The sequence below is a fragment of the Hetaerina americana genome, unplaced genomic scaffold (assembly GCF_022747635.1).
Source record: "Hetaerina americana unplaced genomic scaffold, ioHetAmer1.1.p SCAF_7, whole genome shotgun sequence".
NCBI classification, from domain to species: Eukaryota; Metazoa; Arthropoda; class Insecta; order Odonata; family Calopterygidae; genus Hetaerina; species Hetaerina americana.
The window spans coordinates 11,947,376-12,019,464 of NW_027287316.1; the positions used below are offsets into that span (position 1 = coordinate 11,947,376).

The 72,089-nt window shown below is 40.6% G+C and overlaps 2 protein-coding genes and 1 long non-coding RNA gene across 3 annotated transcripts; 2 read left to right on the forward strand and 1 right to left on the reverse strand.

Annotated features, from left to right (window-relative positions):
* Nucleotides 1–3,390: 3,390 nt before the first annotated feature.
* LOC139696535 (centrosomal protein of 78 kDa) lies at nt 3,391–10,990 on the forward strand. Its single transcript, XM_071595337.1, has 6 exons — nt 3,391–3,568; nt 3,795–3,985; nt 5,224–5,400; nt 7,025–7,199; nt 8,146–8,324; nt 10,787–10,990. The coding sequence occupies exons 1-6, from the start codon at nt 3,391–3,393 to the stop codon at nt 10,988–10,990; spliced, it is 1,104 nt and encodes a 367-aa protein (XP_071451438.1).
* Nucleotides 10,991–11,565: 575 nt separating this feature from the next.
* On the reverse strand, nt 11,566–21,546 carry LOC139696404 (uncharacterized). Its single transcript, XM_071595154.1, has 8 exons — nt 21,301–21,546; nt 20,995–21,121; nt 20,695–20,885; nt 17,664–17,834; nt 17,393–17,555; nt 15,490–15,674; nt 14,070–14,184; nt 11,566–11,700 (listed from the first exon to the last, which is right to left on the reverse strand). The coding sequence occupies exons 2-8, from the start codon at nt 21,097–21,099 to the stop codon at nt 11,638–11,640; spliced, it is 993 nt and encodes a 330-aa protein (XP_071451255.1). The 5' UTR covers nt 21,100–21,121; nt 21,301–21,546; the 3' UTR covers nt 11,566–11,637.
* Nucleotides 21,547–21,581: 35 nt separating this feature from the next.
* Nucleotides 21,582–32,990, forward strand: LOC139696545 (uncharacterized). Its single transcript, XR_011702628.1, has 4 exons — nt 21,582–21,646; nt 21,774–22,038; nt 22,153–22,219; nt 31,944–32,990. It is a non-coding gene; the product is annotated as an uncharacterized lncRNA (long non-coding RNA).
* Nucleotides 32,991–72,089: the final 39,099 nt, after the last annotated feature.

A 72,089-nucleotide genomic window follows, 5' to 3' on the forward strand; every position in this document is an offset into this window, starting at 1 on the left:
AAATATCCATAAGGTTTCCTTGAGACTTATTAATCGATTATTTAAACATTCTTATCACTAGGGTACGGGGACTTGTTCAAATAATCTTCTAGTGGGCCGGGGTTTGTTTACTGAATTTCGAAGGAGTTTTAAATGAGGGCAAAATTTACTCTGGCAGAATTTTTTCAGATCGATGACCAAGCAGAGATTTCTTCAGCTTGTCGTGGTCACGTAATAACTTATTTACCCATGGCAATGTTTCTCCAAAGTCACCCACGCGATCATTAATGGAGGTTGCGCCGCGGTGCCTGTTTGCATTTGGGATTTCAGGTGGTGTGAGGTGTTGCCCATTAAAAACTTGCCTCAAGAGGAAAATATATGACATTCCAGTCAGTAACCTGTAGACTAAAGGTCACTGATGCTTCGTATTATTTTTATACATTTGTCACGGATCTTAGAGGCATATGCATTCACGTATCGCTGCTTAAGCGTTGAATTAGAATTTTAGTGAAGTATGGAGTAAATGATTTCAATATGTCATTGAACAAATATATCTCTTATTTTTTCCCGGAGAACTACAGAAACCGGAAATTGGAAATTTCCGAACACAATATCCTTGAAGACACTTTTCAAACGTCGAAACCATAATTTCATGGCCACCAAAAACGTTTAATCAGGGGTTCTTTTGCCTCATGGAAAACCAGCTAGTCCGTGGGAGAGGTTTGTTTGGGTTAGTTGACCCATGACGTTCGGTTTTGTTTGAACTATTGCCAGATGAACGCGCTCTTGGCACATCCATAACACCATCCCCACTTAACAGGCGATAAATAACGATGAGTGTTAACTGCAAAGGTACTATCTAGCGCTACTCAAAGACAGGCTAAAGAATGGTTTGATATCAATCATTTACATTTAAATACTAACAAAACTCAGCATACTGTGTGCAGTCTTAAATCAAAAATAACTGATATTGAAACTGCTAAAATACTAAGAATTAGTATTGATACAAAACTTAACTCGGAGACTCACATCAGTCAAACCTGTAATGAACTCAGTAAAGCTATTTATATGTTAAGAAAGCTCAACTTTCTCATTTGAAATGAGTAACGTTTAACACTTTACCATGCCTTCTTTCAATGTCATTTGAATTATGGTGTTGAGTTATGGGTCATTCCCCACATGTTAAACAATTTTTGCTATCACAAAAGAAAGCTATTCGCTCTCCTGCTAATGTGCCACCACTTGATTCCTGCAAACCTTTTTTTATTAGGTATGGAATCATGACTGTATTTAGTTTATATATCTCCAAGGCTCTGATTCATATGAAATAACCTAGAAACTGACCAATTAAGATTTAACATCCATAAATACTCCACAAGAAGCAAATCAAATCTAAACACTACTTATTTTAGATTGTCATCAACTTACAACGCATTTCATAATATGAACATAAGACGGTATAACTATCTGCCTACTCCGTTTAAATCAGACTGTATCCAGAGTTTCAAGAATAGGGTATACCTGGTTACTTGCTCACCCACTTTACTTATTGGATGAATTCTTTTGTGACAATCTACATCACATTTAAGAAATTATGTTTTTATATTAAATAGTATTTATATTGACGTCATTTAATCTGGCTGTATCATTTTTCAAAATGAATAAAGTATTGTTATTATTATCATCATCACGCAAATGAAGCAAACGGACGAAACGCTGTTCTTGCACACTAAATGACGCCATTTTAAGTGTGGAAAACGCTTCTCAATCTTTTGAAATTTAAGCAGACTCTGTGCACGTTGTGGTACAACCATTTGTGTCTTACGTCAATGAACAGTGCCCGCATATTTAAGCTCATCCCCGTCTTGCTATTTACTCCCCTACCATGAAAACATTGGGTGACCTAAGCACTTGAACACAGCTGGCATTTAATTCCTCGTCATTTAATCCCGAGGTTAAAAATTTTAACCAACACGTAAACACATGGGCCTTACGAAACATATAATTGGTAACGTGAGAATACGTAACTTTTAAACTAACAGTTTGATAAATCAAGTTTACCCTCTGATGATTAATATATTTAAACGCATAGAATACAATTCATTACCAAATCTAAAACCAAGTGCTCCAAATTATTAGCTAGCTCCATTACGGATTCCTGAGTGGAAGGGCATTCCGAGTGGTTCTTTTCTCTCTGCGGCCAGTGGTGACCCAGAGGATTTTGATTACACGTTGACATCAGGCTTAATTAGAACCAGGGGCCTTAAGGCCAACGACCCATTTTTTCGCAAATGTACATGCCCAATTATCCACAAACCAACGAAATAAATTGTTTTGCAATAGTTGATAAAAATTTGACTCCGAAAAGTGTCGGACTTGAGTTGAAATTCTTGCAGAATTTGCTCCTCATTCTAAGATCTCTTAATTTTTTATTTTGCAAATTTATAAGTGTTCCGGGGTGACCGATGAATGCATATACCACTATTTTTATTGTACTAATTCGCGCTTGAGAGGCACGGTATCCATATTTTTCCTGTTCCAATAACACTTTTCAACAAATTAGTAATTACCATTACGATTTCGAAAGAATACTTCCGTTTTCGGAGAGAAATAACGCAGATGTTTTCGTTCAAGACCAAAAAGGGAGCCAAGGAATATTTTCGTAGATTTAGCCCACTTGGACCTATATTTTAAGCGATAAACGTGGACAAAACATTGTCAATGCCCATGCTCTCTCCGTCACGGACGGTAACCTCAGCTGCCACTTCTTCCACTCCCCACTTCCTTGTTTTCCCCACGACTGGGGTATTTACTCGTTGCCAAGCAACGGCGTGAATAAAAGCGTAAAAGCCGCCGGGCTTTCAGTCATTGGAACCCGAGCTACCGGCGTGCATTAAAATAATATTTCGCGCTTGCGCAAAGGCACTGAAAAGATTTGTATCGCTTCGTATTTATAAAGTTCCATCGCGGTTGCGTCCTGTTCATAATTTTTTCATTGCTTTACCGGAAGTGGATTTTTAAAGGCTCAAATATACTCACCAAAATTGAAGTTGCATTTAATTGAAGGCTACGATACAAAGTTCTGAATTATTTCAGCAACGATTTAATGATTATTGGACAGCAATTCCATCTGTCTCATTATCTGATATATTTTAATAAAATTACATTATTGAAAGGAAAAGAGATAAAGATCCATTTAAATAATATCACGAAATGGTCCATACTAGGTATGTAAATGGCTCAACAACATAGCTATGGTTAGAAATTACAAATATTTACAAACATTATTTTCATTCTAGGCCTTATTCAGCACCGTTAGTAGCAAGGAAACCAATAGAATATCAAAAAAACTCTCCTTGGGCCAAAAAATGCAATTCATCCTCAACATCATTTCTAACCAAATATGAAGATATGTGTCAACATTACAACCTTCTTCCATTGTCTAAAGTTAAAGGCTATCTTCATAAAAATGTTCTTGACTTACCAGCAGATCGAATAAGGATTGAGGATTGGCGACCCTTGTTAGAAACACTTCAATCTGATCAAGGTCTTCAGAAGATAGCCATTCGAAGTGCTCATCGTGGACAAGGTAAGATTATTACTGAAGTTGTAATATAGCTTCAATTACCCTAAGAAAGGAAAAATTTTTCTTAGAATATTTTCAGGAATCAACATTTCTTTTATAGTACTTATATTTTTCATACCTAAAATTTTGTAAAAAATACAAGCTCATTACAATTCCATTAGATGGTAAACCTTATCAAAACTGCTGCATTAGGTGATGACTTTATATCTCTCCTTCTTTTCACAAAAAGCAGTGGTGGAGTTTGCAGGCACAAAGGAAAAGGCTGCACGCACAAGGAAATGCCCTGTGATATTCACAGCTTATGTCTTACATAAATTGATTGCATCCATGGTCAAATGTCTATCAATAAACAACAACTTGATTCACCTTGAGCTACAAGGAATACCTCTGACATTTAAATATCTAGATGCCCTATTAGAAGTAAGTCCAATTTCTTATAGCATCAAGTCCAAAAATTGGGGAAAGATTGGAAGGATACTGAAGATTTTACTTTAAAATATCATATAATCAAGATCAGGTGTATAATGTATATAGGAAGTGATTTTTTTGATAATATAATCCCATTTATAAAAGATTCCAAAATGGGATGACTGGGCTTTAAATGGGGGACCTTAAATTATAAAATATTGTTTCAACCATATTTTCTTATAAATGTTCATTCCAACATTAAGAATGAAGAATAATGCACGGCCCTTACCCACGAGGTTAGCTTTATTCAGCTTTTGTACCTGTATTCAACGTGAATTTCTTGCAAATCTTTAATGCAAAGATGCGAAATTGATATGGAATCTTAGGTTCATTTTCCAAGGGAACATAAGATAATAAAACTTATAATTAAAGTTTTTTTATTATTAAATGGAAGTCATTTTATGGTACACTATTATTATTACTTAAAAACCAAAAATTTATCAAGGGAAAAGGAAAAAAATTAAAATTGATAGAAATATAAAAATGTGTGATATTACCACATAAAAAAGAGTAGATTTGTTGTATATGTTGCTCTTTAAAATGAACACTGCAGGGCCCCTACAGGCATACATCATGTGAGTGAAAAACCTCACCGAAATATTGTTTTGTAGCTATTTCTATCAGAAATTTTCTCTTTCTTTTCAAAAATGTTGAGGCTCAAAAATTTTATTCAATGACACAGTAATAATTCATCAGAATCATTGCAAGAACATAGTGTCTTTAAAAGGGTTAATTTGCGATTTTGTGGAACTTTTTATGGTATTAATGACTACAGCCGGGATGCGAAATTTGTGGATCACTACAGCAAAAAATACTGTACCATACCATAATGAGCTAGGAATGAGGTGATATACATTAGACTCTAGCAGGAAATATGTAGCCCCAGCAACCAGGTGAATTATGAACTTACTACAAGATAATGATGTGAAACTTTATTCATGAGCTATTGGAGTACCAATGAGTACCAAGACAAAAGCTCTATGCGAAATTCCTTGAAGGGAGCTATGTTTTCCTAAAGCCTTAAAAATAGGCACAGACAGTTGAGTTCATATTTTGCATGGGCAACCGAGATTACTGATTAACAAATAGAGTTCCAATAATATCACAAGGGTACATGAGCATATACAACATACTAGTGCAAGAAAGAGAAATTCCCTGGTGATAAATGATATATGTTATTATGTTTACAGGGAATTTCAAAGTGTAAAACATTGAAGTTTTTGTCCTTCATTGACATTCCATTTGGTGATGATGGAACTGGAAGAGTGTGCAGAGTTCTCCGCCATCTTCCAAATGTGGCTTCTGTTAATTTTACAGCATGTGGACTAACTCCCCTTGGAATGCAACATATTGCAAATTTAATAAAGGTAAGAAAAAGTAAACTGAGTTATAAAACAAAAATGCATCATATCAAAGCCCACTCTCCAAAACCAGCTTGCACAAAGATAATAAAAGTAATATAATACTGAAAATCAGGTAAATTATAGCAAAGATATTTAAGATAAGGTCAATAAATATCTATATCTCTCAGACCACATGTAGGATCAACTTTGCATGAGAGTCACAACTTTGTGAGTATACAAACAGACCGATTGTACCACACACTCATTACTGAGAGATGTCACCCTAAACTATCAACTTCAATCCTAAATGAAGTAAAACGTGTAATGTTAAACAAAATGCAAGTAGTTTACCAAATGGAATTATATTTTCTTTCATTGTTCCGAAGGTTAGACAAATTGGAAGCCTAAATGGCCATCAAAATTAGTCAAGCTTATGTCACACACACTATAAGTTTGGAAGGAATAGCTAAGGGTAATGTTTCCTTTAATTCAACAGATTCAGGTGAGATGCAGTGGACGGTCGTCATTATGAGTAACAAATTTGCACTTTTCCACAGTTTTATTGCAATGTACAACCAGTTTCAGTTCATCGAACCATCTTCGGGTAAAAGACAAGATTCAACATGTGTTACAACATATTTATACTCACTTGAAGAAGAGGGGGGGGGGGGAGAAAAGAGTGAGGAGTAAGGTAGGTGGGGTCAAAGAGGGTCATTTCCGAAAAGATGAGGTTCCTCCACATACAATCCAATACTGTAGCCTCAGCTTACAAAGTCATCATCTCTGCAAGTCAAAACCTAGGTCGCGAATAACAATTTATACGTGGAATGACAAAGCATCCTCCTTTCTATTATGAATCACTTCTACAAAGTGAAGCATGAAGCAATTCTATTGTGGTCATTATTTGAGAGGACGGATTGTTATCTTTTCCGAAATGACCCTCTTTGTCCCTGCCTACCTTACTCCTCACTCTATTCTCCCCCCCTCTTCCTCAAACGGGTATAAATATGATGTATCACATGTTGAATCTTGTCTTATACCTGAAGATGGTCCAATGAACTGAAACACGCTGTACGTTACAATAAATCTGTGGAAAAATGCAAGTTTGTTTCTCATAATGTTTCCATTGCTCTATTGGAAAGGGCTGTGCGTTAAATATGAACACATACTCCAAACAATCCTGCATGAATTGAAGCCAGCATTAATTATCATGCTTCTCAAACATTAAGATGGGCATATATAAATTAACATTACATTAGCAATCACCCACCCCTCACGCTACACTCTTGACGTGATGGAAGGGTTCATGTCATGAGTTCTCAAAATCCTTACAGGCAATATATGTTTGCATGGGGTAGGGTCACCCATGCCAGATAGGTTGATAATGACAATTTAATTTACTTAAATAATGATAATTTGCATTTATTACCCTAAACCTTGACTGAATAAAAGGCATATCATTGGTATGCTTGAATAAGTATAAGGAGATTACTAGAGCATTGCATTAGTTAATTACTTAAAAGAATAAAATTAAAATATTAATATTATACACATTAATGAAATACTATAGATGCCAAATTGACATCCACTCTGTTTGGTTGCATATTAAATAATTCACATTCAAAATTTGATTTTATTTTGGTTTCAGACTCAGAAAATTAAAAGATTTGTGGAGACATGGCAGCAGTCTCTTCGTTACCAAAGGCCAAATTTGGACTCCCTGTGGGGCTTGCGTCAAATCACTCTCAACACTAATCCTTTAATTGGTGATGAAGGCATGAAAATTCTTTTGGAAGGTCTTGAGGATGACCTTTGGATCAAAGGTTAGTTAAGGAAAAGTATTAATTTTCTTTATCCAGACTTAGTATAATATCAACACCTTTCTTTAAAAAAAATCCCTGTACACAAATGCTTGTTTAAATGGTGCTCACTCCCACTATGGACTATAGTGTTAATCCTTGAGTGAATTCAGGTTTACTGAGAAAATACAGGTTTATGACACAGAACACAGTTAAGATCAATAACTTCAAATTGTGTTTTCTCTTCTTAATTTAATCTTCCCTTATGTTATTTCAAAGCTCTTTTGCAGTAAAAATCATGAACCTAATCCGAATGAGGTTATAATTTCGTTATTTGGTCATCATATAATTCAAGAATTGACATAATTTATTTGCCCAGGGAAGTTGATATAACTGAAAATGAGATTGTAACAGCTGTAACAATGACAAAAATGGAAAAAAATGTGGGTGGCACTTTTCTATACCAACAGAAACATAGTAATATAAGAATATATATTTTTGTGTGTATGTGAGCATCCATGTATATTGTAATTATTATATATTACAAGTAAAGTGTGCACTTAAAGAACTATATCAAAAATTTAGAGTAATGAGTGCGTTATATGATACCCCAAGACAGGTCAATAGTTAACCTATGGCATTAATGTTCAACAATTTCAGAATGGAAAAATTATTTGCGATGACTGGGATTGTTGCATTGTAATGCACATATAACGGATGACACCATTCAAAGTTATTGTTGTGGCATCTCCCGCAGTTTCTTGGGGCATTACAGTTATTTATCCTTCAGAATTACCACAAAAGGGGATGAATTCTTAAAATATTGCTGAAATACATTAAATGAATGCAAAAATTTTGTTTATCACAAATACTATAAATTAATATTCTAATTGTTTTTCCTTTATCCAATTATGTTGAGGACAACAAAATAAACTTCAATATAACTTACTATTAATATATTTTATTTTAGGCATTGAAATGAGTGGATGCGGTCTTGGTATAGGAGCGGCAAAGGAATTGATATCTTTTCTACAGAATAGCTATGCTATTTCTGTTATTGATATAAGAGGCAACAAGGGTGTTCCTGTTCATTTAATACAGCACATCATGCTACTTCTTGCCAAGAAAACTATGCACTATAGATCAGAGGTAAGAAAACATATATAATATATGTGGGGCTTGGTTTCCAAAGCTAATTAATCTGTAGCAAAAACTATTGGTGTAGTCACATGTTCAATGCCCATTGGGAGCTACCGTTAGAGAAACAGCATTTTTCTCACAACTATACAACACATCTTTGGCACTGAAGTCAAGTCTCCATTTCATTAGTTTCACTGCAAAAAACAGATGCATTATGAAATCAATAAAAATTCATTTACTGAAGAATTTGGACTTGAAATCTTTTGGAATAAAGCCCTAGATCCATAATTAGACTAACCATAGAGGTAGCTATTTCTTTAATCTAAGATAACATTAGATTGATACTTCAATTATTTTAAGAAATAGCTTGCAGTGAACTTTGGGTTCCTAAAATATCTGGATAATATTTCAAAATACAGTTCAAATACATCGAGAACTATGCAAGTGATATGTCAACTTTGTTATCTTGAAGCAATAACTTTGTGGTTGCTTGATTGAATGAAAAATAAAGTCAAAAAAATCATCAACTTTGGAAATATTTACATTCTGAACCATCAATCTGTTAACAAGTATACCCATTTCTGCTGATAGGTTATTCCTAAATGGCAGTTTCTTAACCTTCAGTTTGCTGGTACTTCTTCATCATAGTCAGAATTATGATAATAATTTAAGGCAAATTTTTTGCTTATATTGCTACTCACAAGCTTGAGTCATTTGTCAAAATGCACTGGGTGAATCTCATAAAGGAATAAAGGCAAGCCACTCAATAACACCTTCCATGCATTTGATAAATAATATGACCATGATAACTAACCTGAAAACTTAGAAGACCCGTAGTTCTTTCTAAATAAGATCAACAAAGCAACAATTTCAGAGTGTAAAAATCATTCGCCTTGACTGGGATTCAAACCCAGATCCCTCAATATCCGGTCGAGTGCTTTAGTCACTTAAGCTACCGAGGCGTCCTCTTAAACTCTGAAAATTTGGGGCTTTTAAAGGAACTAGATGTTGTGACGAAATGCCGTACATACAATGTCACAGGCATTCGTAGTCGTGCGCGAGGCGCCACAGTCCACGAGGTTAAAGCCAACTTTAAACACTTATGGTGTTTATCCTTTGACAAATTCCAAAGAAACTGCAGGAGATACTGCAACAGTAACTTTTAACGGAGTCATCCGCTAATGTGCATTTCAATGCAACAATTGCAAAATTGCAACAATTGCAATTGCAACAATTGCAAATGCAAAAAAAACAATAAAACACCACAAGTGTTTTAAGTTGGCTTTAACCTCGTGGACTGTGGCACCTCGCGCACGACTACGAATGCCTGCGACATTGTATGTACAGCATTTCGTCACAACATCTAGTTCCTTCAAAAGCCCCAAATTTTCAGAGTTTAAGAGGACGCCTCGGTAGCTTACGTGGCTAAAGCACTCGACCGGATATTGAGGGATCTGGGTTTGAATCCCAGTCAAGGCGAATGATTTTTACACTCTGAAATTGTTGCATTGAAATGCACATTAGAGGATGACTCCGTTAAAAGTTACTGTTGTGGTATCTCCCGCAGTTTCTTTGGAAGATCAACAAAGTTATCCAGAGAATCAGACTCAAAATAAACACTCAGAAAATTAAAATCATGGTTACCGGCACACAGGTTAGACAATGCTGTGATAACCTAGGAGGAAGCATAACTGAAGGGCATGATTCAGGTAACTGGTATATTGGTTGATTGGCAAGTGGGATTCAGACATGGAAATTAGAATTGGAATTGAAAATGAAATATTTCACAAGTTGAAACATCACATCAATAAGACGGATTTCAGATTTGAAATCTGTACGTGAATTGAAAGTGCTACATTTTGTGTGCGCTAGTGCATGGCGCTGAAGGCTGGATGCTAAAGATTTCCCCACTAGATCCATAGGAAATATTCAAAATGTATACTGAATACCTGTGTAGATCACCTCACCAAAAAGGAAGTAGTTTGCTGTGCTAGGAAATCATGCTAAGTCTTAACCTTCGTCACGTATAGGAAATGAGAGTTAAATGGATTATATCATACAAAACAAGTACAATCTGATGCAATTATCCAGTTACCCAGGGGTTGCAGACTATAGTGCTGGATACATGGGTATTTTTACTTTTCATCCACGATTAGTCCTACAAGAAAACTGTTCAAGAATATAATCCATAAGAATCATATATTTTTCAGAATGCCAATGATAAATTAAATGAGCATCACTAAAATAAATTATAGTAACTCAGAATCTGCCATTTAACTTCACTTTGTAATTGCAAATTGTTAGTTCCCCATTAAGGTTGAAAGATTGACCTTCTATGGCTGGGAACATTGTTCCTCATGAAGGAAAAGTACTGAAACCAATGTATGCATACAGGTTATAAATAAATATATATATATATAAATGTTCTCCATCTTATAACATTATTTGATTTTTTCTTCCCCTTTTTATAGTACCAATGGAATAGTTGGTCCTCTACTAGCCATCAACCCATGGTGCAGTCTAGATTTTTGGGCCAAACCACAGAAAAATTAAGAAATCAACAAAGATCAAGAACAAAGGAGTTGGATGATAGCTCAGTGCCTATGAGAGGAGTTCATACCAGCACAATCAAACAAAAGCAATGCTGCCAGGCTCAGAGTAAATTAAAGTCGTGATGCAATTTAAAGCGGATACAAAAACATCCTGGTATTATAAATATTTGAGATAGCAAAGGAAGGGTTACAAATTGCACTTGGCAGACCTACTCTGGATTTACTGAAGGGAAATGTAGCCATAATTATTAATATGATGACTATAAATGATGTCAGAATCATGCATATTTTCATTAATTATGGCATGGAGTCCCTAATGCCGAGCTAATCAGCCTAAGAGTAGGTGGAGAACCTAAGTATTAGCCTACACCAAGAGGCTGAATGGAAATATTAAGACCAGCATATGCCATACTTTAGGCAAACTCACTGAAACTATGTACATGGTTAAAACCAAAATATCTAATAAATCAGTAAATGTGTTATATGGTGAGGTTAACTGCAGCTTGTGTGATGTAACAGACCAAGCATTGTAAACCACCCCTTATGCATAGGGTGATTTATTAATGGTTATTAAATATCTACCCTTTACTCTTGCATTTTGCAATAAATGTTAAAATTAATTTTTGATGCAAAAATCTCTTGAACTTTAAATAAATCACTACAACACTTTATTTAGGTACAAAAATATATTTACTTTTCATTGTAATATTTACATAAACAGCAAGAGGTCAAATTATTTGCAGCACGACATATTTAATGATGAGTAAACTTCATTCCATATTCAAGAAACTCTCACTGTGAGATAAGTTTACTTCCGTATTTGGAACTGACACCTGAAAAAAATAAGGTAATAAATTACTTTAATTGTAAATTAGTCATTTGACCATTATAAATGGTTTTTATGAAATTCTCCATCGATGCCTTTCTTTACTTCATAATTTCATACCACATGCCATACCACTCCATCATCATTATATTGATTTTACAAAATCCTGGAGTGCACTAATAAGTGACAACAAAATATATTAAACTATTAATAAAACATGTATGCTGAATCAGGGTTTTCCATAAAGCTTGCATTTCTGGGTACATAAAATTGTTTGATAGGGATGAATATGTTTTCAAATTCTAAAGGCATTTCGAACACCATCACATTAAAATAAATGATTTTTTTAACTACCTATTAAACTAGTTTCATTATTTGAGTATCACTGGTAGCCTATTAACCCTCTTAGTGCGGCGGGCCGATATATCAGCTTTTGAATCCCTGGCAAAAAGTGCGTCGGGCCGATATATCGGCTCTTGCGTAGGCTATTGTTTAAATCACTTTAACTTATGGTTTTTTCTTAAATAATTTATGGTTTTTGTGCTATCAATAGGGTGAATTCCATACAATTATATAACACATTTTTTAATTTTTTATCAGTAATTTTAAATGCTTTTCAAAAAGTATAATTCTTACCATAATTTTACGTTCAGTTTTGAACGTGTCGGGAAGCTCAGCCTAATTGTCAGCTCGTTTTTTTTTCTTAGTGGTATTTCCACTATGAAAAGCCACTGACAGGCTACTAATCTGTTTTCACATGTAATCTCTTGAATGTGCTATGGTGTTGATATATAACTGCTTATTCAGACTTTGTTGATACAATGGAAATGAGAGCACTACTTTGTAATCATTTTGGTTTATCTTGCCGTCCATCCCATCTAATCATTTGCACCCTGTGTATTGGATTACATTGTCAGTAGTGCTCTGTGAGTTAGAACTTCGTTTTTTTCTGCCTTTAGATTGTAAGCACATTGCCGCAGTCTCAAGGAAAGGGGAAAAGTCACAATTTGACTCAGTGAGATCAGCCTTTTCAACAAAATCGAACTATGCAGAGGCTGACAAAAAAATTTGCAATTCACTGGTTTTTCTTTATTTATTTATAATTTTTTCTACATGTCTTTTTGATTCTTTCTTATATTTAAATATGGTAGTTTTTTTGAAAAATGTTTTAAAAAAAAATTAGTATTGTGTCTAAAAATCGAAATATTATTGCTAAAACAATATTCTTCAAATTTATAATACTGTAATAATTACATTTATTTTTCAGATGATGTAAATGTATTGCATCATTATTAAATACAATATCTTATTTTAAAATAAAAAAACTGCATCTGGATATCTAAACAAATAGCTTCATAATGTTTTTTTTCCTAAGGTGATACATTTTCTTAAATTACCCTTCGCACTTCTCACTAGTACCCCTGGAATCCCCACCGCACTAAGAGGGTTAAAAAGTACTGAGTAACTTAAATGACATTAGGTTTGCTATTTTCAGAATGTGGTACCAGGGCAAATAATGCCATCATAACCTAAACGAAGGTCACTTCATTTCTTAGGAAAAGGCTTGACGAAATTAAGTAATGTAATATTAATGACAGCATTACTTTAATTTGAGCAAATAAATCCACATGGAAGATGAACAAATACTTTTCTTGCCATACATGCAAGAATTGTATACAAGTAATGCCATATACTCGTATACATTTAACACAAAAGAATTTCACATAAACCAGAGCAGGAGATAGGTGACGGCTGGTACTGAAAACGATGATCATGACATTGTTCTGGGTGAATAATTAATAGGAGCTATCTAGATATAAATGGTTTCTGGTTAGTAGTAATTTTTTGGATTTACTAATGTCTTTTTTTAAAGTGCCTTAATATTCTTAAAAATGTGTTTATTTATCAATACCACTTTTATGGCACCTTTCAAAACAAGCTAAGGGATCCCTGGAAGTCCATATGAAAAATATATGATAAATCGATCACTTTGTAGGTGACAGACTAAAGTGAGAGATTATTCTTCCACTGAAACTAACCAGTTCATTCAGTGATTCATGTACGCACTAGCTAGCATGAAGTTAAAAATTATGAATTCTGTAACAGGTAGAAGTGTTGCGATAAATTTCCTTAAATTACTCTTATAGTGTGAAATGTGAAATAGGATGAATCATGAATAGTGCGAAATATGATCAGAGCCAAATCATCTATCAACTTAATTTGAGGATAATAGCAAAGATAATTATGTATTCTATTCAGTATTGCAAGCTGTGACCTTTCAAATAGGTATAGTTTATCAAATATATAGTATGCATCCAATAAATATCAACTGACTGCATAAAATATAAATAGAAAGGAGGACATTGAATAACTGACCACTTTTAGAGTTTCTTCAATTCGGTTATGAGTTTCAATCACAGCATTGTCTTCAGCTAATTCAATCCTTAATCTAGATTGCTTAACTGGCAGCTCTTCTTCCTCTGAATTCCTTCTGAAAGGAAATAATGATTTTATCAGGTAACGATAAATAATAAAATTTAATTTCGAACCACTCAACAAAGAAAAATGTCAATTCTACACAAAAACTTAATTTTTGATGAACTTTCTGCTGCATCAATCTCTTGAAGGTTTCTTTGGACCCAAAGATCCCTCCACGAGAGCCAGTAAAATATTGTCCCCACTATGTTAAGATGTGGCAGAAACCTCAAGAACTTGAAACTTCTTTATAATACCTCCTGTGGAAGCCTTTATCACCATTTAATTCTGCAAATGTAGTCCACTTTTCCTAGACTACTGTTAACATGATCTCCAGGTCATTTACTTTACAGATGCCAACAAAAGAAATTTCATCAAGGTTTGAAAAACTTCAAATATCCTATTTGGAAATTCAATAATGCAAGGTGATAGCATAAATAATGTACAAATATAAATTTGATAGAGATAAATTGTATGATAATTTTAGAGAACTTGAGGATATCCTGGTTGTTATTACATTTTCAGTTGACTATTCCACCCACATTTTAACACTCTCCAAATACATAGCAAGGCATTTAACAAGAGAAACAATAACAGAAATGGGCATTCATACCATAATACATTTCACTTTCCAGAAAAGGGTTGTGGTCACCACCTTACATGCGATCAGTTTTAACACTGCCTATAAGATGTACCTTGAAATGGTCGCATGAACTAATACTATCTGGCTGCTAATTGGCCATGGACACATTTTTCTCAGGTGACTAATCAGTACACTTTAGTTCTTAATTGTATTAATTCTCCTTCACTCTCAGAGTGAAAGAATTTGAAAAATAAATTGTATCTTTCTCTCTCCCTTCACAGTCTCACTTTCTATTCAATAGTTTCGAAAGATATACTTTACAAACATACATAGTCTAATAAAACCATGGAAATGTGACATTACAGAAAATCAAATGGATAGCTAGTCGTAAAGATCCCCTAAGACAAGTTGATGAGTTGTACTAGAACTGATGGTTGAGGGATAGGAAAATTTGTGATCATGCTACATGATGTATGACATTAAAAACTGATTAACACAATTATAAAAGTAAAAATGGATAGAAAAAATAAGAGAAGAAAACAAAAAATGACAGATACTAAAGGACTAATTGAACTCAAGGATTAACAGAGAAATTGAGAAGCTGAGGGCAGAAAACAGATGAGAGATAATGCAAACCAATGTTCATATCACTAACTGCCATTGAACTGAATAAATCTCAATACATAAAGAGTTAAGCTTAGATGCAGATGTAAGCTTTCGTATCTTCATAGAACTAACCTTGATCTTTTGAAAACAATTTCCTTTTTCACCGTTATCTGCCTAGGAATGAATTTGTTTTTGCTGGCCCAGTTGTATGAACAACCACCTTGAGCTGGAGTCACCGAAGGTTCACTTTCTCGCACTGGTTCTATTTTTAAACCCTCTGGGAGGAATGGTCCATATACCACAGCACTTTCCTCATTCTAAAAGAGTGAAGAATCAGATGCGTTAGCTATAGGGTTAAAGAATAAAGAAATAGTTCCATATCATAAAAGGCCCTTATCCAAATAGGATGGACGCATTAGTGTGTCAATTGTACAGAGCTAACATAAACAAAATCTATATAATTATCCAGTAGCTGCATCACTGTGAATATTGCTTTTGAAAAAATGATTTATACTCAATGAAGTAACCATAGACTGTACTTGATTTACTATGAAACAGGGCAAAATTAAAGAATTCTGCATTCTCGGGTTTCACCACGTCATTGTTAGATGCTAACAACGCAAAAACCTACACAGCCATATACAGGGCGAAATTAATTTTCCAAACACTGGTATGTGAATTGTATATTGGTTCTTCCTTAACAATGACTCAACAATGAAAAATCCCTTAACTTTTTAATATGTATCTGCATAGAAACTTAACACAAAATGATAATCACATTTATTTACAGGCGGAAGAAATGAGTTTTTTTACGTTTAAAGAGCTTTCCATACAGAATAACTCTTTCCAGTCACAGGGGTTTACTTAAGGTATGTAAAACTTTCATATCAGAGCTATTAATATCATTGTTATAGATACAATACACATTGGGGTATGCCTTAGAAAAATCATGAAAATGCAATTAATTTGACTTCATTCACAAGAAAACCTTAGGGTGGATTATTATGGAATTCTTTCACCACATTTGGATAAAATATCAATCATATTAGTTCATCAGTAAGTTTTCTTCAGCACCAAAAATTTCCCATCCTTGAATTGATTCCAAGTCAAAGGAATATGCAATGAATCTGTGCTAAATTTTGAATTTTATATTTACCCTCACACATATACGAGGATCAGCAAATTTACTAATGACTCTCAGATTTAAAATGGATGCACAACTTGCGGGCCAATTTTATACATAAGTGTCTACTTCATACAGAAGCTTCAGCTTCATTTTTAATAATCTCATTCCTTCTTGCCTCTAAAACAACATAAAGCAACAGTAAAATGAAAAATATGCTAAGGCCAGTCAACTGCTGTGGTGATAATTTAGGAGACTTAACAAAACTTTTTCAAGAAAATAAAAACAATATTTTGCACAATTCAGATTTGTGTATTTGGTGGCAGAATTAAAAATCACCATAGCACATCCATTGAACAGTGAAATTTAGCACAAATTCTGGGTTCAGAAATGTAAATTTGAAGTTCTTAACACATTGCTTTCTATGGAGACAGGTCTGGACTGTAGGAAAATTATGTTAACTGGAGGATTATGTATAAATATTTAGGTTATGTGAATTTGAGGTCTTACTGCACTTAACATTTCTGATGTGATTCATTGGGTATAAAAATTATAATTTAAATGACCCTTTGGAACTGAATATTTCTGGTTAAAAAGAAAGAAATGGCAGGCTGCAAAGATGTGAAATAAATTCAGTTCAAATGTATTTCCAAGCAAATCTGTAAAATCTAAGATTTAACTCAATGGATACACGGAAGAAAAAGAGAAATTTTAATAATTGTTAATCATAAATCAAAAAGAATATTTTATCCATGCAAATAGCTAAGGAATATTTCCATATACCTGTACATATTATGTTAAGAGAATAGATATTTTTTTAATATATTTTACAGGGAAAAATGAAAAGGGAGTCATGAAGTTGTGGGAGAGATACATTTACCACAATTGTATTAATTTAAATAAAATAGTTACCTCTGATTCTTTTGCTACTTTTGGATGGTTTGCCATTGGCTGGCCTTTCCAGATACAACCAACGGCCTCCGCTGCCATATTCATCATGGATGACCTTCTGGGATTCACTTTAGAGCAATGTCTACTTAGGCCCATCTTCCTCATCTCCTTCAATGATTTTATCCTGAAAAATGAAAATTGTACCTTTCAGTGAGGAGTAATTACAATATATACAGCAAAACGGCTTTCTCTCATGGTTGAAATAATAAATGAAGCCAACTATTAAACAGACCTTGCACCAGAAAATGTCTGAGGTTCTCTTCCATTTATCCGACACGCTACATCTTTCCTACGTTGAATAAGCTTTGCTCTTGTTTCAGAAACTGTTTCCATTTCAGGTGCATAACATACGTGGAGAACTCCTCCATAAAATGACAGTCCATCCAACCTTCGCTTTGCATGCCTTAAAGACAACATTGTCATAATCACATTAATCACAAAAAAGTGCACAGGTTCAAAGAAACTGGAAACAGATAAATCTTGAAAATTGCATTTGGAAATAATATCCATGAGGGTAGTGGTGGGCAAAGAGAGTGATAGGGAGGCAAAGTTTCAAGACTTGGAAAGCTCGGTCACTTGTGCAGGAGATTAGAGAATTAATGCAAATCAAAAGGTTAGTAGAATGCAGTTAAACATCTTTGGTGAAAGTGAACTGAAATGACCCTAAGGAGGAGATTTTTGGAATGGTAGATAGAGTAGGATCATTCACTCAGAGCAAATGGAAATGAGTGAGTGGACATAATATTTTGGAAGAGTGATGCAAAGATTTCAAAGCACTTTATGAAATCAATGGAAGAAACACGTTGATTACCGATGACAGAAGTTTACCTCATGGGTTTACAATAGACTTGAACTCAGGAAATGCCAAGAGATGCAAGCAAATACCATTCTGTCTACTTGTGAAGCAGGGTTTAACAAATAAATGAACAATGGGAAATGCTATTCTAGGGAAGCACTTAACAATAGTGGCCATAAGTTATTTAGCACAAATGAATTGCCATCTCAAATGCCAGAGGATAAATAAAATAACCAGGAATTAACTAATACAGAGAACATTGTTCAAGGGACAGACCCAAGGATTCAATGAGCAATAGAGGAAGGACTCGAAAGAAGTGGCGAAACAAGAACAATCAAAGAAAGGAGGCCAGAATGAAGAGTGGAATTTGCAGGAAGTGCAAAAAAAAACTAAGTCAAAGGAAACCATTGATCCCAGATAAATTAATGGATCTAAAACAAAAGAGAGAAGAAAGCTAAAAATTGCAATAACTAAGGAACTGCAAGAAAGCCAGAGAAAAATGGATGAAGAAGCTGTGGGAAGAAGTACAGCATAACCAATAAAAAGTTACAGCTATGAGAACCAAGGGAAATCACTTCAATAAATACAAAATTAAAATTGATGGCATTTAGGACAGCAAAGCTGAAATTCTAATTGCAGATGAAGCAAATACGAAAAAAAAAATGAAAGATATATTTTTATATATTCACTGGTGGTCTTCTTACAGAGTGGTCATTCTAATATAGATGAATGTATCATTCATCAAAATGAAAAAAGTAAATTATTATTATTATTACATACCACACCTTGGCTGACTGACAAACTAAAACTTGATAATCAGCAAACCTAATTAAGTTCATATATTCCGGACAGACTTTCATTCATATCTCCAGTTCTTCCCATGCCTCTTAAATCATTTCCTCCATGTATATGCTGAACAGTGCAGGAGATAATGGACAACCCAGCTTTACTCTTCTTCCCAACACTGCTCATCTGGACACTGCAACCCCCACTTACACCTGAGCAGTCTGAGACATGTACAGGTTGTGGATTAGCCTCTTATCCCTCAAATCTATTCCTATTTTCTGCAATATATTCATTAGTTTTTTCCAATACACTTTATCAAACGCCTTTTCAAAATCTAGAAAACAGTTAAATACATCTTGATTGTATTATATGTTCCTATTTATTAGGGCCCTCATTACTGCAATGGCATCACGTGTGCCTCTCCACTTCCCGAAACCATACTAATCAACTCCTAAGTCATAATTTACCCTGCTCTCCATCCTCTTGTAGATGATCCTGAGAACCACTTTAGCTGTGAGTGAAATCAAGCATTGTTCTGTATTCCTCATATGATGTAGCCTTTACCTTTTTTTGGGATAGGTACTAACACTGATCTAACAGTCTTCTGGCCTAATTCCTCCCTTATGAATGCTACAACTTAATCAATAAAAACTCTTCCTCCCATAATTTCCTAAAACTTAAAGTAGTTCCTCAGGAATGTTGTCTATCCTCACGGCCTTATTTGATTTCCCTTAATGGCCATTCTATCTCACTGTCAAGTAAGTTTGGACCTAAGCTATCTTCAACTATGTCATATTCTCTTTCTATGTCTAGGCTTGCTGGCCTAAGCTCTTTACCATACATTTCTTCTGTATATTCCTTCAGCTACTGATATTAAGACTGAATTCATTCTTCCTGCCATGGTTTTCCTATTAGTCAGCAGTGTGGGAACCATTTGCAAGACCTATGACTTAATTTTGCATGTGGATACGATCGTACAAATCGGAAGTAATACGTAGATGAGAACAGGAAAATGACTGTTCTGGGTGGATATCAACTTGGTTTTGGGAAGGATTGATCAAAACTTAATATCCCAGATGTAATGAAAATAATATGTAAAACTAAAGAAAAAATCACGAAAATTTTTAAATATGCATTATCATGCAAATACCCAGTTAATGACAGGGACACTATTTGCCAATGTAAAGAAAATATCATGAAATACTATTATGGAGTGAAGTGTGGTTTTGGAAATTTGGCAATGGAGGAAAATTGAACAAATATAAATTGAAGGCTTTTGAAATATGCATGGAAATGGACTTAGAAAATACGTTACAAACAGAAAAATAATGGCAGGGTAAGACTGGAGGCAATAGGAGATTGAAGCCTACCACCGTATGTAAAATTTGATGAAAAGATGTGTTCTGTAATGCTTTAGAAGAACTAAGTTCTTAAGCAGGTCACAAACTTGTGCATTATTTTCAGGGACCATCCAAAGCTTACTTTTAAGGGGAGAAGAGCTTAAAAATAATTACCTCAAATACTAAGAACAACACTAGACCACTTAATCCCAATTCAAAGAACTTATCATGTTCACTTCAATATAACAAAGTAAGCGTTTGGATTCCACAGTCTTGGTAAAGTTACTTGTTAAGTCTGTCAGCTACCACATTTATGTACACCCAAATCAGTACTTACACACCTGGCAGCTTGTATCCTGGAATACTGTATGTGATATGTTTCCGTAAAATCTTCTGAAGAATAACCAGGAACAACAACTAGGGACTTGATATCACCAAATTTTGAGGATACTCTCTTTAGGTCATCTTGCAGTCCCAGTGATGGCACTCCGAACACCAAAATATGAGGTGATTCATCATTTACTGTGTACACCTATTACAATACAAGGAGATTTAATTTAACATTGTCCCTCGCTGCAGAGAATTTCGCTCTAAATTCCTTCAGTATCAAATGAATTCTCAGTCTACTTTCTGAAACGCACCTTAACGGCTGTCAATTTTCTTCCTTGCCGATATTTTGCCCTTGTTAAGCACAACTCTAGTCTCTGATGATGCGGACGTTGAATCACTTCTTTCTGAGAGGCCATCTCGTCAGAATCAATGTCAGTCCTGCGAAAGTAATAATAAATTCATTAAACTGGAACGAAAGAGTCGTAGCGTTCGTTGTCTATAAAATACAAGCTCACTAAGTTATCCTTCATACTTTCAAAATCAGTAAATACGTATGAATTTCTTTACGTTTTCAATCTAAAGGTTAACTGATATTCATTTAATTATTAGAAAATCACCAAGTATACTTCTTATAATCATGAAGCAATTATAAAAAAACACTAAGTATTCCACGACAAAATTGTGTACACGGAACTAGCGGTGTAGCCTCTCCATTACAACAACTAATTCGGCAAAGTACCAAGTGTACCGCAGAAGACTAATAAATAGAACATAACATAATTTATTAGCTCTTTATCGAGAGGCTCCAATTTCTGTTTTGAGATATTTTATTTGAGGAAAGGGAGAGTGGATATTTAGGTTTCATGAATTGAAGAGCGACAATTGAAAGTGCGCATGAGTATGAAGCGCAGTCAGCATTTGGTCACGCGCGGATTATAAGTGTTGCAATTCACGCAACTACAGGTTGGTTGCACAGCAACCAGGCGTGCTAGAATAAGTAATTTAAGGCCCATGTTGGGCCTTAGTGTGTGTGAAAAGCATGAATATACAAGGAACATTAGGATGGCATACCTTATGTTACCTTTTTTAGCAAAGGAGTATATCTACGTATCCATGGGCAAAATCATAAGCATGAGATCAAACGTGACCGGAGATGGCTTTTGACGACTAGTGCCTGAAACTGGTTAACCATGGTTCGAGGATGAAAAATAACAACTTTACGCATATTATTATTTGTTCAAAACGAACTCTAATTGGAAATATGATATGTATTCTATAAATTAACAATGGATAATCCGCCACTCACCAATGTGTTAAGCATTACGACCTATGCAGGAAGACTTCTGTATTTATTGGTGAGTATTCTGAGAAAAAGGTTTTTGAAGAACCTTGCTTGAAATTTGCGTCATCATCGTTTCATATAATCATGGTTGAAAAATGGTGCACTGATGTTTTTAATTTCATTGCAGCTTCAGAGGCGATTCGTAAGAAGCTGCGAGAGGAAATGTTTGCCTAAAAACGAGCTGTGAATTTTAAGTAAGTGAATCGACTGCATAGTAATGCATGACCGTAGTTTCGACAGTTAATCTGCACGTTTTTTCAATCCACTTGCACGACAAGCCTTTGGATATTGTTTTAAAAAATTTCATTCATGTTTGCCCCCGCCTTCTGTCGACCCATTATTGTGATAATCTGTTTAATCAAGCATGCGTCTCCCTAAAAGATTTTTTTTTCAAAAGATTTAGGTTAGAATATTCACAATTCATATGTTTTTATATATCAGCTAAAAGAATAATTAATCCTTTAAAGGCAACACTGATAGTTAAGGTAATATAACATCAATTATTACGGATGACAAACTTTTAATCGTTAATTTAGAATTTCTTGAAAGGAACTGCGAAAAGATACGAATGACAAAAGCAGAAAATGTCCCGAATGTCTTAAGGAAATGAGAAGCCATTTAGGAAATGGGTGAAAGAGGCAAAGCGAATAATCTATGTTGTTTTTGTCTGGGATGATTGCAGAGTTTAAATTTATCGGAGGATTATTTGGAGAATTAAATGAGATTTGTGAAGATATTGAACTTGACTTGAATTCATGGCATTATGAAAGTCATCCCTGGGTAGTTAACATGATTGATCATGAAATTGGAACAACTGTAAGAATGAAAAAAACGAAAAAACTTAGGGTATAGTTACTGGTGGCTCGATGATATTATTATATTTTTGCAAAAATTAACCGTGCCATATCATTAGAAAAAAATGAGGATTGAAATATCATTAGATGAAATGTGAGAAATTGTTTTGAGTAAACAGGGGAAAGTATTAAGTGAAGTTGTTATTACAAGAATGTGGAAAATAGCTTTGAAATATGGGGAATAATATGTGATTTTATGCCTGCTGGGTTATGTGGGGATCCTCTGTTTGCACTCCGCAAGTACTTGGAAAACTAAAGGGGCATGAGAAAGAACGTTTATCATGGATTTGGAAAATAATGGAAAGTGGACCTAAAGGAATAACTGAGTTATTTGATGTGTAAAATGCAAAATCATTGACTGAATTGACTACTTTGTATGTTCGCAAAATAGTTTTAGAAAATAGTAGGTTAGCCGAACCAAGGTAATTACCTTAATTAAAACGACCATGGTTTGACTGCTTTGAATTATCACCTGGAACCTTAAGTCAACTGTTTTTCCAAGGTTTTTCCCACACAAAAACTGTAAAGTACAAAAGTTGGTTGTTGTTAACTTGTGCTCCCTTGCATTAGTGGGTAATTTCTAATAAACAAAGGGAAACTAATTTATTAAGTGAGAGAAGAAATTCTTTTTGAAAGTTATTATTGAAAATAAACACTTTTGCATTGAGGACATGGGCATTCATGTTCGTCAAAATTTTAATGGAGGATAGCAAACGTTGGCTTGGCAAGAGTATTCTCAAGAACTGGATAATAAATGTCATTACACATGTACCATTTTCCATGGGATGTCATTCTATCCAATCCCTTATTGACTTCTCTTATAATATTAAAATTGGAATTGGCAAATCAGGTGATGCAAGGTGACATAGTACCAAAACGATACTGTTGAGATACACATGTATTTGTGCAACTTAATATAATGTAATTGAACATAAGAATTTCTTTTATTGGAGAGCATTTTTCTTTCTGATTCAAATTTGTGATCAGGTATTGGTGGACCTCTTGGCTCTCTTAAGAATGTCTGACTCAAAAAATCCATATCATTCTATTGATAAACATCCATTCTGACATCTGGCATTTTTCCGCAAGATGATAGCCTCCTTGAAGTTACTTATTAATAAATCAAAATACTACTGACCACTGAGCTGCAAAATCCAGGTCATACCAAAGTGAAAACCATTGGAAAACTATAAAATGAAACAATTACTGGCCACTTGACGTCAGACATTGGATGCAAATGGTAACAATACTGCAGCTGTGTATTGATGGGCCCATTTTTTGTTGGCAGAGTTTTCATTAATTGTTAAATTATAGGTATGACAAGGGTTGGTGATCAATTTTAAATAGTTACTGAATAATCAATCAATTAATATGTTAATTTTATCAATTAGTTTTCATTTTATGATCTCTTTTGTAGTTAAGGAGGCTTAAATATGTTGACAGTATTACATGGACATTGAAGGAAAGATGACTGGATAGAGTATAATCTAATTTCACTTGGACCCTAATTCTGACAGCATTGCCTTTGCGCTATGTTTACCGTGTGAGCCTATTGAGTTAGAATTTGTAGAGCTATTTACCATTCAAGTTAGAAAGAACCTCCTGGCTGTAAGTGGGGGAAGCTCACCTCCCAAGAGTGAACCATGAACTTACTGTGCAGGTTCATAATGTGAGCTCACTTAATGAGAGTGGACAATAATGAGGTCCTTACGATTGATTTAATACTGAATAAATTAAAATTGGGTGAAGTTTTGGATATTTTCTGTTCTAGAAGGCTAATTCCCAGTACATATATGAATCCTTGGTTACAAGTACAGAAAAATAGTTGTAATCACAGTTCATCACTATTTTTTTTATATTCAAACAGGTTTAATTTTATTGCTACTTGGGTATAATTTACAATTTTAGTGTAATTTTCATCATACATGATATACAAAGAATTAAGCCAATCAGTATAACATACAATTACAGACAATCTTTATCATATACCATAGTGATGTGATCTGGTGATACAATAGTAGCATACATTAAAATGTTATAAATGGAATACTCTCTCAGGCCAGTTAGTTCTGGCTCTCATAGGCTTTCTCATAGCCAGTTAGTTCTGGCTTGACAGCAGATGGCACATGAACAAAAATGAGAGCTTAAAGTGTTGCAATTATAAAGCTACATATATTGTGTCATGTTTTCTTCCAAGCCCTAATCTATTCTCTACAATAGTCAGTCTTTTATTCTCCCTTTCAAAGCATTTACTGACTGTAATATTCTTAAATCTTTAGGTATTTCATTAAAAATTAGAGTTGCAGTAACCTCCAGTTTTCTTCTGCCTTGATTCATATGAAATTTTTTTATCATATACTTAATATTGATGATGTAATAATTAGTAGATTAATGAAAAATTCTACAAAGAGCTTGGCATTCATTATTCTAAAGGGCAGATTACCATTTCTTATTATATAATGCTTATGCTCGTCAGTAAATAGTGGTGTTCAGTGTGTTATTGTGCATATAAGTTACTTCTAAAATCATTTTATTATAGTATAATAGTTTAACTTTGGACCTTTTGTACCCTGTTTTTACACAATCCCCACAACTTAATAGCTTTCTGATAGTCCAGCCTAGCCTTTTGGTAACATTTCAGCTAAACACCTTATCTTTTTTGAACCTAGAATTTGCATAAACATTACCTCTCTTAAGAGATGAGCTAGTTTTTATCTAAGTTTATGAACATGACTTCATAGTTTGTGTTTATACTATGCATATGGCTTCATTAAAATTAGTGATTACTGATAAATTGGTTGTTTAGATAATTTTAATATTTGTTAATTATTAAAAAAATGAATAATATGCCGGTCTGAATTGTGCAAAATTGTATTTGTTCTCCGAGTGAGGTTTTTTTAAAGCACCTAAAACAACCACACAACTATTGACGGGCCTTAGTTTGGCTTGTTATTTCATTTTAATATTGATTTATTCTACTTTAGAAAGGCTAACATGGCAAAAAATGTAATCACACAGATCTAAAAGGTTTCTCTTAGAATTGGGGTTTAGATTTTTGCAGCCTATCAATGTTCGACTTTCCTTTGATCAAAGTTAGTCCGCTATTAGAACAGTATTGAATCTCAATTTTTTTTCTTTTATTGGTATGCTCTGCTTTTGGGGTAGTAGGAATAAACTTCAAGCAAACCAACAAAAGGTAGCACCAGGATGGTAGGCTAATTCTCAGGGTTATCCTGGATCTTTTGGGTTTCCCCTTTCGCCCATCCTACATTTTATCAATAAAATATATTGGCCAAAATGGTGGCTGACCATGATAGAGACTGAAGTGTTCTCAATCCTCATTAAGAGACCATAGTACAAGGCTAGAGTTGGTTCATGACACTATCACTTATGGATTCACCATGATTCCATTTTGCAGCCTCTCCATAAGCTGTCTAGTGAAAGAGAAAAACTGAGGAGGAAGTCCTGTAGGAATTATATCATAATTGAAGAGTTTTAAAAATGAATGTAACATTTACACTTTCATGGGTATTTTGGCACCAATGCACGGTAGATAGGATGACATGTCAACTGGCTTGTCATTTGTGAAAGCTTTCAAAAAGTTGCTAAGTGGTTCACACTATCATGCTAAAATATTTCAATTTTATGTTTTTTGTATGATCATTCCATTCCATTTAATTGAATGAATTGCATGCTGTAACTTTTGGTTCTGTTGTAAGAAGTGATTACAATTCATAAGAACTTTCTAGCTCAAGTTTGAAGCCATTCATTTTGATAAAGTTATTAACTTGTGGTTTTAGAGGTGAACTGACTGACTTTCCAATGTGTAAGTGGTGCAAACTGTTTATTAAAGTGGAAAATGAAGACACCCTTGTACTGTGAAATGTACATGATTACCTTGAGGATCACCTGTAGGAGTGTGTCATAGTAATATTTTACTTATCTACTTAATTGCTGCTGTCACTGCTAGGTTGTGGGGGGTGATGACCCCTAGCTGCTGGTGCACCCTAAAAATCCAACTCCTGATGTGGGTCCTCCAGCCATCTGCTGGGTTGAGAAAAAAATCCTTTACTTATTTTTGGTACAGACCCTTAATGCAGGTAATCCAAGGTTAACAATTATATAGGGCTAAAATTTGCTTAAGGTTCTTTAATCTATAATCAGAAATTTCTGAATCCTTATTCATGAATGGTAAAATCATAATGCATGTTACTAATTATGTAAGACATACCAATTTTTGGCATGTTCTTAAGCATACATTGATGGTTCCTGTGATGAATTTTTCATTATTAGAGAGTGATACTTTTCTGGAATTCTGAACGGTGCCTTATTACTAAATTGGGGGTAGGGATTGTGTGAGTAGTGCGGGTGACCTTAGAACCTCAAGGTGACCAAACCACTCTCAAAGCATCTAGATCTGGAAGCTGTGCCCCTAGGCTGAGAGTGTATGACAATTTATAGAATCTGCAACTACCAGACAGACAGCTGGGTGGTTATCAGGCTTCCCTCCTAACCTGGAGTTATTGAGTACAAACTGTGCCTTGAACCTAAATTTTGTGTTAATATGTTATTCATTTTCGGTTATTTATTTACTTTAATGTGAGATACAGAACCAGCCATCACTCCACTGTAAAATACTCCAATTACATTAACCAAGAGAGATTAAAATTTTTAGTATCAGATGGCAGGCATTCATTTAAGGAATTCTGCGGAAGAATTGATATTTTTGACATTTTTCTCTGTTAATCATCGTTTCAATTACAGTAATGCATGTACAAATCAGGACCCAAGTTATTCAACAAATTGATTACTTATTACGTCAATTCCCAGTTAAGGACAAATTTTTTTCTTTGAATGTGAAAAATATATTTTTCAAAGCTACTCATACTAGAACGGTTTTTGTGATAATGCTTTGAGAAAATCTATTGTAAATTTTCATTTATGATGTAAACCCATAAAATGCATATCTTGTGTAGTAATTTTAGAGTAGATTAGAAGACTGCCACGACTTCAATAGAAAGCCAGAGAAAGCATGAAATGCTAAAGGTTATGTTGTTTATGCATCTCTATCAGTGTCAAGGGCCATAAATCTAAAGATAAGTTTGTAGTAGCTCGCCAGTCTACATCCTGTTCCAATTTTCCAATCTCTTCATTCCCTCATATCCTTCCTCATTTTTTTAATCTTGCTTTTTGTGGTCCATCCTTGTCCTATTCATTTCATTTTCAGCATTCTTCTGTAACACCAAGTTTCCATCACATCCTACTCTCTTGTCTCAGCAGCTCCTATGGCCCAACCTTACGTCCATAGAGGAGTAAATTACTTAAAAGTTTGAACCAATTATTACCCAATGACTATGCTAGTACTATTTACTGTGTAGTTTTTTCTTCTGACAGCAAGGCTTCTTAACCCTACCTATTCTGCTAACTAAACATGTCCCACTGTGTTTCTTTGTGTTTGCTAACTTGCCTGAATAGCTCTTGAATCCACTTGATTCAGAGTGTCTTTCCCTGGTCTAGCTTTGAGACTAACCTGCAAACCATTCCCACAGTTTCAATCCTGTTAATTGAGATTGTATGTTTTCATTCCCTTCTTTGTACTTGTTGGTATTCATTTAGATCTTTTTCTTGTCTGGAAGTATTGATATATTGTCTGTAAATAGCAGTATACATATACTTTCTCAGTGTACTTGTACACCACCTCTTATTCTTACCCTGATCTCATTGATTGCTCTCTATATGTACACATTAGATGTCAATGGTGATATTGAGCAGTCCTGCCCTACTCCTCTCTTTATTTAAGCTCCTTCCTTACATTTAATTCAATCCTGCCTTCTGCTCTGCAAATAGAGCATATATGAATCATTTGCTGTTGAAGGTGATTTAAATTTCTTTAGGTTGTCACACCATGTTCCGGTACATGCCGTTAAAAGCTTTCTTCAGATTAACAAATACAATCTGTGTGTTGATCTTTTTGTATCTATTTATCTGAAATGAGTCTTGAGGGGAAGAATAACTTATGTTGTGTTTCTTATCATTATTAGTTGTAGTCTACCAGCTTAGGGTAGGCATTTTGATGGACTTGGGCGTTACACTCTGCCTCACTTGTAAGCCCTAACTAAGATGACTCAAAAATACTTAAACCCTGTTTGAAATATTACACTAATTCATTCTTAGCATCTAAATACTTTCTACCTTGCTGAATTCCATTCAAAATGTCTAGTACTTTCTTCTATCTACTATTGTCTTTAGCCTTTCTCAGTATCTCCAGCATCCACTCCTGCCTTTGCATTTCTCCCAAAAGCCACCTTTCTGTCCCTAGCACGCCTGTAACTTCATCATTTGTCCTCTTTTTCATCCATTTTATTTTCTACATTCTTCTCCTCTCTCATATCTCCAAAGCCTTCTATCTACTCTTATCCTCTTTCCTCAAATGATCAAGTTTCCAAACTATGCAAAATGATGCCCTATATTTAATTTTTCACTGTTCCTCTCTTTACACCTTTATGTCAAGTGCCTCTCATCAACTCTCATCTCTTTGTAAACACTTCTTTACTTAATGCAACTCTTCTTTTGTGTCCCCATAACCCTTCTCACCCTCATCCGAAACACTACCTTAAAAGATGAAGTTTTGAATGCTCTAGTTTATTTCCCCCAACTTCAATGTTTAGCTTACAATGTGCCTTCCTATTTCTTGAAAATATCATTACCTTTGTTTACCTGCATGTAAGTGGCATTCGATACCTATCGCACTGATTCTGCATTGCACTAAGCAATGATTATAACCCTTAAACTGACTGGCTGCTTAAAGTGCAATTATGCTCAAATCTGATTTGAAGAGTTCCTAACCTACTTTCACTCCTGCCTCCAGCACTTATTTACCAGTCCTACTGTTTCACATGAATATATATTGAGAAGAAGAGATGATGATGGACTCACTAGCACTCCTAGCACTTTATTCTAACTCTCCATTTGCATTCCCCACGTGTGAAGTCTGTGATACGTCTTCTATTCTTCCGATGTACTCCTATCTTCTGTAAAGTGTTCAATAGTTGTGCTCAGTTTACTCAGTCAAAATCCACAAAGTGTATAAATACCTCTTGGTTACACTCTGTTCCTTTCCCTAGTGACCTCGTTATTTGTATGATGTATTCTTTCTAAATCCAAAGTGATCCTAAATTGATATTTTTCTAACAACTCGTATAGGCGCAACTTTCTAACAAATCTTGTTGATAGGTTGGAGCAATAAAATTATGGTGTTATTCGTTGAATCAGTATGAATGCATGAGTATGTGTGACTTAAAGTGGGAGTGATATTACTTTTCACAAAACTAATACTTATCCCTAATTTAAGTTATAGGAATCATAATATAAAATTTAGCAAGTACTTCTAATCTCATGTGCATATGACAAATTAAGTTGTATATCTGTGTCAGAATTGTATATACTGACTTTTTTTGTGCCGTGTGTTTCATGACTCTATTTTAGGTGTATTAGGTTTTTTTGCCAGGGAAATATGAAAAAGTGAATTGTTCATGAAATAAATGGGACTTAGGGTGTACCATTCACTAGACTTCTTGCTCTGGAACCTCTTGTATTACACTCCCAAGATCCATCAACCAATCACGTGGAATCTAATGCAATCCTAAATGTGAGAAATTCATGGAGTTAATGATCCTTTCACAAACTGGGGTCCAAACCTTAGCTATTTGATTTCCAACTTAGTCATTTTAATAGGTTAGATGCCTCTTTAGTTCAATTTCTATGTCAGTGTGAATTTATGAGGACTGCTAAAGGTACATGTTATTCTGATGAAACACCAGATGCCCAATGCCGCCAAGTAGTAACCATTGTTTGATCCCCCTCTAAACAAATGATTCTTAGATTCTCAAGCTTGTGTGCACACTAGCCGGGTGAATTTGCCAAACTTATTGTTGTGAAAGATCCTATCATGCGACTGACTCAGCGATCTTATTTGGCCATTTTAAGAAACCATGGAAATAATTAATGTAAGTTTATATCTTATTTTAATAATGCTTGTAGGAAACACATATATTCACTCTAATGTGGACAAGCTGTTATATGTCATGCTCTTGCGGAACTTATTGGTTTACATCTGCAAAATATTTGAGTATACCGGTCACCTCTATTGCATGCATGTCTGTCAATTCAGCCTCTTGGTCATCTTGGTATGTGCTCATGAGTGTGAGCTGTGTAAACCACAGTTGTCAAAATGTTACTTGCACACAGAGATCCTGAGTCAAAAATAGCTTTGAAACAAGCCCAGAATTGAAGCAGTTTAGCAGCTATGCAGCTGGAAAACGTCAGAGCAACAAAAATATATTGTTGAAAAACATAATCAACCCAGGGGTTGGTATGGCAATGGAGTGTAGATCTCATATTTTACTGACCCCTCTGCATGTGGCGTTGACATGCAGAACACGGTTAGCATAAACGTGCAGTTCCTTGTTCTGTGTTCCTGTAGTTACTGAAGAAGTTTTGGTAATATTGTGCAACGTAGGTGAAGCTTAATGATTTTTAAAAAGTGGAATCTAACTGCATTATTATGTTTAGATGAAAATGAGGTGTCATTTTTAAAAGAAGATATAATCCACTTGTGATAAGCCTTTTTATTTATTGCCTTGCATTTCTCAAATGATATTAGTTCTCGGCTGTTATTTTGCATTAGATCTGATATCTGAATACGTTGAAAGCATTGTTATTGTCTACATTTAAGCATCATTTAATTGTAATTTATTCCAATATTTGTACATTTTCAAGAACTTTTTATCACTTAATATTATTGGTGTGAAATATTTTTTATTTTTATAGTTAGTATATAGCTCTAAGGTAGCCAATTAAACTGTTTTTAACTATTGGTTTGATTTTGGTAATCTTACTGTGTTATAATAAATTTTTTTAATCTAATATTGGAATAGTCAAATTGTTTTTGTCTGTTTTATTGTTGGTGGAACAGTGGATGGACTCAAAACAATGCAATGTTAGTGTAATAACTTTTTCCAGTATTCTAGAGCATACATTGAGTTTGTGATTATTTTCTTTACAGGTTTGCTCACCATTGGCCATGCTGTACCAGTAAAGACTTATGGCAAGGATGCCTCTGTATTCCTGCTTCACAGCTGCTGATGTTTATTGATTAAAATTCCAGGAAATTGGAACAGCATTAAGATTTCTTTCCCAAGAATATGGCCTGAAGTTAATTCGTTAATCAATGAATACCGAGAGGGTTGTTCTGTTAACAGTGTTGTAGTTCATGTTACTTCATCTGTATTTATTGGAAGAGTCCTATACTGATCTTGAATAGTTTCTAAACTTTCCAATGTTACCCAAAAGTGCGGCGCTGGACTTTTGTTCTTTAACCTCCATGGAAATAACTAATGCATACACTTAGAGTATTATGTACTGTTTACATAATGATTGAAAAAACTTAATGAATTTGCAGCTTCACACACGGTAGAGGAACGGGCAATCTAACTCTCTGCAAGGATCAAGAAAAATAGTAATTAAAGGAGCTGAATTGCTCTTCCTTGCCTGTCTGTGCAAGGCTATAATATCAGTATTCACTGGTACATTCTCCTATATCTATATCAGATCCTCTTGTCTCTCGTTTATTTCCTTGGCTCATATCAGCCATCCTTCCCCAACCTTTTCTTCCCCTTGTGCATGAGGTAACATTTATTGAAGACTGTAATGACCTGTTTTTGGTTAAAGATATGCTGGAGTATTTTTTGTAAATTCTAATGATGTCTTCAGGGTCTATGCAACATTTTCTTTTGTTGTGAGAATGCAGCGTGATTCTTCAAATGGGCCTCAGTGGTCAAGGTATTGAGGTATTTCAGTATTAGCAGAGGAAAATCTTGGTGATTTCTACTGCTGCTATAAGAGAATTAATTACAATTTAACAATTATTACATCATAAAGTCAGTATTATGCAATGCTCAAGCAGGCTTAATTTTGATGAAGTGGGAAGGTGAAATAATTGCAGCGGTTGCCCTTGTTCAACAATAACTGCGTTTATTGAAAGTTATAACTGAGCATTAATTGGAATAAATGCCATGTGGATGGCAGCTTTTATAAGTCGATTCAGTCACTTAATCTGACTGTTGGTTGCTTGGTAGTGTCTAATCATTAAAGTAGTAGCACCAGAGATGCAAGCTAGCTTATAAAAAGTTTGCAGTTGAAATGGTGGCCTCAGGATGTGGATATCCACAGGTACATGATGGGATATGGATATCCACTCAGAAGGATAGGGTCTCTGCCACTACATCAGCTATGGAAATAATCTTGAGAAGCAGTCTACAAAAGTGAGGAAGTGCGTGGCCCCTTAGTATTATGGCAATGATCACACTAGATACAGGTGAACATTCAAATCTGTAGGGTTTATTGAAAATAGCATTTGGCAATGGCACATGCCATATTTGCTCTTTGGCATGGTTTGAATGTTCAGGTCCATGCTGAAATCGGATGACTACATAAAGGTGATGAGAGGAGTTCTTGAAGTGTTAATCCTGGGGTGTGATAGGATATGCAACAAGAGGAAGATCCTTTGCCATGATGGGGGTGGAGAGACAGGAGGAAATACCACAGGTTAGGGTAACTTCACTCCTGGGTACAATCACCTTCCTCTATGCTAGTAAGTTACTGCTTGTGTTTTTATGGTGGATAGCCACAAATTCTCAACTGTTCCTCCAATTTCCACCCAAGCTCTTCTGGTGACACCACTGGGACAATTTCCTGTGGAGTGGCCCCTGATTTCTTTGCTGGCAATGTGGCCTATGTTGCTAATAAACTAACTGGGAGGAAACTCAGTGGAAAAACTTTTCCTGTTTATGCCAGAAGGTTTGTTGTCCGTTAGTTCCAAAAAATATGATGCTCGATAATAATATGCCAAAACAGCTAACGCATTGCTACATGTTCCAGACCATGCAGACTTTCATTTTATTCTGGGGCAGTCAAAATACTAAAAAAAGGCTAATGGTTGCAACCTTCTGCGCAATGGAGGGTGGTGTTATTGGCAAAATTAAAAGCTTGTGTGATCAAGGCTAAGATTGTGTGGCATTAAGGTGGATGAGAAAGGTTGGATGTGCTAGACTTTGTTCACACTGCTTTTGGTCACCCATACCCTGCTGCTTCAGAGTTCTCTAATAACCAATGCTCTGTTACTACTGTGCCAGGCTCTGCCAAGATGACTGCTGCGTAAAAGTTGAGGAGACATGGTTCATGGGGGCCCTCATTGGATAGGACTGGTGCAACTGGGTCACCAGTTGTGACTGTACTCAAGTGAAAATTCTGAAATGTTTATCTTAATGCACTACTTAGGAAGTCCCATTCAAATCTGAACACATATTGACTTAAAAATTGATTAATTTCAACTCGTTAAGCTCGTCAACTCAGTCAGCTATAGCTCGCATAACGCTGAATAAGTGTCAGCTTCATTGATGGACATACCCACCAAAATTGGGAAGGATTCGAACATGTTATGCCTACTGCTGGATGAGGCTTACACCGATTACCTTGGTCTGTCGTAATCCTGAGTGGAGTGCCTAAATGAGCGATCTAACTCTCTGAAGAATTTATGTACGACCGTGCCAGCTGTTGCATCACCGATTGGACACTCCTCTGGTCATTGTGGAAAACGATGGGCAGGTCGGTAAACAGTGATATCCCGCAGAAACTGTCAAGGTCATTACGTTGACTTCATGCATGTGCTCGAACCATGGGTTAGGGACACGAAACCTCCCACCTGAGGTAGCGTGGCAATGAATCTTTGCTAGCTGGCAGGGGAAGCCTCCGAGGGTTAACGCACGGCAGTCCTTGCGCATAGTTACACATGCCGTTCTGTCTCCAATTTTGCGGAAGCTTTTATTCCTGGGGGTGACAAACAATGTAGCGAAGCAAACTAAGGGTTGCGGAAAGGTTCAGCTATGTAATGGCGTACTAACGGCGTCGGCACGTCACAACAAATCGGCATATGACACAATCGAATGCGTATATTTTATCCATGGGAATTTTTGGGAGGATTAAAATCTTCATCCATGGCCTGAGCGCACGAGAGCGTGGTAATCGATATGACCGCTTCGAAATTGCGGCTTCCACCCTGAAAAAGTCGTCCGCGATTGTTTTCGCTAACCAACAGTTTGACTGTTTTCTGGTTATCAGCCGGGAAAAGATTTATTTAATGGTACGCGGGTACTAGATTGGTGCATGAATATATGGTCCCGACGGCCGTATTGTACGAATAATCGGCGGCATAAGGCAACGAATTAGAAATGGTGCCCCTTTTGTGGGTGCAGTAATCTTCGCAAGGATGCTACTCTGCATCCTAAGGCACCAGATGTAGAGGCGAGGTCCCACAGCTGTTCGAAAGACAGCGTTCGGTACAGTTGCGGTGTCTCTTCGAACTGCTTGGCTGTGTCGAGCTTATCTGGTGCCAGTCGCGGGGGCTTGCAGGTGAAGGGAATCCGACCGTCACTTCGATGTGATACATAGTAGTGTGTCGGTGCCCCGTGTGTGCCAGCTGGGGAAGTGATTACAGTGAAGGCAGCTAGAATCTAATAGAATCATGATGATTAGATCAGTCTTCATCTCTAGTCTCGGGGACGGCACAGGTCAGAACGCGACCACCCGTGTCTAATAAAGTGACGCCATCCGTTTGTTCACTGTTGGCGGACGCCCACATAAAGGTTGTAAATTGACAGCCTACGCCTGATTGGTCTATCCATGTCCACCGCGAAGCGCCTACAAAAGTCACGCTTCCGGCCTAAATTTAAGGTTAAGTTCAATAACCTAGAGGTTTCAATCATTGACCCGTTCGCGGGAAATAGCCGAGACAAAGCATCTGGATCTCGTCCCTTCGCTATCAATGGTGGGAAGCGAAACAAACTTCGTAATCTGTTTGACCAGGTATTCTGCCATTGTCTTCAACACACAACCGGCGGGACTGGGTAGCGGTACCCCTGCAGGGTGAGGATTAAGTATAAACCCGCAGTAGCCCTGCTTGTCGTGAGAGAGGACTAAAAGGGTGGGGAGTAAAACCTCAAAACAAACCCCCAGTCAGCAAGGAGTGGGTCCAGTCAGTCCAGTGCATCTGCTGTGTTCGGCCAAACTAACTGGCCTGAGATCCACAACCCCTACGGGTAGTAGGATAGAGAATACTCCCGCAGTATCCCTGCTTGTCGTAAGAGGCGACTAAAGGGCGGGGTGAAAACCCCGAAAACAAACCCCAAGCCAGCAAGGGATGCGTCCGGACAGTGCTGTGGAGCCACTCTGTGTGCGGCCATGCCATCTGGCCTGCGATCCGCCCAGGTGTTTGCCGTGCCTGGAGACCCTTAAGAGAGGGAAGGGGATCCTGGAGGGTGAGCTCTCTGGTTGCCAGCAGAATTTTGGATGCCCTGTATGGACGAGGGAGCTATATTCCTCTTCGAACCCGGATTTCACTTAAACGGGAGGCCGGTAGCCAGCCACTCCTGGTCAATCGGCTTCCGTCGCGTTTTTACTTCGGTGGCGAGTGCCAAGGTTGTGGGGGTCTGCGTAGGGAGGTCGGAGATGTAAGGGTTTTGGTGGGCCCTGGCACCGAAGATCCACCCCGAAACAGACAACCACTCCTGAAGCGCTATATCCCTCGAGTTAGCCCTGGCGACCGCTCCAGTTGCAGCGGAGTGGCGTCCCGAATGTGTGGCTCCGTGGTGGGTGGGGAGGCCAAGGGACGAATCAATTACTATTATGGAGGAAAAATCTTTTCCACCACCTAAAAGATCCCGTCCGGACACGGGCGGGGGAGATAAGTGTGTTGGCGCATGTAAGCATTAATTGATCATGTCATGTGTAAAGGAAGGTGAGACCTTGAAAAAGGTTTCTCCTTTCCTTATTCGCAGTTTTGTCGCAGATCGTGCCATGGGACCCTAAGGGCGTGAAGAAGCTGAGGGACGGTACACTGCTAATAGAAACATTAAACGAGAAGCAGAGCGAAAAACGTTTAGCAATGAGAATGCTCCGTGACATTTCGATAAAGGTGGAGGTGCACCGCACTCATAACACTTGTCGGGGAGTCAACAGTCATTACGACCTCCTATACGTGGACGTTGAAATCAAGAGAGAAATGTTCTCTCGGGGAGTGACTGATTGTCGTCGACTTACCACGAGGCGCAATGGAGAAAACATTAACACCACGTCCGTGAGTTTGACGTTCGCACGTGATAGGCTACCTGACAAGGTGTTCATTTGTTATGAATCGGTCCCAGTGAGGCCGTTCATTCCAAATCCCACGTGTTGCATCCAGTGTCAACGCATCGGCCACGTAGCGTCGCGCTGCTAGGGCAAGGCAACCTACCAGGGCAGTGGAACCCGCCCGCGCTGTGGCAAGGACGCGCACGAGGATAAAGAGTGCTCGAAACCTCTGTTTCAATTGCGAGGGTGCGCACCCAGTGTACTCGCGTGATTGTATGAAGGTGAAAGAAAATTCATAGAGAAGAAGAAACTCCAAAAAATCCCAAGCGTGGAAACGGGGAGAAAATGCGGGGCGCTCATCGCCCCATCTTTCTCCAGGTCCTTCGCTTCTGTCGCGTCCATCCCATTGCTGAAGTGTACCATTGCCACGCAAACAGACTTCCCTAAGGTCACCGCTGTGGACATGCGGGTGCAAAAAATGAAAAGCACAAAAGGGTGAGAGTAAGGTGAACCCATCAAATAAGAGCCCACCAAAAACCATGACCGAGAGGTCGTGAAAAGACACCTTCTCCTACGCCTCCAGCAAAGAGCTGGAGGTTACATCTACATCAAGTCCCTGCGAGCAACCGAAAAGGTGTGGCAGGGGGTGCAGCACCAGGAGGAAAGGGTAAGGGATGATGGGATTAGGGTTTTTCAAATGGATGGGGAAAGGTGAGGGGAACCTGCAAAAAAATATAAATATCCTAGTATAACCATGCGCAGTCGCTACCTTGTAGCTTACTGCTCATTGTGTCCAGCCGACTAGTGGGGGATTTCGATTACAAGCATTCTGATCTCTTTTTGTTCATGGAAAAAATGACCATTTAAACCTGTCAGTCTTGCAGTCAATCTCTATAATCTTATATTCGTGATCCCTCCTCCGGTAATACGTTGGGTTTCGTATTATGTTCTTGATGTCATCGGATAAGACCCATTTTTAAATGTTTTCTAGCAAAGTAGTTACGCTACTGCGTTGGTCATAAGTTTTGACAAATCTAGCCCCCCTCCGCTGAACTCGATCTAATTCCGATATCAAATTATCTCTTGAGGATCCAATATGCTGGCAGCATATTCTAGGTGGGGTCTGACTAGGGCAAGAATACATCGTTCCTTCACTTTTTCGTCATATTCACCCAACACCTTTTTTACAAATCCCAATTTTTTATTAGCACGGCCGCATATTTCTCGTATGTGCTTTCCCCAGGAGAAATCGTTTCCCATTTTTAAATATGGGTGTCACAGAAGCTATCTTCCAGCCGCTTGGCACGCTTTCTTCTGCTAATGATTTCTTAAATATTATATCAAGATAAGGGACAATTTCAGACGACATTTTTTTATACACGCGAGCCGGTATCTCATCAGGTCCCGGAGATTTGTTGGGGTCGATGTTTTTAAGGAGTAACTCTGTTCCGAGGGTGGAAAAGTTGATTGCTTGCATTGGCTGCAGAAATGTTTTCGGAAGGTTCTCTGGTATATTCTGGGAGCATTTGTTGAAAACACTGTGGAAGAATGAGTTTAATATGTTGGCTTCATCTATACTACTTGTTACACTATCCCCCTTTTCGTTGTTCAATGAGTTTACGGTGGGCTTTTCCCCCTGCACTTCCCTGACGTAAGACCAAAACATCTTTGGGTTATCGTTCAAATGTTCACCTAATTTTTTCCTTTTGAATTCCGCTAGCGTCTTCCGGAAGGCCTTCTTGGCAGTGAACCTAGATGCTTTGTAATTCTGTGTGGTTTCGTTGATTTTACCGAGGGAGGAATCTTGAACCGAGTTTTGCATTCTCGCATGGCCCACCCTTAGCCGTCTTAATGATTTTTTAACTTCAGAGTTGTACCAACGGGGTTCCTTATTCTCTCTTATTTATTTACGAGGTATGAACCTCTGTATTGCTAAACGTGTTATCGCAAGAAAATTATTCCAGGTATCCTCGACACTTCTGGTTTTGTTTAATTCATCAAATCTAAGAAAGGAACAGTTTAACTCACATTTTTAGCCATCATAGTCAGCTTTATTGAATAAATAAATTTTTCTCAGGTTTGTTAACTTTTTCTACGCTTAGGGAAAATTTAGCGTTTACTGCCCTGTGATCACTGATTCTATCAATAACTCCTACATTTAAGACCTTTTCGGGTATATTAGTAGCTAATGGATCAAGAATGATCTTTCCCCTTGTTGGCGAAGTAGGTAATTGATGTAGGGACTAGTGATGAGGTGAACATCAATAAGAGGGACTCGCATAAATCCTTGTCTTTACCTCCATTTATAAAACTACACGAATCCCAATCTACTGTTAAAAACATTAAAATCGCCACCGATTATTAATCTATGCTCATTGTTTTGGGATGTAAAGCTTGTTATCTGTCTTTCTAGATCTAGTATTGAGTCAACGCCAGCATGGGGTGGTCTATAATACGCACAGACACATTATTTTCGCACTTGGTAATTTTACTGAGCACCAGACACTTTCTATACAGCTATCAGGAAATAACTCAGCTCTACTGACGCTAGAGTTTTTAACCGCGATAAACACTCATCCGGCTGTATTCTGTCTGTCGTTTCTATAAACTGTGAAGGACTTGGGAAATATTTCGCTGTCTGCGATATCATTTGTTAACCAACCTTCAGTTCCTATAATGATATCTGACTCTGTGCTGTGAATGAGGTGGTGAAATTCCGGTATCTTATTTTTGAAACTTCGGCAGTTAACTACTAATACGGAAATTATTTCTTCGTCTAGAACCTTCTTTGTGTTCGTTGCGGTCTGCTTTCTGGTGATTCTATTTAGTCTTTTGGGTGTCTTAATACACGATCGGTCTATATTCTGATAAGTAATTCTTTCGTTTCATTAGCACTGTACGTACTTCGAGAAATCTCTTTAGACAACCTAGTATTGTGAGACCCACCAATTGACTTACACTTAATAATATCGTTATCAGGGAAATTTATCATTAAATTAACTCCACTACCTAACCTACGGTTACTGAAGAGGATCACAGTATCTCGGATAGTGAGGTCTATGCAAGCGATTGGAAGAGGAAATATCGCTTCAAGCGATAATCATCAAACAGTTGGTCATCTCACCACTTTTTAAAACTTATTTATTTATACATTGATTGATTTTTTTTAACTTTTAAAATGTCTTTTATTTTGCAATGGTTATTATCGGCACCAAGAGGAGCTGGCCAATTGAATTCATTATTTTAGTCTCTCTTGCATCTGTCTGCAAGAGCCACATTTTCAGGCGGCAGAAAAATGTGTTTTCAAGGGTTACACTGGTTTTAGACTGGATGAAACAAGGGGTCAACGAGCCCAAAGAGGAGCAGAATTTACAACTCGTGAGGCCCTTTACACCACCTGAGCCCAATTGAACTCTCTATACGAAGCACTGGCTGTCACAGTGTACACCCCTGTGAGGATAACATTATGTAAAGTCTATCTGCCGGAGGGTGCACCGGTAACTCGTTTTAATCTTGTAGTCCTGGTCCGTCAGCTACCCCGACCATTACTACTGATGGGTGATTGCCCACGGTTCTTTATGGTGAGGGCCAATGACACAAAGTAATGACAACGGACGGATTTTATCTAATGTTATTGAAGATTGTAACCCGTCTTTATTAAATAGCGGCGAAATAACTCGCTTTAATAGTTTGAATGGGAAATTCTCAGCTGTAGATATCTTCGTATGCTGGAGGAGTTTAGCCTCAAAGCTGGAGATGTGTGTTCACAATTATTTCTGTGGGAGTGACAATTTGCCTCTTTTACTCTCAAAAGAAGAAATTTCGCCTAACATTTAAAATCTCCGGAAAACTGGCTCATCAGCCCTGCCGACTATTCGCTATTCAAGCGCCTTTTTACTTCACAACGTGGCACTGGTTTCGACGCGCTGTGTAACGTCGAGACGCTAAGTTCAACGCTCGAAGCGAGAGTTACCGAAAGTGTCCCTCAAACGTCCGGTCGGCTCAATCGAGCACCTGTCGCTTGGTGGAACGAGGAATGCGACAGGGCGATCCGGACGAGGAAAAAAGCGTTGAATATTTAAAAAAAAAAATATCCCACGGCAACTAATCTGGCATCTTACCGCCGCCTGACAGAGCGAGCTCGAAAGGTAATGAAGCAAGCCAAAGGACTTTCTGGATAAATTACGTCAGTACGATCAACCATAGAACCCCGCTTGCTCAGGTATGGGACAAATTGAAGAAACTCTCCGGGTCCAAGGGCTCATTCGTCATCTCGACATTGCTTATAGCTGGCCGGGTGGTGGCTTCACCCCCTGAAATAAGCGGCACATTCGTCAAGCAGTTCACGGCCAACAGCAGTGACGAGGGCTATGTCACGGACTTCGTAAGCGTAAAGAGGCGATGCGAGAGATTCCTTCTTAATTTCAGTGAAGCTCGAACACCGGAAGAATACACGGTCACTCCCCACTCCTCACTTCCCACGGTCAATACGGGATAGCAACTGTAGGGTTATAGATAGTAAAAATTCCACTTGCCACCCTCAGTGTCTAAAAAATAATTAGTTCTACTTAAATGCATGCTCCTCCACTAACCTTATGTGTTTTGTTATAATAACCCATTCTTTCCGCATGACATCATTCGTGTTCTGTTCATCTGTTTTTAAGTTTCCCTTTCAGTCCCTCTTCCCTCCCGGCGGGGGGAAATTCCTGCTACCTGCAACGTTGGGTCGAATTCCCTTCCTTTTACTGTCTCTTTGGGGGGTTGAGTGTTTTGTGGTGCATTTTCATGTGGTAGTGATGTTTCACATTCTTGCTTGTTGTGTCCTGGCTTGCGTGTTTTAGGATGGCTTTCGTGCTGTATCCTGGGGTGCAGTTTTTTGTTGTTTTGCGGTGAATGTGTTTGCATGAGTATTGGATGGAGGGAGTTTTGCATGAGTGTGTGCGCTGCTGGGGTGTAATTTTCCGTGTTGTTTTTTGCATGTGTTATTTTTCGTTTTTACGGTTGGTGACCTAACACCCCCCGCCACACGCCCTTGCGGCGGCTTGCGGGGTATTATGTAGATGTAGATACAATGTGCCCTTCTCTGGACGGAATCCACAACGCTTTTCTCCAGAATCAGCGTTAAGGGTGGTCCTCAATATTCTCAACCAACTGTGGATCGAGGGTAGTTTCCCGAATTCCGGGCGGGAGTCCGTATTGATACCTATTCTGAAAAAGGGCAAGAACAAAAATGACCCGAATAGTTATCGTCCTATCTTTCTCACCAGTTGCCGGTGCAAAGAGATGGAAAGAATGGTTAACCGACGTCTCGTTAGGTGCTTGGAGAGGCGACACCTCAGAGAGACGTGACCGGATGCTTCAAAGTTCCGGCGATAGCATTGCTCTTTGTGGACGACCTAGCCATTTTTTGCCGGTCAACACGACTGGTAACGCCTTGCCCATGCATGCCCAGGTGACCCTAAATAAACTGGGACACTGGTCACGAAGGAACGGATTACTCTTTACTTACACACCATTTCCCTTTCTCTTTCCCCTCCTCCCTCTTCTCAAACACCTCCCCTCTCCAGTTCTCTATCCACTATATAAAGCCCTGTGTCTTCTGTTCTTTACCTGATGATGACTTTGTAAGTCGAAACCTAGGTCGTGTTAATAAAATATATGTGGAACAACCAAGTATTTCTTTCTTTTCCGAAACGGATTACTCCACAGAGAAAGCGAAATGTGTTCATTTCCACCGTGTTCGCGGGCACCACATACAACCGCGTCCGCTTTCTGGGTATGATCCTTGATCAAAAACTAAACTGTCGGGAGTATATCCTTGTATTACGTGAGAGGTGTCATCAAACCCTCAATGATTTAAGGTTCTTTAGTCACTCTACATGGGGAGCAGATCGCACTACCATGCTATTATTGCATCAAGTCTTGGTCCGTTCGAAACTGGGCTACGGTTCTATTATATACTCGGCAGGATGAGAGTCCTATTTGATACCTTACATGTGTCCACAGTGCCGGGATACGGTTGTCCACCGGGGCATGTAGAATCAGTCCAGTCCCAGGCCTACTTGCTGACGCAGGGTAGCCTCCGTTGGCAAACCGTAGGACCTTTTTGATGGGCAATTATGTAAAGTTTTATCCGTTTATTCGTTGAAATGATTTTATCGATGAATTTAATTTTACCTTTCCCGAAGTATGCCCGGTCTTTTACGCTAAATATCCGCGTAGGTTAACATCAAAGGCGGCTATCAAAACTGTCACACGCGCACGCTGAAGCGTTCAGCACCGAGTCGGAATGCCAGCGACTCTTTAATGCCTTCCTCGGATCGCACTCCGACTTCGTCCCTGTGTATACCGATGGGTCGAAGTAGGAATTCGTATGTACCTGCGAGGTAGTCTCCCGCTACCATGGAGACTTGAGGGAAAAACTGAACACGTTTTGCAGTATATTCACAGGCGAACTGTGCGATCAGGATGGCCCTAAAAGAAAACAACGGCGCTTTCCTCTTCTGTTCGGACTCGTTGAGCGCCTTAAAACTCATATCGGTCTTCTCACCGATGTACACGATAGTTCAGGTGATCAATGATACCCTCTTATCCCTTCAGAGAAAGGGAACATTGTATCCTCTATGGACTCCTGGTCACGTAGGAATACTTGGCAATGAAAAAGCCGACAAAGCAGCGAAGGAAGCCCTGGGAAAACTCGATACTGATTCCGCGTTGATACATGTGGAGGATCTAAAGGCCGCCTTGCGGACTTGGGTTTTATACCACTGGAAGGAAGCTTGGCGGGCCTTACATAATAATAAACTTAGGTCCATAAAATCGGTCGTTTCCGCATGGCCCTCTTCCATCCAGAAAATTCGGAGGGAAGAGGTCACGATCGCGCGCTTGAGGATAGGGCAATCTGCCCTCACGCACTCGTAACTCTTCACGGAGGGAGAAGCACTGCCTTGCTGCAATGTTTGTGATCTGCCCCTGATGGTGAAACATATCCTCACCCAGTGCAATAAGGAAAAGGGCCAGAGACTTTTAAAATAAGGGGTAATTTAAGCAATATTTTAGGGAATGACCCCAACTATTTCAATAGAGTTTTAAAATGTTGAAAGGAAGCCGGCCTAATGGGACAACTTTAGTTGCAGTATCTTAAATTTTCAATGATTTTGCTTTTAAAAATTTAAGTATTTATTTATATTTATATATTTATTACAATTGGATTGAGGTTTACAGCGTTTTCACAGTGGCACAAAATGACCACAGCAGTCGCAGCACCGTAAAAACCCCAACAACTACTACTAATTTACAACCGCGTGCACGCCACACACATTAGAATCTGCCGTATTGATTATATTCTTGTTTCACCGCACAATTGATGAAGACCAGCAGCCCGAGGGCTAGTGCTTTGTGTGAAACCGATGAGAACAAATGCATGGGGATAGGAGCGTTTGCGTTGCAGAACCTCTCAATGATTGGTATTTTGCAGTTTGCGGATAAGAGCATGGTGTCTGAGGAGAACAAATAGCAAATTAATTGCTTAGTGGAGCTTCTAATTAGAGGAGCAAATAAGCATAATTCTGTCTCAAACGATAATTAAAAACAGTGACAAACCGGGTTTAATAGCAATGTGGGAGATTTAGCGTCGCTAATACATGTAATTTGTTAGCAAAACCTGAATGACAAATAACACCTTCAAATGAAAACATAATACTTCGTATTTTCCACAAAACATTTTCATATGGTACCAGGGGGTTCAACGCAGGAGTCTTCCATATCAAAATAGGCTAACCTCTCCTGGAAACTATTTATAATTTTTTATTTGTTGCATGCAATTTTACGTAGATATCATTATACACATGCATTTATTATTTATATATTTATTAAAATTGTGTTGAGGTTTGAAACGTTTTGATGGTGGTGCAAAATGACCATAGCTGTCGATGCACGCTAAAAACCCCGATACTACGTCTACTCTACCGGAAAGTGAACATGAATTATAGTTTTGCGCGTTAGGATAACTCCTATCCGTTGGAATTAGTTGTATCATATAAAAAACGTTTCGTGGAAAATACATAGTATTCTTTTTCTCCTTCGAAAATGAATTTCCTCGTAGTCAAGCCTGATACCATCGAGTGACTCATAAAAATCACACAAACATCGTTGTTCACTATTTTGAGCTTAACATGATTTTAACAGAAATGTGAACTGTCTCATTTCGTTTCAAAACATCAAAATCTTGCTCACCTCAGAAATATTATAACGACGAAAGCACGTCAAAATATCTTTGGAAATGGCGAACTCATTTCGCGCGTGCTCTGCAAGCACTACTGTTCACAATTGTGATTCTTTGGCGGGAGGAGTCAGTGGGGTGCTCGGGTTGGTCGATGGTCTGACTGGAAAGGGGGGCAGGGCGGAAGCCTTGGGGAGACGCGGAGAGGAGAGAGATGCCGTGCTATGTGTGTGTGTATGTGAGAGAGTGGTAGATTCCAATCCTGCAACGCAAGATGGTGACCTACCCGACCCCCTCGGGCGGCCGTTAAAAAAAAGGAACGAAATAAAACGACCCACTCATTCTTTGGTACAACCTCCCTCTCCCCTGGCAGCGAGGCGAAGGTGCCCCGGTTGTTTCATCCCACGGTAGTGGATGTGTGTTCTTGTTTGTGTGCGGAGTGGGAAGGATTGGCGGGCCGATGAATGTGGCGTTAAAAGCTCTCCCAGCCCTCCTCTGGCACTGCCGTTGAAAAGGGGAGGGGAGAAGAAATTACGTTCTTCATGCTTGTGGGGGAAGTGCAGTTTCATTTTGTTACTCTTTTTTGCGTAATTTACTATCGTCTTGAGTCTAACTGCTCCACAGTACGTGAAAATACCTGAGGGGTTTAGGACACTTACAGTGAAATCAAGATACTAAAATGGCTGAACCGACCAATATTTGCTAAGAATAACTTATTTGGGATTTTGAGATGCTTGTTAGACATAATAGGAGAAAAAATTCGTGATTTTACACTTGGCCCTGGACCAAAGGCCGCTGGGAGATATGATGTAATCAACTTTTCGTTAATAAATGCTTTAAAGGATGAGGCAACCCGTAAAAATTATTGTTATAAAAAATTATGATAAATAAGAATTATGGATTTTTGTAGGTAGGGTACTTTAAAAATGCTACTTATATAATAGATACTTTCAGTTTTCGATAAGCTGTTTGCTGGAATTTCGATTCTCATTGGAAGTGAACATTATACTGACAAAATGGTAGACTAAAAGTCTGGTGTCGTAAAATCTATACTAAAGGACTTGAAATCCATAAACATGGAGGCGTCGGTGTAAAAGCTTTGCTCTCCGGAGATATTTGGGTAATAAATCTACATCTACATAACACTCCGCAAGCCGCCGCGAGGGCGTGTGGCGGGAGGTGTTAGGTCACCACCCGTAAAAAGGAATAAAACCACATTCAAAATCAACACATACATGCAAACCTATAGTATACCCACAGTAGCGTATACATTCATGCAAAAATCCTTTAATTTTACCCTCATGCAAATATATATATATATACTATTATCTAACGAATTATTGCACCTTAGGATGCTGTAAGAAATATATCCAATGACGTGCAACATATAATTTAAAAAGTAAGAAGGCGAAATTCCACTACCACATGGGCATGCAACATACAACGGTCTCCTCCCCCTAGGGTACAGGTAGGGAATGTGACCCAACGCTGTAGATAGCGGGAGGGTCCCCCCTACAGACAGAGCCGTGGGATGGGAGGGGAAACTTAAAAAGAGACAAAACAGAGGAAGCAATACTGTAACGAGCACTTAATTATTGAAAGGCATTCTAATGAAGTCATGTGGAAAGAAAGATTTTGACAAAACATACGAGGTCAGTGAAAGAGTATGCAATTGAATGGAACTAATTATTCCCTAGACACAGGGTGGCAATTGAAATTGTTGCTATCTATAACCATACTGTTGCTATCCCGTTTTGTCCGTGGGAAGAAGGAGTCCTTGAGTCAGCTAATTCTGGCATCTATTTCCCGAATTTTATACATATGCATGATTCAAGCGACCAAATTATGTTGGTGTGCGAATAATTTGCGAGACCTCGTTGCTGAAACATGCGGATCTGAATTTATTTAATAATTTCAATCTTGCATTGAATCGTCTCTCTTCCAATGATTCCCACCCCAGATCAATGAGCATTTCGGTGACGCTTTGCGTTTTATCGTAAGAATGTTTTACAAAACGGGCTACACGGCGTTGAATCTTGTCCATTTCCCGAATGAGACCTTTTTCACTCGGATCCCACACGCTACATGCGTATTCTAAATGAGGCCTTACAAGAGCGTGGTAACAACGTTCCTTGACCTTCGAGTCACTTTTGCTGACAATGCGTCTAATTAATCCCAATTTTTTATATGCTTGACCGCAGACTTTACGTATGTGAGTCCCACAAGTTAAGTCTTTTGTGAATGTGACACCTAGGTATTTTACCGTATCAACTACTGCTAGGTCACCTCCAGCTAATTTGTAAGCAAATCCCGTTGTTCTTTTAAAGAAATTTACCACCGAACATTTATTATAATTTAGTGTCAATCCCCAGTTAGAACACCATTTAGTAATGCAATCTAAATCCTGCGCTAGAATAAAACGATCCTCATCCCCAGATATCTCCCGATAGATCACCGTGTCATCCGCGAACATCCTAATTTTACTTTTCACTTCGCGGTTCAAATCGTTAACAAAAATCAAGAAAAGCAACGGCCCGATCACACTTCCCTGAGGTACCCCCGACGTGACTCGAACGCTATCGGAACTAGCACCATCAAGGACTACCCTCTGTTCCCGCTCTGAAAGAAAATCTTTAACCCAACTTATGGCGCCCTTGCTTATACCCGCGACCTTTAATTTATAAATGGGTTTACCATGTGGGACCTTATCAAATGCCTTTTGAAAATCTAAGAAGATGGCATCCACTTGCCTACCTATCTCACCAGATAAAAGTAAATCATGTGTAAATAATCCTAATTGGGTTTCGCAGGAGCGGGTTTTCCTGAATCCGTGTTGATTGTCACTTAAAAAGTTAATATTGTCAAGGTGTCTCATTATTGAACTGACAATAATGTGCTCTAAGATTTTGCAACAGATAGAAGTGAGAGATATAGGTCTGTAATTACTGGGATCCTCCCTGTCCCCACTTTTAAAAATAGGCGTTATTTGCGCGGTTTTCCAAATCTTAGGTACTCGGCACTCTGTGAGGGATTTGTTAAATATAAATTCAAGGTACGGGGCAATGTTTGGAGCTAAATGTTTTATCACTCTAGCTGGTAAGTTTTCGGGACCCGGGGATTTGTTGGGTTTAATCTCATTAAGCAATTTTAGAATTCCATGTTGGTCCACTGTTTTTTCCATGGGTGGAGTATGTATTGTTTCTTGGAGATATGCGGTGGCAACATCATTCGAGAAAACGCTTTGGAAGAATGAATTTAAGATGTTAGCTTTAACCTCGCTGTCTGTATGAATTATATTGCTACAATCCCTTAAGCAAGCCACAGTTTGTTTACTCCCATTTACTTCCCTAACATATGACCAGAAAGCTTTGGGGTCAGTGTCCAAGTGCTCGCAAAGTACTTTGCGTTTAAAGTCCAGTAAAGCGTTACGTAATTGTGTTTTGGTTTCAATTTTAGAGGATCTATATGTGTCCCATAATTGTTTATTCTCAGGGGATGATGTGTTCACGCCTGCCCTCTTTACCCTATAGTGTGACATTCCCTGCTTTCGAAGGGCTTTTCTAACGTCTTTATTGTACCACCTGGGGTCGCGATTTGCTTTAACGTATTTTATAGGGATGAAATCTACGATTCCTTTTTGCATGATATTGACAAATTCTGTCCAAGTTTCTTCCACGTTGACATGAATTAAGTGGGTTTTGAACTCGGGTAGTGAAAAGTTTAATTGATTGGCAAAAGTTTTAAAGTCTGCTTCATGGTAATTATAAATTTTTCTTTTTGGTTTAACAATCTTTTTTATTTCTATGTCCAAGTGGACATTAATTGCTTTATGGTCACTCAAGCCCTCATCAGTTAATACACTAACAATACGTTCAGGCGTGTTTGTAAGAAATAGATCCAATATGTTCTTTCCACGGGTGGTCATGCGTACTGCTTGATGGAGGGAGTTTCTTTGAAACAATTGTATCATGGAATTGCAAGATTCGCGATCGCGGGTCCCAGATTTAACGATATTGCTGTCCCAATCTATACCAGGGAGGTTAAAGTCGCCACCAATTATGTTGATGCTGTTATTATATTTACGTGTAAAATTGTAATTTTGATCGTTGAGGGAATGAAGTGTTTTCAAATCTGAGTCTGATGGTCTGTAGAAAGAGCATAAATTTATGTTGGGTTGATTGGTCCGTATTAAGGTGCACCAAACACTTTCTATGTCATTATTTTCAAATGAAACTTGCCTGCTTTCAAAATGACTTTTAACTGCCACGAAAACCCCTCCTCCGGGTCTTGTAACTCCATCGTGTCGGTAAACTTTGAAATCTATTGGGAAAATTTCTTGGTCGTTTATGTCATTGCACAGCCAACTCTCTGTGCCTAATACTATATCAGCGGAATGATTTGGGATTGTGTGTTCTAGATCCGCTGATTTGTTCTTGAGGCTTCTGCAATTTGTAACAAGTATAGTTAAATTATCTTTATTTTGAATAACGTCCTTATTTGTGCCTGACTGTAATTTAGGACGCCTTTGTGGGGAAGTGCGTGTCACATGTCTTTCTAAATCAATGCCAGTGTTGTCGGTGACTTTTATATATTTATTAATAATATTATACGCGCTATCCCCAGATGTTACTGAACCACTAAGTGACCTGCCCTCTATCCTAAAAAAGGCCTACAGTGGTCGAGTATCCTATGCGCTACCTTACTCGCCGCTTCCGCCGTGTAATGGACCCTAGATTGGTTAAGGGGAGTCCTGCAAGATCGGAGGGTTGGCCTCAGATCGACGAAGGAGGCTCCTATGCCCGAGCAGAATCTCGATAGTCTCTGGTTTATGCCTTCCACTCGGCTCCAAACCAGAGACCCGCGATCCTCCCTCGGAACGATGTTGCAGACCGTTAGTCCCAGCCGAACCCCCTCGACGCCCTGGACGCGCTTCACCTCGGAGCTCAGTTCCCTAAAGGAACGGAGGACCTCCTCGGATCCACGGTCCGTGACGTCGTTGGTGCCCACATGGGCCACGACCTGCAGCCTAGAGCACTTCGTGCCTTTGACCGCCGCCTCGATCGCCTTCGTTACCTGAGGGACTCCTCTGCCTAGTATATTACACGACGGACATTCGAGCTACCTATTACTACAATTCCCTCCCTTCCCGTTCCCTGACGTCTTACCCTAGGCAGTGCCCTCGGAGTAGGGATAGGGGCTGCAGGTACGGTGGTGCTGTCATCCGACAGCACCTGGTACCTATTGGAGACGGGGATGGTATCTGCCTCCGCAGAGTCCAATCCACGCCGCAGCGTTACCTTCCCCTTGCCCCGAGAGACGACCCTCATATCGTCCGACCTACGGACGTGAGACACTCCCTCGTTGGGAGATGGGACACGGGGTAGGTCTCTAATCGCCCAGCCACGTGTTGCATTCGGACGAATCCGTGCACCCATATGGGCGTGGCGGGTTTTCGTATTCCCACCCCGAGCACCATCTCTCCTGAGGGGAGTCCTCCGGCCAGCGATCTCCGATCGAAGCTCCCGCACCATTCTCTCCAGCATGACTATACGGGCCCTTAAAGCCGCGCATTCGCCAGTGCCTTCGAGCATGGCAACAGGGGACCTAGATGAAGCCATCTTAAATAACAACCGAGTTCCCAAAAAAAGCTAACTTGTATACGCTACGCTAAAATTTCTAAGAGGGGTTACTTAAATTTAGCTCAATAAATAAGTTACGCTTTGGAAGATAGTAAAGAAAGGAAAGAAAAAGGATGGTAAAGAAAATAAAGCACTCGCCGATAACCAATTAGATTCGACGGACAAAAACCACCGCAAGCCACTAAGAGTACCCACTAGGAACACCACCAAACTATTAAAAACTAATAACCAGCAACACAAAAACTAATTAAACTTAACTATTTCACAAAATTAAAGCTAACACTAAACTACACTTCACTAGGGAAGAACAAACACAGAGGTACACAAGTAACAGCAGCCACGCAGGTAGTCTCAGGTAGGGTCGAACCGGTTCTAGGGAGCGAGCTCGAGCACGTCTGTTCTCGGCATTAGCCAGGCAGAGAATGAATGAATACTTTCCCCGGTCAATTGACGATATATTTGTATCACCAGCGATTATAATAATACCGTTGCTTTGTCTGCTGCTGATAGTGGATATTTGTTCGTCGAGCTTGTGCAGGACATCTGTGTTAGAATCTGGGGGTCTATAAAATGAACACACGAATAGGCTTCTGCCGTTGTAGTCCTTAATGTTGCACCAAACGCTTTCTATGTCATCTACGTCGCATTCATATCGTTGGCTACTAAGATGTGACTTTACTGCAATGAATACTCCCCCACCCAACCTATTTGGTCTGTCCCTTCTGTAAATTGTGAAACCGTTTGGAAAAACCTCATTGTTTGCTATGTCTCTCGTGAGCCAACTTTCCGTTCCAACTACTATGTCTGCGTTTGTACTGACAAAAATATGTTCAATATCCGATATTTTGTTTCTAATGCTACGGCAGTTTAATGTTATAATTTTAATATAGCTAATAACTTCTTGTTTTTCGGTTTTATGTACGCTAACAAAACTGTTTTGAGACGATTCGTGGTGAACAGAGACAAAAGAATTACATTCACTTGCATTGCTATCTGTTATGTATGTAGAGGCACCAATTTTATTAAGTTTACGTGGGTTATATGTTGTTTTAACGCAAGTGTTTGTTTGTTCAATTTTTTGGGGGATTTGAGAGGCATTACCTGAACTGAATTGACAAAAAGCGCTGGATTCTACTTTATTTTTCCCAATATATGACCTAAGCTCTTGCCTACCAGCTATGCTAAACCTCGAAACGTGTTCGTGTAACCTACGCGCTACCAACTGCGATGCCTCGGCAGTATAATGGACCCCGGAGTGATTAAGGGGTACCCGACACGATGAGAGGACGGGCCTCAGATCAACGAAGTCCGCTCCGATTCCCGGCAAAATCCCAGCAATCTCTGATTTAAACCCTCAATGCGGCTCCAAACGAGCCTTCCGCGGTCTACACGCGGCACAATACTACATATACTTAATTTAATTGGGACCTTCAACTCTGCCTCGACTCGTTTCACCTCCGAGTGCATCTCCGTAAAGGAGCGCAGGATCTCTTCAGATCCACGTTCCGAGGCGTCGTTCGTCCCGACATGAGCCACAATGTGTAGCTTGGAGCAGCCCGTATTACTGACGGCCGCCTTCACCGCCAGCGTCGCCTGGGGTACCCCGCCGCCTGGTATACACCAGGACGACAAGAATCCAACACCTCCCTCCTGTTGGACTGCGGCGCAGCGGATTCATTATACGCCGGACATTTGAACTACCTAATATGACGGTTCCCTCCCTCCCCGACCGCTGATGCCTTACCCTAGGCAGTGCCCTCGGAGTAGGGGTAGGGGCTGCAGGTGCGGTGGTGCTGTCATCCGACAGCACCTGGTACCTGTTGGAGACGGGGATGGTATCTGCCTCCGCAGAGTCCAATCCTCGCCGCAGCGTTACCTTCCCCTTGCCCCGAGAGACGACCCTCCAATCGTCCGACCTACGGACGTGAGACACTCACTCGTTGAGAGATGGGACACGGGGTAGGTCTCTAATCGCCCAGCCACGTGTTGCATTCGGACGAATCCGTGCACCCATATGGGCGTGGCGGGTTTTCGTATTCCCACCCTGAGCACCATCTGTCCTGAGGGGAGCCCTCCGGCCGGCGATCTCCGATCGAAGCTCCCGCACCATTCTCTCCAGCATGACTATACGGGCCCTTAAAGCCGCGCATTCGCCAGTGCCTTCGAGCATGGCAACAGGGGACCTGGATGAAGCCATCCTAATTTAACTACCGAGTTCCCAACAAAAGCTAACCTGTATACACTATGGTAAAATTTCTAAAAGGGGTTTGCTAAATTTAGCTCAAACAATAAGTTACGATTTGGAATTGAATATGAATATTGTCCGGTTTGGATGTGTCATATATGGAATTCCGGGCTATATGTGTTTGTTTTCTGCTGTACATGTTGTCAATCAATGTTTCAGTCTAACCGTTGTTGACTGCAATCTGTTTTATAATGCGTAGTTCTCTGTGTTTGTTGTGAGTAGACATAGGGATATTGCATACTCTGTGTAACATGGAATGGAAGGCTGCATGTTTTTGTGAATGATGATGCCTGGATGTGGAGTGGATGATTTGGTCGGAGTAGCACTTTTTTCCGGTATATCGAGAGGTCGAACCTTTGGTTAACTATTTCCAACGTCAAATCGAGGAAATTTAGGGTACCGTCTGCTTCCAGCTCCCTCGTGAACTGTATGGATGAATCATAAGCCTTTAACGGGGTTAAAAAATTGTCTAATTGCATAGTGGATCGTCCAGACAAAAAAGATGTCGTCCACATAACGGAATCAGGAAAACACATTTTTTTGGAGGGGATGGCTTACGGCAAAGAAATTCCTTTCCCAATAGTCCATATTTATTTATTATTTATTTACACAATTGCGTTACAATTAGGCAAATTTCCTGGTGGACGGTCAGGTTAGGTCAAAGATAACTCTAACAACGAAAGTTACATACGAACACATAAAAACAGATAAGAGACGAAATATTTTTACATAATGACACTTCCACATCACATACAAACAAACTTCCAAACCACATACAAAATGCCGTCCACATCACATACAAACAATATTTTCATTACTACAATGAAGTTTATTACCCAGTGGCTGCTTTACATTTCAACTTAAAACTTCTAAAATTGGATGGAAAGGGCTCAAACAAACCTCCAGGCAGCTGGTTCCAATCAATTATAGTTCTATTTAAACAAGAGTATTTTTTCTTATTTGTTTTTTGAGTCCTTATTTTTATTTTGAGGCTATGGTCGTTTTTTCCCTTAAAGTTAGGCTTTTCTATCCCTTGCCATAAATCTTCCCACGCTTCGTCCTTTTTAACAATTCTATACATTGCGCCTAACCTACTCCTTTTTCTTCTATTTTTCAAACTCTCCCATTTCAGTATATCTAACATTTCTGTGACACTATCTGTTCTTTTGTACCTTCCGAGTACATATCTTGCTGCCTTTCTTTGAACTTTTTCTATCTTTTTAATATGTCCCACCTCATATGGATCCCATACTATGGAGGAGTATTCTAGGATAGGGATAACCAGTGCCTTATATGCTTTTTCTTTTGTGGCTACGCTACTTCCTTTTAAATTTCTCATCACCCAATGCAATACTTTAAATGCCTTCCGTGTCAAATTATCTACTTGGACTCCCCACCCAAGATCCCTAGTTAAATAAATTCCTAAATATTTGCATTGACTAGTACATGGGATTCTTTCTCCAATGAGGGTGTAAATTTCCTTTTCTTCATTCTTGTTATTTGAAAATTTTATATGCTAACTTTTACTTATATTAATGCCCATATTATTATTTGTAACCCAGTCACCAAGGCGATCTATGTCATTTTGTAATATAACGTGGTCATTTACATGCTCTATCCGTCTGTATATAATGCAGTCATCAGCAAAGAGTCTTATTTGGGAATGTAAATTGTTTGGTAGATCGTTTACGTAAATTAGGAAGAGTAATGGCCCTAGAACACTGCCTTGTGGAACTCCTGCTAATACGCTCGCCTCATTTGAAAATGTATCCCCTAATTTTACTTTTTGAGTTCTGCCTCTGAGAAAATTTTTTATCCATTGTTTTACCCTCAAGTCCAATGGTAACGAATCCAACTTTAACAATAATTTATCGTGAGGCACTCGGTCAAAAGCTGCCGAAAAATCAACAATTACTGCATCCACTTCCTTTCCTTCGTCTATTGCGTCGCCGATGTATTGACTTAATCCCAAAAGCTGCGTTTCACACGAGTATCCCGTTCTAAACCCATGTTGGTGTTTGAATAGCCATCTATCTCTTGCCCACCATTCCCGAATGTAGTCGGCGATTCTTTTTTCCATTATTTTGCAAACAACTGAGGTTATGCTTACAGGTCTCATCTACATAACATCTACATCTACATAATACCCCGCAGGCCGCCGCAAGGGCGTGTGGCGGGGGGTGCTGGGTCACCAACCGTAAAAAGGAAATATACCACATGCAAAAAAACAACACGGAAAATTACACCCACAGCAGCGCACACTCTCATGCCAAAATCCCTTCATCCAATACTCATGCAAACACATACACCGCAAAACAATTAAAAACTACACCCCATGATGCAGCACGAAAGCCATCCTACAACACGGAAGCCAGGACACAACAAGTAAGAAATTAAAACATCACTACCACATGAAAATGCACCACAAAACATTCTACCCCCAAAGAGTCTGTAAAAGGCAGGGAATGCGACCCAACGTTGCAGGTAGCAGGGATTTCCCCCCGCGGAGAGGGACGAGGGACTGAAAGGGAAACTTAAAAACAGATGAATGAGGTCATTCGGAAAGAATGTGTTATTATAACAAAACACATAAGGTTAGTGGAAAAGCATGCATTTAAGTAGAACTAATTATTATTTGGACGCTGAGGGTGGCAAGTGGAATTTTTGCTATCTATAACCCTGCAGTTGCTATCCCGTATTGTCCGTGGGAAGAAGGAGTCCTTGAGTCGGCTAGTTCTGGCATCTATTTCCCGAATTTTATATGCATGATCCAAGCGACTAATGTATGTAGGAGTACGAATAATTTGCGAGACCTCGGTGGTGAAACATGCGGATCTGAATTTATTTGATAATTTCAATCTTGTATTGAATCATCTCTCAGCCAATGATTCCCTACTATAATATGACTTTACAGCAATGAATACTTCCCCACCCAATCTATTAGGTCTGTCCCTTCTGTAAATTGTGAAACCGCTCGGAAAAACTTCACCGTCCTATATATCTCCCGTTCGCCAACTCTCCGTTCCAACTCCTATGCTTGCGTTTCTACTGACAAATATATATATATATATAAATATAATATCCAATGTTTTGTGAGGGAGCGAGCTCGAGCACGTCTGTTCTCGGCAGAAGCCAGGCAGAGAATGAATGTTAAATGTTGTTTTAACGCAAGTGTTTGTTTGTTCTATTATTTTTGGGATTTTAGAGGCGTAACCTGATCTGAAATGACAAAAAGGGCTGGATTCTACTTCATTTATCCCAATATATGACCTACGCTCTTGCCTACCAACTATGCTAAACCCTTGAAACGTGTTCGTGTAACCTACGCGCTACCAACTGCGATGCCTCAGCAGTACGGGCCTCAGATCAACGAAGTCCGCTCCGATTTCCCGACAAAATCCCAGCAATCTCTGATTTAAACCCTCAATTCGGCTCCAAACGAGCCTTCAGCGGTCAATACGTGGCACAATACTACAAATACTTTCAACTCTTTCAACCTTCAACTCCACCTCGACTCGTTTCACCCCCGAGGGCATCTCCTTAAAGGGGCGCAGGATCCCTTCAGATCCACGTTCCGAGGAGTCGTTTATCCCGACATGAGCCACAATGCGTAGCTTTGAGCAACCCGTATTACTGACGGCCACCTTCACCGCATACGTAGCCTGGAGTATCCCGCCTGGTATACGAGTACACCAGGACGTCAAGAATCCAACTCCTCCTTCCTGTTGGGCTCAGCGGCGCAGCGGATAAATAAAACGCCGGAAATTAGAGCTGCCTAATCGGAAAAGAAAGAAATACTTGGTTGTTCCACATATATTTTATTAACACGACCTAGGTTTCGACTTACAAAGTCATCATCAGGTCACCTGATGATGACTTTGTAAGTCGAAACCTAGGTCGTGTTAATAAAATATATGTGGAACAACCAAGTATTTCTTTCTTTTCCGATATGAATCGCTTCCACAAAGTGACGCCTCAGACAATTTTATTCAGCTGCCTAATATAATGGTTCCCTCCCTTCTCGAGGGCTGACGTCTTATCCTAGGCAGTGCTCTCGGAGTAGGGGTAGGAGCTGCAGGTACGGTAATGCTGCTGTCCAACAGCACCTGGTACCTGTTGGAGACAGGGATTGGAACTTTTAGCAGAGTTCAATCCTCGGGGCAGCGTTACCTTCCCCTTACACCGAGAGACGACCCTCCAATCGTCCGACCTACGGACGTGAGACACTCCTTTATTGAGAGATGGGACACGAGGTAGGTCTCTAATTCTTCCTTAACCTTTCAGCCAAATAAAGCGAGCACAAAAACGCCAACAATATCCATAAATTATGGTTCGGATGAAATAAATAAGTTACCTGAGATAACAATGGAATTGATTGTCGAGGTAATCAAAAAACTGAAAAATAGAAAATCGCCTGGTGAGGATAAAATTACGAATGAGGCTATTAAACAAATCCCACTCGCCGCGGGTAATTTCCTGAGGAATATCGCTAATGCGTCAATTAGATTAGGTCACTATCCCGAAAATTGGAAACACTCTATTATAAAGTGTCTTCCTAAGAAGTGGGGAAAAACTATCACTGGGAAAGACTTTAGGCCAATCTCATTGACCTCTAACCTAGGGAAAGTGCTAGAAAGGCTTATAGCACCACTGATATTAAGGCATGCCAACGAAAATAATATACTACCGCCAGAACAATTTGTGTTCCGTGAAAAACACTCGACAACCCAGCAAATCCACAGAGTAGTAGATTTCATCAGTGATTCTTTTAGTAAAAAAGAATGGACGATCGGATTATTTCTTGATTTAAACAAAGCCTTCGATAAAGTATGGTACGATGGGATACTGCTCAAAATGGAAAACTGGAAATACCCCGAATGGACGAAAAAATGGATCAAATCCTATTTGGATAACAGAAAATTCAGAGTTAAATGGGACACGGAAATGAGCGGTGAAAGAGTAGTGAAAGCAGGAGTCCCACATGGGTTGGTCCTTGGCCCACTACTGTTTAACCTCTTTACGGCGGATTTCCCAATAGAAGACGGTAATAAGCTAATTTTGACTGCACTCTACGCAGATGACGCAGCGATTATAGCTGAAGGAAAAAATTTAAAAACGGCCCGTGAAAGAGCCCAAAACATGCTGGATTCAGTAATCAAATGGTACTCCAAATGGAGAATGTCAGTTGACCCCAGCAAAACAAAAGCCATTATTTTTAAAAGGCCGTACATAAAAACCCCGAAAATACCGTGCATCAGAATATTAGAACAACCTATAGAGTGGAGCGTGGAAGCCACTTACCTAGGTGTCACAATTGACAATTGTCTAAATTTTATAAAACACGTTAAGAACATAACCGGCAAGGCCTACGCGAGCCGAACAGGCTTAGCGCCTCTACTACAAATCAGTGCTACGCCTCCAAGTATCAAAAATTATATCTATAAGGCAGTAATTCGTCCGGTTCTTACATATGCAGCCCCAGCATGGATGGTCTACTAAGTAAGGGCAGCTTCAAAAAGATGGAAATCACTGAAAGGAACATATTAAGATCCATACATCGAATAAAACCACGGGTAAAAATAAAGGATATATATACCCAGATAGAAATGGAAGAAGAACTGGACGAAACAATAAAGAAATCATGCAAGATCTATTACGACCAATTAGAAGAGAATATCAGCACGGCATTAGCGTATTAGCGTAACGAAAATCAACAAAGGGACAGAAAATGACAAACAAAAAAGACCGCATCACATTTTAAAAGAGACGACTACCATTATAAAGGTACAATAATAAATATGAGAGTAATGAGACATTTAAAAAAATGGACATAGAGCAAAAGCCTACAAAAGGCATCCTCTAAAATAAAGCCGTGTATGCGGTAAGTCATGCGGTGGTCTATAATCGCCCAGCCACGTGTAGCATTCGGACGAATCCGCGCATCCCTATGGGTGTTGCGGGTCTTCGTATTCCCACCTCGAGCACCATCTCTCCCGAGAGAAGCCCTCCCGCCAGCCATCTCCGATCGATGCTCGCGCACCATCCTCTTCAACATGGCAATACGAGCCCTTAAAGCCACGCATTCGCCAGTACCTTCGAACATGGTAACGGGACCTAGATGAAGCCTTCCCAATTTAACAACCGAGTGCCCAACAAAAGGTAATCTGTATACACTAACCAAAAATTTCTAAAAGTGGTTACCTGAATTTAATTTAATAAGTTACACTTTGGATTAGAATCTGAAGCGTAAGTGAAAAAACAATGCTTGAATAGGATCTGGTTTTCAGAGGAAAGAAAGGTGGTAAAAAGAAAGCACTCACCAATAACCAATCTGTCGAAGGACAACCATATCCACACTCCACTAAAATTAACGGCTACCAACACAGACAATGAATAACTAACCACAAACAAAACAAAAACTATGTTAACGAAATAATATATACGTTGCTCTACACTACACTTGTCCAAATCCAAAAGCACCAAGCAGGAGGCTGGTAGGCAGGTTCTGGTGGGTCGAACCGGTTCTCAGGAGCGATACGAAATCACATCCGCTCAGGTTGAGGGCCAGAGAGAGAATGGTTTTGGAGTTCTTAATGTCGATCTGACTTCCTCGTACCATATGAGTTCCTTATTGTCGCATTTAAGTTTGAATGGAATTTAGGTCTTCACCCTGTCGCGTGAAGTATTGAAGAAATATATGCAAGTGTTCTCAATGACAATTGTCGGTATTTTGCCTTGTATTCTGGCAAATCTTGTTTTAAATAGAATCGTAGTCCATAACAATTTGCCTTGTTGAGTAAGTATATTTTACACTTCTCTTTTTTTTATTTTCACCAACTTAGTTTTTAACTCTACTAAATAGCCTTATGGTCACTAATTCCGTCGATTATCTCAACGTTTGCCACAATTTCGGGCGTAAAATTCGCGAAGATATCAAGTATGTTGTAGCCCCGTGTAGCTGATTAAACAATTTGTACTAAAGTGTGTTTTACGAATATATTAAGGAGACCTTAGCATGAATATTTGTCCTCGACAGATTTTCCTGCGCAGTACTTGTTCAAGTAAATTGACGGCAGATTTGTAACACCCATGTAGACAGTATATTTGCATCAATGCAGTATTCATTCTTGAAACCTTTGTTTCAATTTTGAAGACGCTACATTATTTGGTATTTGGTTGCCATGTAGGCTTCCGCGGAGATTTTTGATGTAGGAAGTGGTTCTTTCGGGTTTTCTTCCGCGTGTATCCATTTTCCGGACAATATTTCGCCAACGTTCCAGTTGGCTTCCTCAGGTCCACTGAAGTGCCGATGTAGGTTTTGGTCCAATATATATATACCCTCCGTTTGGCGCCTCTTTTGTTGAGGTGTGCTCTGATTCGTTGAAATCCTTGAGGACACGTTTCCACGCGCTGGCGAGGGGGTAGCCGTCCTCGCGGTTGAAATTTCTGGGCGTTTTTGCAATTTCAATTGCCTCTCTGATAATCCTTGGATAGTAGCGGCCTTCTTCATTCAATAAAGTGGCGTTGTCAAACTCAATATTATGTGTCGGTCCACTCCAATGATGTTCAGCCACCGCTGACTGCTGGAACTGTCTATTTTTTACGGCCCTTCTGTGTTCTTGGACTCGGCATTTCAGTGCTCTTGATGTTTGGCCGATGTAGGAGTTGCCGCAGCTGCATTTAATTTGGTAGATTCCTCCAGAGATGTCTTTTGGAAGGCGGTCTTTCGCGTTGACGAGGATATTGGCCATTTTGGTTACGCATTTGAACCTGGCCGAGACGTGTTTCTGGAGGTCACTCACAATTTTTTCTGTTGTTCCGGCGACGTACGGCAGGTTAGCGTGTGCCCTCGCCTTTTCCTTAGGGCTAGTCTCGTCGGTCCTCTCCAGGGCCATCCGCTTCTTTTCCTCCACCCTGTGCATTATCTTCAGAATGTTGTCACGCCGGATTATTTGGTATTTGTTTGGCAGCCATCAATAGTGAACGTTTTCAGTGAATTTGTGACAATGGAGGAAATTGGTCGTCATACTGTGATGCAATACTTTTATTTGAATGGTCTCGGCCCAACCAATTACAAAGGTGAACTGGATTCTAATCTGTGCGAGTCTGCGCCTTCGTTTACAACAGTAATATTGGTTGGCAGAGTTTAAACGAGGCCATACGGACTGTCAAGACGAGCATCGAATTGGTCGACCGAATGAGGTGATGACTCTAAAAACGATGAAAAAATCCACAAATTGATACTGGATTATCGTCGACTGAAAGTGCGCGAGCTAGCAGGCATAGTAGGCAATTCAAAAAGTGCGATACATCGTACATTAACTGAAAATTTGGACATGAGAAAGCTCCCCCCTGCGGGTAGGGGGTTAGAGAATACTCCCGCAGTATCCCTGCTTGTCGTAAGAGGCGACTAAAAGGGCGGGGAGAAAACCCCGAAAACAAACCCCAAGCCAGCAAGGGATGCGTCCGGACAGTGCTGTGGATCCACTGTCTGTGAGCGGCCATACCATCTGGCCTGCGATCCGCCCAGGTGTTTGCCGTGCCTGGAGACCCGTAAAGGAGAAAAGGGGATCCTGGAGGGTGAGCTTTCTGGTTCCCAGCAGGGTGTCGGATGCCCTGTATGGACCGGGGAGTGATACCCCTCTTCGGCCCCGGATTTCGTGTAAACGGGAGGCCGGGAGCTAGCCACTCCCGGTCAATCGGCTTCCGTCGCGTTTTCGCTCCGGTGGCGAGTGCCAAGGTTGTGGGGGTCTGCGTAGGGAGGTCGGAGATGTAAGGGTTTTGGTGGGCCCTTGCACCGAAGATCCACCCCGAAACAGACAACCACTCCAGAAGCGCTATATCCCTCGAGTTAGCCCTGGCGACCGCTCCGGTTTGGCGGAGTGGCGTCCCAAATGTGTGGCTCCGTGGCGGGTGGGGAGGCCGAGGGACGAATCATTTCTTATTATGGAGGAAAAACCCTTTCCACCACTAAAAAGATCCCGTCCGGACACCGGCGGGGGAGAAAAGTGTAACGGCGCATGTAAGCGCTATTTAATTATGTCTTGTGCAAAGGAAGGTGAGACCTTGAAAAAGGTTTCTCCCTTCTTAATTCGCAGAGTGTTATCACAGATTGTGCCTGGGGACCCAAAGAGCGTGAAGAAGCTCAGGGATGGTACACTACTTATAGAGACCCTGAACGACACACAGAGCGAAAAACTACTTGCTATGGGAGCGCTCCATGACATTCCGATTAAGGTGGAGGTGCACCGCACTCTTAACACCTGTCGGGGAGTTATCAGTCACTACGACCTTCTATACGTGGACATCGAAGAAATCAAGAGAGAAATGTTCTCTCAGGGAGTGACTGATTGTCGTCGACTCACCACAAGGCGCAACGGAGAAAACGTAAACAGCACCTCCGTGATCTTGACGTTTGCGCGTGATAGACTACCCGACAAGGTGTTTGTGGGCTATGAATCGGTACCAGTGAGGCCATTCATCCCAAATCCCGTGCGTTGTTTCAAATGCCAACGGTTCGGCCATGTCGCGTCGCGCTGCGAGGGCAAGGCCACTTCCCCGCGCTGTGGCAAAGACGCGCACGAGGATAAAGAGTGGTCTTCGGAACCTCTTTGTGTGAATTGCGAGGGTACACACCCAGTGTACTCTCGTGATTGCCCGAAGATGAAAGAAGAGAGGAAAGTCATGGAGATAAAAACACTGGAAAAAATCCCATATGCGGAAGCGAGGAGAAAATACAGGGCGCTAATCGCTCCAACTTTCTCCCGGTCCTTTGCTTCCGTTGCAACCACGCAATGTGTAAAGTGTACCATCGCCACGCAGACAGAGATCCCGAAGGAATCCCCAATAGAAACCACGCAAGTGCCTAAACCAAAAAGGGTGAAGGATGGAAAGAGTAAGGTGGACAAGGAGCCACCTACTCCTGTGGGCCCTTCAAAGAAGAGCCCACTAAAAACCACCAAGGGGAACACGCCAAAAGGGCGTGAGAATACACCTTCCCCGCCGCCTCCAGTCAAGCCAAAGAAGCCGGAGGTAATTGAAGAGGACCAGAGTATCTCTGATACTGAGGTCTTCGCAAACGAGTGGAAGAGGAAACATCGCTTCAAGCGATAACCTCAATAGAGTTGGTCATCTCCCTTTTTAGTCATCTCTTTTATTTATATATTTATTTATTTATTCTAATTTAACACTTTAAATGTGTTCCATTCTGCAGTGGAACTGCAATGGCTTTTATCGGCACAAGGAGGAGCTGGCCATTTTAATCCAAGATTTTACACCCTCTTGTATTTGTCTCCAAGAGACCCATTTTAAGGCTGAAGATAAGGGTATTCTGAAGGGGTTCACTGTTTTTAGAATGGATGACCTAAGTGGCCAACGAGCCCAAGGGGGAGTAGCAGTTGCGGCCCGTGAGGCCCTTTACACCTCGCGAGTCCAACTGAACTCTCCATTCCAGGCCGTCGCTGTCACGGTGCACAACCCTGAGAGGATGACGTTATGCAACGTGGATCTGCCAGAGGGTGCACCGGTGACCCGCCTGAACCTTGAAGCCCTTGTCCACCAGCTTCCTCAGCCGTTCATTTTGATGGGAGATTTTAATGCCCATGATCCTCTCTGGGGAGGGCCAGAAACCCAAAGCAATAGGAGAGGTCGAATTTTATCCAACTTTATTGAGGATTTTAACCTGTTTTTATTAAATAGCGGCGAAAAAACCCGGTTTAACAGCTTCAATGGGGAATTCTCAGCAATAGATCTTTGTCTATGCTCGAGAAGTCTAGCCCCAAAGCTGAAAATGTCCACCCACAACGATCTCTGTGGGAGTGACCATTTTCCTCTTCTACTCGTTAAAGAAGACTCTTCGCCCACCATTTCAAAACCTCCGGAAAAGTGGCGTATTAACCGTGCGGACTGGCCACTTTTCAAGCGTACGTTTACATATAAACACGACGCAAGTTTCGACGCGTTGCACAACGTCGATAAACTAAGTTCAACGCTGTTGGCGGCAGCTACCAAAAGTATCCCTCGTACGTCCGGGAATATTAATCGAGCTCCTGTCCCTTGGTGGAACGGGGAATGCGACCGGGCGATTCGGGCGAGGAAAAAAGCATTGAATATTTTTAGAAAATATCCCACGGCAACTAATCTGGCATCGTACCGCCGCCTGAGAGCGCGAGCTCGAAGTGCCGTGAAGGAGGCCAAGAGGGCTTCCTGGATAGAATACGTCTCTACCATCAACCATCGCACGCCGCTTGGTCAGGTATGGGACAAAGTGAAGAAAATCTCCGGGTCCAAGGGCTCATTTGTCATCTCGCCATTGCTTGTTGCTGGCCGGGTGGTTAATTCACCTGCCGAAATAAGCAACATATTTGCCAGTCAGTTCGCGGCCAATAGCAGTGACGAGGGCTATGCCGCGGACTTTGGGAACCTGAAGAGGCGATGCGAGAGTGTCCCTCTCAATTTCGGTGCAGGTCCTACAAGCGAATATTACAATGAGCCTTTCACGTCCTGGGAGCTTAAATCCGCCATCGAAGACTCCCATTACACCTCGCCAGGGGCGGACGAAATCCACAACGCATTTCTCCGGAACATTCCGGAAACTGCGATTGGGGAGGTCCTAAATACCCTCAACCAACTTTGGAACGAGGGCAGTTTTCCAAATGCCTGGCGAGAGTCCATCGTGATACCAATCCCAAAACAGGGCAAGGACAAAAATGACCCGAACAACTACCGTCCCATATCTCTCACCAGCTGCCTGTGCAAGGTGATGGAACGGATGGTAAACCGACGTCTCATGTGGTGCTTGGAGAGTCGTCACCTGCTCTCCGACGCTCAGTGCGGCTTTCGGCGTGGCAGGTCCACGACAGACAATCTGGTGCGCACTGAGAACTTCATCCAGGAAGCCTTTCTCCACCGTCAACACGTCATAGCAGTCTTTTTCGACCTGGAGAAGGCCTATGATAGTGTGTGGCGATGGAGAATCCTCAACACGCTCCACAAGTGGGGATTTAGAGGCAACATGGCCCTATTTATCAGAAATTTTTTAACTAACCGCCTTTTTAAAGTAAGGACTGGGAAGCACTTATCCCGATCTTTTACACAGGAGAACGGGGTACCCCAGGGCTCAGTACTGAGCGTGACGTTATTTGCCATCGCCATCAACGACGTGGTGGAATGCATCAATGCCCCGGTGATGGCATCGCTCTATGTGGACGACTTAGCCATATTTTGCCGGTCGACACGACTGCCAAACGCTTCCAGGCAAGCCCAGGTGACTCTAAACAAACTGGGAGAGTGGTCGCGAAAGAACGGATTTCGTTTCTCCATGGAGAAAACGAAATGCGTGCACTTTCACCGTCTTCGCGGTTACCACGTTACCCCGACCCTAACCCTGTTGGGTAGGATTCTTCCATTTGTGGAGTCCGTCCGCTTTCTCGGCATGATCCTGGACCAAAAGCTGAACTGGCGGGAGCATATCCGCGTGTTACGCGAGAGGTGTCGCCAAACCCTCAACGTTTTAAAGTTTTTAACTCACTCCACTTGGGGAGCAGACCGCACCACCATGCTTTTATTGTACAGAGGCTTGGTGCGATCCAAACTGGACTATGGTTCCATAGTGTATTCCTCAGCACGAGAGTCTTACTTGAGACCACTCACATGTGTCCACAATGCTGGGATACGGTTGGCCACCGGGGCATTTAGAACAAGCCCAGTCCCAAGCTTACTTGCAGACGCAGGGGAGCCTCCGTTGGAAACCCGCAGGATGATTTTAATGGGCAACTATGCCTGTAAAATTTTGTCAGAGACAATCCACCCTTGTTTTAACATAGTTTTTAACCAACGGTTTTTAGACTTATTTAACAGGCGGAGAAGGGCAACTAGGCCCTTTGCCGTTCGTTTTAATGATTTTATTAATGAGGTAAATTTTACATTTCCTCAAATATGCCCCGTCTCCTATGCTAAGTATCCGCCTTGGTTAACACCAATGCCGGATATTAAACTCATTGCCTGTGCACGCCGCAAAGCCAAAACGACCGATTCCGAATACCAGCAGCTCTTTAGTGCCGTCCTCAGCTCACTTTCTGACTTCGTCCCAGTCTACACCGACGGGTCAAAGTGAGAATCTGCATGTGCCTATGCGGTCGTGTCCCACTACCATGGAGTCGTGAGGAAAAAACTGCACACTTCTTGCAGCATTTTCACAGCCGAGCTGTCAGCCATAAGGACGGCCCTAGGAGAAATAAAAGAAAGTAATGGCTCTTTCCTCATCTGCACCGACTCGTTGAGCGCCCTAAAATCTTTATCGGTCTTTGCACCTGTGCACCCGATAGTCCAGGAGATCCATTATACCCTGTTGTCCCTTCAGAGAAAGGGGAACAGGGTCTCCTTTGTATGGACTCCTGGTCACGTCGGCATAAGAGGCAACGAAAAAGCTGACCAGGCAGCGAAGGATGCCCTTCGACAACCCGAGACCGACTCCACCTTGGTTCCAATGGAGGACGTAAAGGCCGCCTTGCGGAACTCGGTCCTGCATCAGTGGAAGGAGACTTGGCAGTCTCTGCAAAATAATAAAAATCAGGGCAATAAAACCGGTCGTTTCCCCATGGTCCTCTTCCACCCGGAGCATTCGGAGGGAAGAGGTCATGATTACGCGCCTGAGAATAGGACACTCTGCCCTCACTCATTCGTACCTCTTTGCGGAGGTAAAAGAACAGCCCCGCTGCAATGAGTGCCTCCAACCCCTGACGATAAACCATATCCTGACGGAATGTACAACATACCAAAGGGCCAGAGACATCCCCCCCGCGGGTAGGGGGATAGAGAATACTCCCGCAGTATCCCTGCTTGTCGTAAGAGGCGACTAAAAGGGCGGGGAGAAAACCCCGAAAACAAACCCCAAGCCAGCAAGGGATGCGTCCGGACAGTGCTGTGGATCCACTGTCTGTGAGCGGCCATACCATCTGGCCTGCGATCCGCCCAGGTGTTTGCCGTGCCTGGAGACCCGTAAGGGAGAGAAGGGGATCCTGGAGGGTGATCTCTCTGGTTCCCAGCAGGGTGTCGGATGCCCTGTATGGACCGGGGAGTGATACCCCTCTTCGGCCCCGGATTTCGTGTAAACGGGAGGCCGGGAGCTAGCCACTCCCGGTCAATCGGCTTCCGTCGCGTTTTCGCTCCGGTGGCGAGTGCCAAGGTTGTGGGGGTCTGCGTAGGGAGGTCGGAGATGTAAGGGTTTTGGTGGGCCCTTGCACCGAAGATCCACCCCGAAACAGACAACCACTCCAGAAGCGCTATATCCCTCGAGTTAGCCCTGGCGACCGCTCCGGTTTGGCGGAGTGGCGTCCCAAATGTGTGGCTCCGTGGTGGGTGGGGAGGCCGAGGGACGAATCATTTACTATTATGGAGGAAAAACCCTTTCCACCACTAAAAAGATCCCGTCCGGACACCGGCGGGGGAGAAAAGTGTATTGGCGCATGTAAGCGCTATTTAATTATGTCGTGCATAAAGGAAGGTGAAACCTTGAAAAAGGTTTCTCCTTTCTTAATTCGCAGAGTGTTGTCACAGATTGTGCCTGGGGACCCAAAGAGCGTGAAGAAGCTCCGGGATGGTACACTTCTTATAGAGACCCTGAACGATACACAAAGTGAGAAACTGCTTGCTATGGGAATGCTCCATGACATTCCGATTAAGGTGGAGGTGCACCGCACTCTTAACACCTGTCGGGGAGTCATCAGTCACTACGACCTCCTATACGTGGACATCGAAGAAATCAAGAGAGAAATGTTCTCTCAGGGATTGACTGATTGTCGTCGACTCACCACAAGGCGCAACGGAGAAAACGTAAACAGCACCTCCGTGATCTTGACGTTTGCGCGTGATAGACTACCCGACAAGGTGTTTGTGGGCTATGAATCGGTACCAGTGAGGCCATTCATCCCAAATCCCGTGCGTTGTTTCAAATGCCAACGGTTCGGCCATGTCGCGTCGCGCTGCGAGGGCAAGGCCACCTGCCCGCGCTGTGGCAAAGACGCGCACGAGGATAAAGAGTGCTCTTCGGAACCTCTTTGTGTCAATTGCGAGGGTACACACCCAGTGTACTCTCGTGATTGCCCGAAGATGAAAGAAGAGAGGAAAGTCATGGAGATAAAAACACTGGAAAAAATCCCATATGCGGAAGCGAGGAGAAAATACAGGGCGCTAATCGCCCCAACTTTCTCCCGGTCCTTTGCTTCCGTTGCAACCACGCCATGTGTAAAGTGTACCATCGCCACGCAGACGGAGATACCGAAAGAATCCCCAATGGAAAACACGCAAGTGCCTAAACCCAAAAGGGTGAAGGATGGAAAGAGTAAGGTGGACAAGGAGCCACCTACTCCTGTGGGCCCTTCAAAGAAGAGCCCACTAAAAACCACCAAGCGGAACACGCCAAAAGGGCGTGAGAATACACCTTCCCCGCCGCCTCCAGTGAAGCCAAAGAAGCCGGAGGTAATTGAAGAGGACCAGAGTATCTCTGATACAGAGGTCTTCGCAAACGAGTGGAAGAGGAAACATCGCTTCAAGCGATAACCTCAATAGAGTTGGTCATCTCCCTTTTTAGTCAACTTATTTATTTATATATTTATTTATTTATTTTAATTTAACATTTTAAATGTGTTCCATTCTGCAGTGGAACTGCAATGGTTTTTATCGGCACAAGGAGGAGCTGGCCATTTTAATCCAAGATTTTAAACCCTCTTGTATTTGTCTCCAAGAGACCCATTTTAAGGCTGAAGATAAGGGTATTCTGAAGGGGTTCACTGTTTTTAGAATGGATGACCTAAGTGGCCAACGAGCCCAAGGGGGAGTAGCAGTTGCGGCCCGTGAGGCCCTTTACACCTCGCGAGTCCAACTGAACTCTCCATTCCAGGCCGTCGCTGTCACGGTGCACACCCCTGAGAGGATGACGTTATGCAACGTGTATCTGCCAGAGGGTGCACCGGTGACCCGCCTGAACCTTGAAGCCCTTGTCCACCAGCTTCCTCAGCCGTTCATTTTGATGGGAGATTTTAATGCCCATGATCCTCACTGGGGAGGTCCAGAAACCCAAAGCAATAGGAGAGGTCGAATTTTATCCAACTTTATTGAGGATTTTAACCTGTTTTTATTAAATAGCGGCGAAAAAACCCGCTTTAACAGCTTCAATGGGGAATTCTCAGCAATAGATCTTTGTCTATGCTCGAGAAGTCTAGCCCCAAAGCTGAAAATGTCCACCCACAACGATCTCTGTGGGAGTGACCATTTTCCTCTTCTACTCGTTAAAGAAGACTCTTCGCCCACCATTTCAAAACCTCCGGAAAAGTGGCGTATTAACCGTGCGGACTGGCCACTTTTCAAGCGTACGTTTACATATAAACACGACGCAAGTTTCGACGCGTTGCACAACGTCGATAAACTAAGTTCAACGCTGTTGGCGGCAGCTACCAAAAGTATCCCTCGTACGTCCGGGAATATAAATCGAGCTCCTGTCCCTTGGTGGAACGGGGAATGCGACCGGGCGATTCGGGCGAGGAAAAAAGCATTGAATATTTTTAGAAAATATCCCACGGCAACTAATCTGGCATCGTACCGCCGCCTGAGAGCGCGAGCTCGAAGGGCCGTGAAGGAGGCCAAGAGGGCTTCCTGGATAGAATACGTCTCTACCATCAACCATCGCACGCCACTTGGTCAGGTATGGGACAAAGTCAAGAAAATCTCCGGGTCCAAGGGCTCATTTGTCATCTCGCCATTGCTTGTTGCTGGCCGGGTGGTTAATTCACCTGCCGAAATAAGCAACATATTTGCCAGTCAGTTCGCGGCCAATAGCAGTGACGAGGGCTATGCCGCGGACTTTGCGAACCGGAACAGGCGATGCGAGAGAGTCCCTCTCAATTTTGGTGCAGGTCCTACAAGCGAATATTACAATGAGCCTTTCACGTCCTGGGAGCTTAAATCCGCCATCGAAGACTCCCATTACACCTCGCCAGGGGCGGACGAAATCCACAACGCATTTCTCCGGAACATTCCGGAAACCGCGATTGGGGAGGTCCTAAATACCCTCAACCAACTCTGGAACGAGGGCAGTTTTCCAAATGCCTGGCGAGAGCCCATCGTGATACCAATCCCAAAACAGGGCAAGGACAAAAATGACCCGAACAACTACCGTCCCATATCTCTCACCAGCTGCCTGTGCAAGGTGATGGAACGGATGGTAAACCGACGTCTCATGTGGTGCTTGGAGAGTCGACACCTGCTCTCCGACGCTCAGTGCGGCTTTCGGCGTGGCAGGTCCACGACAGACCATCTGGTTCGCACTGAGAACTTCATCCAGGAAGCCTTTCTCCAACGTCAACACGTCATAGCAGTCTTCTTCGACCTGGAGAAGGCCTATGATAGTGTGTGGCGATGGAGAATCCTCAACACGCTCCACAAGTGGGGATTTAGAGGCAACATGGCCCTATTTATCAGAAATTTTTTAACCAACCGCCTTTTTAAAGTAAGGACTGGGAAGCTCCTTTTCCCGATCTTTTACACAGGAGAACGGGGTACCCCAGGGTTCAGTACTGAGCGTGACGTTATTTGCCATCGCCATCAACGACGTGGTGGAATGCATCAATGCCCCGGTGACGGCATCGCTCTATGTGGACGACTTAGCCATATTTTGCCGGTCGACACGACTGCCAAACGCTTCCAGGCAAGCCCAGGTGACTCTAAACAAACTGGGAGAGTGGTCGCGAAAGAACGGATTTCGTTTCTCCATGGAGAAAACGAAATGCGTGCACTTTCACCGTCTTCGCGGTTACCACGTTACCCCGACCCTAACCCTGTTGGGTAGGATTCTTCCATTTGTGGAGTCCGTCCGCTTTCTCGGCATGATCCTGGACCAAAAGCTGAACTGGCGGGAGCATATCCGCGTGTGTCGCGAGAGGTGTCGCCAAACCCTCAACGTTTTAAAGTTTTTAACTCACTCCACTTGGGGAGCAGACCGCACCAGCATGCTTTTATTGTACAGAGGCTTGGTGCGATCCAAACTGGACTATGGTTCCATAGTGTATTCCTCAGGACGAGAGTCTTACTTGAGACCACTCACATGTGTCCACAATGCTGGGATACGGTTGGCCACCGGGGCATTTAGAACAAGCCCAGTCCCAAGCTTACTTGCAGACGCAGGGGAGCCTCCGTTGGAAACCCGCAGGATGATTTTAATGGGCAACTATGCCTGTAAAATTTTATCAGAGACAATCCACCCTTGTTTTAACATAGTTTTTAACCAACGGTTTTTAGACTTATTTAACAGGCGGAGAAGGGCAACTAGGCCCTTTGCCGTTCGTTTTAATGATTTTATTAACGCGGTAAATTTTACATTTCCTCAAATATGCCCCGTCTCCTATGCTAAGTACCCGCCTTGGTTAACGCCAATGCCGGATATTAAACTCATTGCCAGTGCACGCCGCAAAGCCAAGACGACCGATTCCGAATACCAGCAGCTCTTCAGTGCCGTCCTCGGCTCACTTTCTGACTTTGTCCCAGTCTACACCGACGGGTCAAAGTCAGAATCTGCATGTGCCTATGCGGTCGTGTCCCACTACCATGGAGTCGTGAGGAAAAAACTGCACACTTCTTGCAGCATTTTCACAGCCGAGCTGTCAGCCATAAGGACGGCCCTAGGAGAAATAAAAGAAAGCGATGGCTCTTTCCTCATCTGCACAGACTCGTTGAGCGCCCTAAAATCTATATCGGTCTTTGCACCTGTGCACCCGATAGTCCAGGAGATCCATTATACCCTGTTGTCCCTTCAGAGAAAGGGGAACAGGGTCTCCTTTATATGGACTCCTGGTCACGTCGGCATAAGAGGTAACGAAAAAGCTGACCAGGCAGCGAAGGATGCCCTTCGAAAACCCGAGACCGACTCCA

Excerpts from the sequence above, each read along its gene's own strand:
- LOC139696535 (XM_071595337.1), top strand. The coding sequence starts at position 3,391 with ATGTGTCAACATTACAACCTTCTTCCATTGTCTAAAGTTAAAGGCTAT. Across the intron at positions 5,401-7,024 it reads ATATTGCAAATTTAATAAAG|ACTCAGAAAATTAAAAGATT; the intron begins GTAAGAAAAAGT and ends TTTTGGTTTCAG. Across the intron at positions 8,325-10,786 it reads CTATGCACTATAGATCAGAG|TACCAATGGAATAGTTGGTC; the intron begins GTAAGAAAACAT and ends CCCTTTTTATAG.
- LOC139696404 (XM_071595154.1), bottom strand. The coding sequence starts at position 21,099 with ATGGCCTCTCAGAAAGAAGTGATTCAACGTCCGCATCATCAGAGACTA. Across the intron at positions 14,185-15,489 it reads ATTGTTTTCAAAAGATCAAG|AAGGAATTCAGAGGAAGAAG; the intron begins GTTAGTTCTATG and ends ATTTCCTTTCAG. Across the intron at positions 11,701-14,069 it reads TTGAAGAAACTCTAAAAGTG|GTGTCAGTTCCAAATACGGA; the intron begins GTCAGTTATTCA and ends TATTTTTTTCAG.